The sequence below is a fragment of the Nicotiana sylvestris genome, chromosome 6 (genome assembly GCF_000393655.2).
Source record: "Nicotiana sylvestris chromosome 6, ASM39365v2, whole genome shotgun sequence".
In the NCBI taxonomy this organism is placed as follows: domain Eukaryota; kingdom Viridiplantae; phylum Streptophyta; class Magnoliopsida; order Solanales; family Solanaceae; genus Nicotiana; species Nicotiana sylvestris.
The window spans coordinates 88404379-88476467 of NC_091062.1; the positions used below are offsets into that span (position 1 = coordinate 88404379).

At 38.8% G+C, this 72089-nt stretch overlaps 2 protein-coding genes across 2 annotated transcripts; one reads left to right on the forward strand and one right to left on the reverse strand.

Moving 5' to 3' along the window:
• The first annotated feature begins 19167 nt into the window (after window positions 1–19167).
• LOC138870905 (uncharacterized) lies at window positions 19168–21027 on the forward strand. The gene is made up of 3 exons (XM_070148747.1): window positions 19168–19474; window positions 19613–20038; window positions 20963–21027. The coding sequence occupies exons 1-3, from the start codon at window positions 19168–19170 to the stop codon at window positions 21025–21027; spliced, it is 798 nt and encodes a 265-aa protein (XP_070004848.1).
• Window positions 21028–38929: 17902 nt separating this feature from the next.
• LOC104242386 (GDSL esterase/lipase At5g62930) lies at window positions 38930–44280 on the reverse strand. Its single transcript, XM_009797429.2, has 6 exons — window positions 44068–44280; window positions 43900–43977; window positions 42273–42413; window positions 40768–40844; window positions 39766–39930; window positions 38930–39313 (listed from the first exon to the last, which is right to left on the reverse strand). The coding sequence occupies exons 1-6, from the start codon at window positions 44164–44166 to the stop codon at window positions 39139–39141; spliced, it is 735 nt and encodes a 244-aa protein (XP_009795731.1). The 5' UTR covers window positions 44167–44280; the 3' UTR covers window positions 38930–39138.
• Window positions 44281–72089: the final 27809 nt, after the last annotated feature.

Sequence of the window (72089 nt, forward strand, 5' to 3'; positions counted from 1 at the left end):
TAAAAGTTTTCAAACATTGCCTCAATTAAACGCCGCTAGAAAGCATGTCTATAGAATCTCAAGTTGTCCTTTTTTCCCATTGTTTTACTGCATTCCTAATCAATATAGATATCATGCTCTTAGGACATCACTATTATGCGCTTAGGCAAGCCTATAGGACAATTAAAATCCTGCAACTATAAAAACTACGCTTTGTTATTTAAGACTGCTCACAATCATAAGTCTAAAATCAGTAGGCAAGCTGAATAGGTCTTTGACACTTCAGTCCTAATTCAATGTTGTATACTTTCTGCTCACCTAGATATCATATTCTAAGGTTTTTTCAATTAAATACTTGAAACTGTTGTTTGAGATGTGCACTCACTTGCTAGGTTTGTGGAGGTAAATACGAGCCTTTAATTGTTCCATTTTTTAAAATGCAGTCCTAATTGTTTTGATTGACGTTTAGACTTTTCTTCTTTAAATATCTTAGGATAGTCTAGAACTACCTAAAAGTAGAGGTCCTAAAATACCTCCAGGGCCACGAGGAAAGGACGGATAGTGCACGCATAGGATATTTTTCAAGGTTACTAGAATGCTTTAGGCTATGACCAAGGGGGGAATTGGGTAGTGATGATATGATGACTACGCGCTAATGTCACGTGTAGCCCCTCGTTGAGGAGTGATTACCGGGCATTGTGTGGGTATTATCATGTAGGCTAACCAACCTAGGACCCCTCTTTCCCAATTCCCGTTGTTTAAATAAATTTTACTTTCCTTTATATATGTGTCACTTGTTCAAGTCTTTTCCCTTTGTTGCATTACTTAAACCATACATGTGCTTAAAAATGCCAAAACATGCCTTTATTTGCAAGTATGTGTTAGAACTATTTATTTGTTAAAAGGACTAACTCACATATGTATAAGTTCGGTCGAGACCTACCATTGTGGACCGCGAGGAGTGCCTAACACCTTCCCCTCAAGGTTATTTCGAGCCCTTACCCTAAATTTTTGGTAATGCAAACTAGTCTCAAAGTTAATCGCTAAGGTGCCCTAACTTACCATAATCCGTTGGGCGGAGACTCTTCAAATACCCAAATTCCAAAAAGGAAATGAGTTATTACCCCCATGAACGTCGGAACCCGAACTTTCTCCACGAATGAAAAAAGGGGGCGCGACAGCGAATATACCACACTCACCTCTACAAGGAGGTTTGAGATGATATAAGAAAATATTATCATTATTATGGAATAAATGGTCATTGGTCACGTACCTGTTATACGCCAAAATATGTAATGTGATTATTAAAGGATAACAGTAATGCAAGAAACAGATCTTGAATATAATTTTGATCATGACCATAATGGTAACTTTCTCTTTAAATGAGATATTCACCATATGAATGTTAATGAGTATGTGGTAATGCCAAATTAATTGAGAGCTCTGGAAGAGCCAATTATTATTATTTTGGAGAAATAAAATTGATTATCAATAAGATATTGTATCGTAGTAAATCAGAAAGAAACTTATTGAGTTTCTAAAGTATTCGCGAAAACGGTTGGTTATATTGAGACTATAAATAATCAGAAGATTTAATATCTTCTATTACTACAACTTGTGACGGGGTAATATGTATGTAAAAAGCTACCCGCTTTATTCTCCAGCCTATACTACACAAATAAAAGAATGCCACAATAAAGTAGAAGTTTATTGGTATAAATCAATCCGGAATGAACTTTTCAATTTTCAAAACACGTGTCGAGACATAGTAAATCAATCCGGAATGAACCCAAATTTTGCACACAAGTCATAAATGACATAACAAAGCTATTTCAATTCTCGAAATCACAATCCAAATCAGATATCCACAAAGTCAACTCTCGGTCAAACTTACAAACTTTCCAAACCTTTAAATTTTTAATTTTCGCCAATTAGTGTCGAAACCTTCTAGAAACATCCAATTGCAAATTCAGGCATACACTCGAGTCCAAAATCACCATCCTGACCTACCGAACCATCATCCAATCTGAGGTCAAATACTAAAAGTCAAACTTGGCCAACTCTTTTAATTTAAAGCTTCCTAGTTGAGAATCATTCTTCCAAATCGATTCCGAATAACCTAAAAACCAAAACTGACGATTCACACAAGTCATAATACGTCATACAGAGCTAGTAATATTCGTAAACTACCGAGCGAAGTTCAAATATTCAAAATAATCGGTCGGATCGTTACAAAACCTAAAGTTTATCAATATTGATAATTTATCCAGTTGGCATAATTGGTTTAACCATATTAATTTAAGTATGATGTGCAAAAAAATAAAAGAGAATTCACATGGGTAAATATTAAAGAACTAGAAAGTTCTTTATGAATTCTCTTATGTTGCTTGTTCTCATTAATTAATAGACCAACTAAAATTGAGATTGAATCCCATGAATGCTGGAAATATCAAAGGTGAATATGGGCCCATTTACCTGCCATGTATACCACATAAGATGCATCTATGAGATGGTTACATGTGCGATTATTATTAACCCGCAACATGGTATTTGCGAGGTAACTTGCTCAATAATTTAATTTAGCGCATAATTTCCAGATTTTCTATTCAAGACAGTTCATCTTGATAAGTTGGTTTACATCACAGTTAATTTAGCAAAATAATTTATTGAGTGCCTCCGCTTAATAGCTAAATAGGTTATATACGAATGTTTATTACATTCTCCCCTCACAAATGGTTCAAGGTCAAGAATCAAATAATGTCACGACCCAAAATCCAGTAAGGACCGTGCTAGCGCCGGACACCACTGTCAAGTAAGACAACATTAAATAATTAATTAAGCTCTCATTTTAATATTTTTGAAACTATAAATTCCATTTAATTTAACTGGTAAAAGTAATCTTCACAGAATAAATAAGAGTGTTTACAATTTTTGTTACTGAATATTCCATAATTACCCCAGAACCCGGTGTCACAAGTGCATGAGCAATTTTTAGGATTTAAAATAATATACAACACGATACTGTCCGGAATACAATTGGACAAAAAATAAAATAAAATATAGTACTCTAAAGGAGACTTTGTTGGTTGCGGGTCGTCTCGAGGAGTGCAACTCACCTAACGCTCCGTATCAATCATGTCGTTGCGCCAAACTGGGCCACTAGACATACATGAGCCTGTGCGACAAAAATGTACAATAAGTGTAGCATGAGTACGAAAAAACCGTGTACCCAGTAAGTATCACATATAATCTCGAAGAAGTAGAGACGAGAGGTCGAATTCGACACTTACTAGTGCTCTAATAATAATATACCAATATTATAGTAATTCGAGAATTTTTATAAACATGGCTGTAAGTCAATAGCATGAAGCAAGTAAACAATTCTTTCATTAATGGGAAATTTCAAAATTTATTTTTCATCATTTATACATTTATCTCAAGCCAGGGAGGCAATATTATCATTTATAAGTTTACAAGCCAAGCAATACAAGAATGCGCAAATCATGCCGAGGCCGTACGACCCGATCCAATAACTATTTAAACTATGCACTACCAGAGGGCCGAATGGTGCGAACCATAGATGCATCTATTACCCCGCTCGCGAATCTTACATGTAACGCATGTACACATAGAAACACACATTCAAACAGTCAATCAAGACTTCATCAGGGAAATAATTATTTAATGAGGTGTCAATTTCTCTTTTACAAGTCAAGAAAAAGAAGTTTAACTCTTTTAGAAAATTATTTACCACTTTGATAGGATTAAAGCAATTTAAACTGTCAATAAGGTTACAATTATTTCAAGTAAAGCATGCTTTTGGGTCCTAGACTACCCGGACTTAAGCATAATAGTAGCTACGCACAAATTCTCGTCACCTCGTGCGCATGTAGCCCCCATAAATAGATGCATAACGCTTCAAAACTAGCCAATAATTATGCAAACCCATTAATATATGCTCAATTACTTATAATAATCCATTTTACAACAATTTCTAAACCCAATCAAAAAGTTGACAAAATCGCCCTCGGGCCCACATGGCCGGATTCCAAAATTTTTTGAAGATAAAGTTTACCCATAAACTCATGAACTCAAATATATCATTTATTCTCAACTTCTTGCCCAAATTCATGGTAAGAATCCAAAAATACCAAATATTAGGTTTCCTACCAAATCTCACAATTTTCCACTAATTTCCGTGCTCAAATCCGTATATATTCATGTATTTAACTCAAAACTAGTATGAATAACTTACCCCATGCTTGGTGATGAAAATGGCACTCCCAAGTTGCTCCAAAATCGGCTCCCATGGAGGAAATATGGTAAAAATGAGCCAAATCCTCGTTTTTAAAAGAACACACTGCCTCCAGCCTTTTCGCACCTATGGTCACTTGACCGCTTCTGCGGTCCTGCAGGTGCGGCCCCACTACCACTTCTGCTGTCTTTCACCAGGCCCCTTACTCCGCTTCCGTGCTTCTCCTTTCACAGGTGAAATTCTGGTTCTGCAGCAAAATGACCGCATCTGCGATCCCAGCCTAGCCCAGTCCATTTCCACTTCTGCGGCTTCGCACATGCGGCCCAAGCCTCGTAGGTGCGGTTACACCAGAAGGCAGCTGCTTCATTTCTTCTTTAAATTCCAAATTTGATTCGTTAACCATACGGAATCCACCCAAGGCCCCCGGGGCTCCAACCAATCAAATCAGCCAGTCCCAAATCATAATGCGGACCAGCTCAAGGCCCCAAATCACATCAAATAACCTAAAATCACGAATCACACTCCATTTCAAACTTGATGAACTTTAGAACTTCGAACTTCTTCGTTCGATGCCGAAACCTATCAAATCATATCCGATTGACCTCAAATTTTGCACACAAGTCATATTTTACATTGCGGACCTACTCCAACTTCCGAAAGCGGAATCCGACCCCGATATCTAAAAGTCCACTTCCGGTCAAACTCCTCAAAAACCTTCAAATTTCTAACTTCTGCCAAATGACTTCAAAATGACCTACGGACCTCCAAATCCACATCCGATCACGTTCCCAATACCAGAATTATCATATGGAGTTATTCTCAGACTCGGAATCCCAAACAGACGTCGATAACACTGAAATGGACTTCAACCCAAATTGATGAAATTCTTCCAAAAATGTTAACTTCCACAACATGCGCCGAAATGCTCCCAGGTCATCCAAAACTCGATCTGAACATATGTCCCAGTCCAAAATCATCATACAAACCCGTTGGAACCTTCAAATCCCGATTCCGAGGTCGTTTACTAATAAATCAAACCTTAGTCAATTCTTTCAACTTAAAGCTTCCGAAATGAGGATTTTCTTTCCAAATAATTTCCAAACTTCCTGAAATTCAATTCCGACCAAGCGTACAAGTCATAATGCCTGAAGTGAGCCACTCATGGCCTCAAATCGCCGAACGACATGCTAGAGCTTAAAACGGCCAGTCGGGTTGTTACATTCCCTCCCACTTAAACATACATTCGTCCTAGAACGTGCTAAGAACTGCTCTGGAGTTGTCTGAAATCACAGTTAAACACCTCGTACACCTACCCGTGCTACCACAACTCAGTTGAGCATATTAGCTTGAGCAAATCTGAAGATATTCTCTTTTATTCATGCAAACAAGCTTAGAACCCAAATTTCAACACCTGAAATTCTCTGTCAGGCCTGCTTCCAACCAACGAACACCGTATCAATCACTACACGCTGTACTAGAACATGACTGCATACCCTTGCTGAATTCATACCATGCACCACATCATTCCCAAGACCTTAATAACACTCCCCAATCATAAAAGCCGATATTTCCCAAATCTGATGCTCAAAATACACCCCATGACATATATAAATCTCGTCCCAACTTTTGCAATACTGCCACTACGGAAGAGATGTGTGGAAATTCATAACCAACTGTCGGGTCAACAAATCATTGAGTCTATACTCCTGACAAGAATCATTACCTTATTCTGAACCAATAACGGTATTTGCTCTTTAATATACTTCATATAATTCGATTGCACTGATCCTAGATCCAATAATCTCGTCTCACCCAATACGAATTGCTCAGGCAATAAGCCACCCCAGACATGACCAAAAGTCTCATATGATGCCACAATGTGCTAATAGGCTACCAACTAGAACGTGATACATAAGGAAAATAAACTCTGGAAGGGACTACTCAACTCACGCAACTAATACGAACTTTCCTCGGAAAATGGGAAACAAAACACACAAAAATTAGAATATAGAAAACTGTACTCAACATCATACTATTATGGCGTGCAACCCGTTCCAAACAACATACCCGTGGTGGTGTACCACCCGATCCACAAATAGAACTCATATAAGGAGATACACATCAAGCTAGATTGCTCATTACTACTAAATACTGAATATCAGCCACAAGCACGCTAAGTGCATAATACTATCCCTGAGGAGACATATAGCGCCATAAGCTACAAAACTCAAGCACAACTAAGGTGCGATATATGATCTGAATCTCAATAGCCATCTTGCGCACATAACACTTTCGCTACGTGGAACCTCAACATGTAAGAAATTATCAAACCGTTTCACAACTCACATGGCACAATATATTATTACCTGAAATAGCTTACGCCGAACTAACATCCAACATTCAAATACTCCTCCATAAGGAGTGCTATGCTGAAATTAATGCATTCGGCCTGATATAGATCCCACCTTCATATTTAAGTCCATCCACAGACCTCAAGTCGACTCTAATCGCACCGAACTAGGCTAATAACCTTCATGGGTCCATAATAACCTCCTTTTTCTCATATCACTCAAAAACAACCATCATAACCAGAGCAAACCTCCACCATCCATAGCCCAATATACCGAGTGCCCTCCAGGCATAAATTCTTAAATTAGTTATATTACCACAATCTTTATACTTGGTTTAAATCTTCAATCAATCAAGTGACTACATGTCACACTTATACAATCTTCCCGTGAGACACGCTTCCACGACCTTCCACACTAGATAACAAGTCTGCCCATCCATACCACCAGTTGTACTAACGCTGCAAAGAAAATCAAGAATCCATAACCAGGTGTGAGCATGTAATTTTTGCCCTATATGAATTACTCCCATAAATTCAAAACAAAATAACTTCTTTTCACTATTTGCAATTTTGTGGATTTTGTGGCATTTTTTGATAATTGTTTGCATTTGTATGTGCATGTCTATTTTATTTAATTCATGAAAATACAAAAATACACTGCATTTGCATTTAGGATCTAATTTTGCATTAATTAGTAATTTAGTGCTTTATAAAAAATGGGAAAAATCACAAAATAGTTTATTTTGCACTTTTAATTTTAATTTCGAATTTTGGTTGTTTTTCTTTAATTTGGTATTTGATTAGTTGTGGTAATTATCATTTATAGTTAGTTAATTTAATTTTATATAATAATTTGATTAGGAATTAATTTAGGCTTTATTTAATTTTAATTTAAAAAGAAATTAGAAGAAAAATTGAAAAAAATGAAAATGAAAAGGAAAAGGGAATAAAAGCGAACTTAGTTCTGGGCCAAGCTTATACCAGCCCAAGTTGTCCCCCATTAACTCGTCCAAACTAAGGCCAAATTATGCCACAACCCGGTCCAAATGATCAGCCATGGAGGCCGTCGAAACGACGTAGTACGAAAGCGATACTACGTCGTTTTGAGTTCAACTCTATTAAACTGATCTCAGCCGATCATTTTTCAGCATCCAACGGTTGTGAAACTCCTTCTCTTTTAATTAAAATTGTCCGAAAGAGTAACCCTGAACCATCCTCTTCATCTCTCAGACCTCTCATCTCACCACCGCCCACCACCCACCGGAATTCGCCACCGGTGGCGGTGTATCTCCAAACTCTACCAAATCTTGACCCTATCACCCCCCTTGTCTCCCCGTTCAGAATCCGCCATTAGTTTTATCCAAAAGTTACTCAATCCATCCAAATCTTAAATCTAAGCCTGCCGAGAACTCGACCTTTTACCATTTCTTCTTTTTCTTTTCTCTTCCTATTTTGGTTTCCCCAGGAGATGGCCATGTTTGACATCAAACTCTCGACAAGGGGATGTCGTTAGGTTTGTGCCTCGCCGGCTGCTTGAAGAGTCGAAGTCTTTCGTGCTTTTTTCTTTTCCTTTTGGCAAATGACAAAATAGTGCTTGTGTTGCTATTTTCATTGTTGGCCAAGAGTCCTGTTCTTCAAGGTTTGGCCAGCCTTTTAGGTATCTTCCTTGTTTCTGTCCTTCTTCATTTTTTTTATGTTTCTTCTTCTCTTTTTCATTATGTATTCGTTTCAATTTTGTCCATGCATGAGTGTTTAATAATCATCCTGTTTCATTTGGTTATTGTTCGAAATTAATTAAGTCAATGCCTTTCTTTTGGGGTTTTGGGTTTGTCTTATGGGTTCCGGATTTTTCCTTTGGCTCATTAAGTTGGGATGTTAAATTAGGGCTCAATCTGAGCCTGAAATATGAAAAGCCCAAAATGGATTTGGCTCATGACCCATGTTGGACTGGTTTAGTACTAGGTCAAGTTGACCCATGACTCAGGGGATTTATGCTAGAGTAATTAACAGGACCCTAAGGGGTAAATTTGGAAATTCTAAGGGTAAGGGAATCTCAGTAACAGCCTAGGAAACTTCTAGGAAGTTGAGTATTGGGATTAATATGGAACTTTGATTATTAGACTACGGTTTTCTCATCAAAAATAAAAATGTAAAAAGGGTCTAATTGCAAAATGTGATTTCTTTGGGGCTACCCTACTTCCTTGCCTATAAAGGCACATGTCCTTACCATTCAAGGGAGAGTTTTTTTTAGAAACAAAAATCCAGAGAAAACAAAACGGCTGAAACTTTGAACCTATTCCCTTGATTTTTAGCCTTGAGTGTTGAAATTTTCAGTGGTTGAACATTTTCCGATTCTTTCCATGTTTGAGATGGTTTAAATTTGGGTCTCTCAAAGTTTTTGGGTTAAGTTCTGTTGGGTAGATACTGCTCCATTGGCTTCAGTTGGCCATTTTTGCTAAGCTTTGGTGTTGAATCCTGTTGTTGCTCTGCTGTTGTAGAACACTGACCTCTTACATTTTGATTTCTTTTCAATCTCCAGGTACTTCTTGATTCTCTGAATAGATGAGATGCAAGTTTGGAACACTGTAATTGCTTGAAGGGCTCAGAAATGGATATTGTTCTTTTACCATGAATGTTAGCTATGTTTTTAGGGATTTCTGAAATAGTGTAATGTGATCGTGCTTTATCTTACTTACTCATGTCCTCCACGTTATCTTCTGTCTTAAAGTGAGTCATGGAGTATATTAATGTGTTGAGTCGGAGGTATTTTGGGCTGTCATCGTTGGCCCAATCGCGACTGCCTTTCCTCTTCGCAACCAGGCTACCAAGCTGGCTTTCCTCGAGCCCAGTTATTTCATATACTGAATTGGCATTAATGGGCAACCAGACATGGGTTTGGATCGGGTTTGGCCACGCTGTGTTCTCCTTCAAAAATTTCCCAGTAACATTGGGCCTATAGCTGGCCCAGTCCGTCTCATATGATTTAAAGGTTTTTTTTATCACACTTGGGTTTATGACTAGCAAGATGCCAATTGAACCTCAGTTTATATTGGGCCTCACCTAGTACTGACCCTTAAATCAATGATTTGAGTTTAGCTGTAGTTTAGAAATAATTGTAAGTCCCTTAAGCCTTATTCAACTGACAGATCCTTGTAGATAATTTGCGTGCCATACCAATTAGGCATACGATTCATGGTCGTCACTTGATTAACGTTAATCCTTCAAAATCGAGGCGTGCCATTTGGTAAAATTTCATGGCCCTCGCAAAGTTGCAAACGCGTAGTTGCTTTAGGTGCGTTATTTTAATAATTTACCTTCCTAAACTCGGGTGCGCATTTATGTGACCCAAATCCAAAATCTCAACAATGTCAAGATATGTCGAAGACCGTGGGTGCATTTATGTGACGTGGTTCCAGACGTGTTTTAACAGTGTTGCAATATTCTTAAAATTAAATAAAAGCGATTAAAAGATAAAATTTGCACATAGGTTCATAATTGTTTAAAATCAGATAATTAAGCCGGATATAACAGTTGAGCGACTGTGCTAGAACCACGGAACTCGGGAATGCCTAACACCTTCTCCCGGGTTAACAGAATTCCTTACTCGGATTTCTGGTTTGTGGACTGTTAAACAGAGTCAATCTTTTTCTCGATTCGGGATTTGAAGCGGTGACTTGGGACACCATAAATTATCCCAAGTGGCGACTCTGAATCTTCAGTAATATGATCCCGTTTCGATTGTCCTTTAATTGGAAAAACTCCCTTATATACATTCCTTACGGGGTATAAGTAAAAAGGAGGTGTGACAGCTCCGGCGACTCTGCTGGGGATCGAACCCAGAATCTCCGGTTCATGGTTCAGAATTCGAGCTTAGATGAATTGTTATATTTGGCTTTATCTATTATCTGATTTTATTACATGTTTGGGCCCTAATGTGCTAACTATTGCTTTTACCGCTTTGATATTATCTAAAACTGTATATAAACTGCTAAGAAACCCTTCTCTTCTCATCTACGGGGATGTGCTCGCTGGTCGAGACTCCCTATTCTGTTAGTGTCATACCTTGAAATAAGAAAGAGGCTCGGACAAGTTACTAAGCCGGATGGCCTTTTGGTTCCCGGTATGTAGCCCCCTCCTCGGCTCGAGTTGTCCGCTCGGGTACACAGTCTAGTACAACTTACCCAGGTTTTTGAACTTAGAATAACTTAGCCTCATGCCGGATCCCTAGTAGGCACGTTTGTTTGCATCACGTGCATTTAACTTTGGAGATTCAACACAGGGGTTGGGTCTGTTTAGGACAGGTGTACCCGAAATGTAAAGACCATTAGGATGCATCTTACTTGCTACTTGCGCATTCATTTGCTTCGGATTTGCATGTTGACCGGCTTACAAGGAAAACTTAGATGGTTGAGAGGGATAAGTGCCTGTTTTGAAAAACCAATGTCCCAAACATACCGAAACTCTGCCGAAATTTTGAAAAAAAAGAATCTTGTAGTTTTCAAAGAAAAGAAAGAAAAAAGGGAAAATCTTTGTGTTTTAGAAAGTTGGTTTTATTGTGACAAATTTGCCCGAACTACGCCAGTTTGATTCTCACAGGGTGTGAGATACGTAGGCAACCCCCATCGGGTCTAACTTCCTTTTTGCAAAAATAGCCCAAAAAATAAAGATTTTATTTTTATGGTTAAGGTGATGCCATTCTTGTCAAAAATAGTTGATTGTCCCCAAAAGGACGCCGGAAGGCTGTTTTTGCAAGAACAGCCGCCTTCAGTCTCTGTTTCAAATTTTTAGCCGATTAGCGAGCATTGCCTTAAAAGCTTTCCCCGGAAGTGCTGAAAGGCCGTATTTGCAAAGCTGGGTTTTTACTTTTGAAATAAAAATAATAAGAAAAAAATCTGAAAAATGTCAGCTTTGTTTTTGGGTCAATTGAATCGTGATTTTTTTCTTAACCACCCTAATAAATGTGCAGAATGAGCACGAATCAGAATTTGCCAATAACAGTCTTGAACAAGATCCCTTTGGAAATGCATATGTGGTAGAATGATTTGGGTAAATCGGGACAAGACACGACCAATCAATACCTGGGAGGCCTCACTAGGTTGCTGAAGATTAATCCTAGGGGAGACATCATAAAGGCGTTGTTACATTCTAAGACCCGGCCCACAACGTATTTCACTTATTTTGAACTTACCCCAATATTGGAAGAAATAGCCGGATATATTGGGGGTCCCAAAGTTCCTCTAAGACACAAGTACGGGATCAACTTGCCAGAGGAGGTCACAGAGTGGGTAGCGCGCCTCCGTTCCGTCAGTGCAAACCAAATAGAGTGGACATTTGGATGGCTGCCTGTGGATGAGGTCAGCCACCGGGCCTTATTTCCTCTTGATGGGACTCAGGAGTATCCAGCCTTATGCGCCATATCGGGTTTTGAGACAGCTGGGGAGATGCTAGATAGTTCTGAGAGATGAAGATCTTAGTGCCCAAGTAGTCGAGATCGGACTTAACGGTCAGTTTCATAAAGCAGCAGTCCGCCAAATTTGGAGCGAATGTCAATACTTAGCAGCCAATACCTGTGTACGTGATCGATCCAAAGGTGAGGTTTCACCAGGGTAGCTTGCTTGGTATAGAAGAGAAATTGAGTTTGGGAGATCGGCTAAAAGACCACATATTCAGGAATTCATCGAGGCGTCACAGGAACAATGGGCTTGGTTGACTAAGGAGAATGAGTATAGGGCCACAATAGGAAGGTTGGAAAAACAAGTCAAAGAACTTCAATTCGAGAATAGCTTGCAAGCAGCGGCGGACGAAGGTGAAAAGAAAAGGCTAGCCAAAGAAAATGAGGCCCTTCGAACCCAAATTCAGAAAATGAAAATAGCGGCAGAAAACCCCGCCCGAAGTGCCAAAGATGAAAAACTCATAAATAACCTGAGGCAGAAAGTGACTATAGTTTTGATTTGAACAAGGCAAAAAGTCAACTAGCCAGGGTTCGAAAGCAATTGGCTAAAAATGCAGATGAACGAGCACGCCTAGTTAAGCAGTTGAAAGAGAAGTACGACAATGAGGGCGCGGGATTAAAGAAAAGGGTCATCGCCACGGAAAACAAAATGATCAAACAGGCGAAAGACTTCAAGGTTGAAAGGGAAAATTGTTATACAACATTGGCACAATTAGAAATAGATTTGCAACAGCTTCAGGAGCAGAATCATGCGGCCGAGCAAACTTTGGAAGTCAGGACCCAGCAGATCGGCCGTTTGTTGCAAGAAAAAGGTGCCATAAGAGAAGGAATTAGAACCATCACCGATTACATTGTTGTGAAGTGCCAAGCCTGTGAGGATATGACTCGCACCACCTTCTTCGCGGCAGTGATGACATTTGTTAAACAGATAATGAGTGACTTGGATCGACTTCAAAGGGATCTTTCTTATAGGCCCGCGGCGAGATCGAATGATGTCCCGCGGGAACCAGGAGCATTAATGTATTCATGATTTTTTTCATTTGAGTCTATATTTCCTTTTCTGTTAGAGTCCGTCAGTTGTTTTGAGTCTCTATTTCCTTTCTACTGGAGTCTGTCAGTTGTGTTCGAGTCTGTATTTTCTTTTGAGTATGATAGTTTATTTTTGGAGTCTATATTTCGTCTTTTCATCAGCGTCTGTTAGTTTCCCTTGGAGTCTGTTAGTTCTGAGTCCTTGTAATCAAAGCATTTGTGTTTATGAAAGTTGAAAATCCCAAAAAATGTTTTATTATTTACTTTCACACTTATCTTCCAGAACTACGCTCGGTATGATTCATGCGGGGTCATGATACGTAGGCAATCTCCATAGGATTCGACCATAACCAAAAGAAAAAAAGAAGAGAAGAAGAAGAAAAACGAAAAGAGAGAGGAAAAACAAGAGAGAAAAGAAAAGAAAAGAGAGAAAAAATAAGAAAGCTAAGAGAAAGAAGCAATGGCAAAACCATAGGGAAATGGGAGGATGAAAACAAAGAAAAGCAAAGGCCATAATGAAAAAGAGAAAAAAGGGAGGAAGTTGCAAATGGAAAAGCCGGGATGATGCAAGCAGCCGATCAAATGCATAATAGAAACGGTTAACTGCTTAGGTGCATTCATTCCCCAAAATGTGCGGTTACCAATTTGTTAAAGCCCTAATCACTAACAAGGTTATTGTCGATATATTGAGTCCAGGCAGTGGTTAGTTGATTGACATTCTGGCAACTCACTCATACAACACCCGATCAAAAGACAAGATGAACATGGCCAACCAAGAATTGGAGGCAAGTATTGTTGACCCGTCAAAAAAGGTGGAAGAATTGGATGTTAATGCGATGAAGGAAGAGATGTATAAGTTAAAGCAGCAAATGGCTGAAATGTACTAAGCCTGGGCAAAGGGGCATCCGCCACCGGTTTATCCCGCCAACCCTGCTTATATCCCACCATTGGCTCAATCTCAGGAACCTCCCACTGTGAACTCATCTCCCGCCTTTCCCCTCTACCAACAATGCCACGGCACCACTTCCCATACATCACAAGCTCCTCCACCCAGACAAGTCCCGCACCCTCCCCCACCAATCACACCTGTTTTTGTGGTACCTCCACCTATTGCATTATACCGATCTTCCAGTGAACCTCTGTTCCAGACTCACGACAACCATTATTATCCCCCTGAACCCACCTTCAAAGTTCCGAAACCATATTCCTACACCCCTCATCTTGATCTCCCGGCAGAGACCGAGAAGCCACCCAAAAATCCTGAACATGAGGAGATGATTAGAAAGGTCAAAAGTTTAGAACAATCATTCAGAGATATGAGGGGGCTGGGAGGTCAAGTAAGTGTGGCCTATAAAGATTTATGTCTGTTCCCAGATATTCAGCTACCAGCAGGGTTCAAAATGCCCAAGTTTGATCTGTACGACGGGCATGGTGACCCAGTAGCACACTTAAGAGGATTTTGTAGCAAGATGAGAGGAGCATGCGGAAGAGATGAATTACTGATGGCATATTTCAGCCAAAGTCTGAGTGGATCGGCATTGGAATGGTATACCAGACAAGATCACAGCAGGTGGTACACATGGGACGATTTAGCCCAAGCCTTCGCCTGCCATTTTCAGTACAATCTTGAAATTATTCCAGACCGTCTGTCATTGACGAAGATCGAGAAGAAGCCCGGGGAGAGTTTCAGAGAGTATGGATTCCGTTGGAGGGAACAAGCCGCGAGGGTTGACCCTCCGATGAAAGAAAGTGAGATGATTGATTATTTCTTGCAGGCTTTGGAACCCACTTATTTTGGTCATTTGGTGCCAGCAGTGGGCAAGTCCTTTAATGAGGTTGTAAAAATGGGAGGCATGGTTGAGGAGGGACTCAAGTCCAACAAGATCATGAGTTATTCAGCAATCAAAGCGACCACACAGGCCATTCAAAACGGTACTGGGGGTGTACTCGGGAAAAAGAAGAAAGAGGATGTTGCTACAATTGAGTCGGGAGCTTGGGTCGGGTCCAGGGCCCCCCCACATTACTACAACCAGCCTCGACCTTATCCTCAAACGTACCCTCACATTCCATATAGCCCACCACAACACTACTACCCACCGCCAGATCCCCATTTTTTTGTCCATCACGCACAAACCTATACCTAACCTCTTGCTCACGCACAATGGCGTGTGCCAGCTCCACAAAATCCATACCCAGCTTTACAAAATACCCATCCACCCCCAAGAGCCTATAGAAATCCCCCTGGAACAGGTTTTCGGCCAAATCAAGTCTTTAAGAATGAGAGGTTACAGAAGCAGAAGACTTTCACTCCATTAGGGGAATCATATACTAGTCTATTCCACAGATTGAGACAGTTGGGTATGTTGAATCCGATCGAGGCTAAACTGCCAAATCTCCCTCCCAGAAATCTTGATCGCTCGGTGAGTTTTGAGTATTGTTCAGGGACCCCGGGTCATGACACAGAGAAATGCTGGAAATTGAAAACAGTTATTCAAGAGCTCATTGATACTAATCGGATTGAGGTCCAAGTCCCGGAGGCACCCAATATCAACCAGAACCCGTTGCCGGCTCATCATGAGACAAATATGATTGAGATTGTGTATAAGGGAGGGGAGCCTAAGAAGCCTTCACAAACCATCATGATGATTCGGGCTAGTGAAGCCAAGCCGTTTGAAAAGTCAACAAGTGAGAAGTTTGTGATCAAGTTGAATGGGGCAAATAATGAACCATCTGTGGAGTTCAAGAAGAGGTCCTCAAGTGACGTTGCAGGAAAACATGAAAGAGCAAAAGTGGTTGTGCCAGGAGTGATGAACAAGCCTGTGGTAATTGTGAAGGGCGCCCGCACAGATCCTGTCATTATCAAACTGGTAACTCAATTACCAATAGTCAACATCAAGGCAGTCCCATGGAATTATGAACGAGTGACAGTGACTTACAAGGGGAAAGAGGTTAAAGAAGAAGTGTGTGAGACTCATGGTTTGACTCAATCGGGGAGATGCTGTGCCCCCGAAGAGTTGATAAAAGCTAAGAGCTCCAAAGATAACCCAGTGTTGGTGAAGAAAGCTATGACCGAGGAAGAAGTAGAAGAATTTCTGAGAAAGATGAAAGTGCAGGACTATTCCATTGTGGAGCAGTTAAGGAAGACACCGGCTCAGATCTCGCTATTGTCATTATTGATCCATTCAGACGAGCACTGTCGGGCTTTGATGAAGATCTTGAACGAAGCCCACGTTCCTAACAAAATCTCAGTAAACCACTTGGAAAAGATAGCTAACAAGATATTTGAGGTAAACAGAGTCACTTTTTCTAATGATAAGTTTCCCGTGGAGGGTACTGAGCACAATAGAGCCCTCTGTCTGACGGTGAAATGTGAAAATTCTGTGGTTACTCGAGTACTGGTTGACAATGGTTCCAGTGCAAATATTTGCCCTCTTTCCACTCTGAACAAGTTGAAGGTGGATGATGAAGAATTCACAAGAACAGTATCTACCTTCGGAGATTCAACGGTGGAGGGAAAGATTCAGTCAGGGACATAGTGCTCGAGCTTACAATAGGGCCAATTGAATTTACTATGGAATTCCAGGTACTCGATGTGGCTGTTTCTTACAATCTGTTGTTAGGTCGACCCTGGATTCATGCTGCCAAAGCGGTCCCATCCATTCTGCATCAAATGGTTAAGTTTGAATGGGATAGACAGGAAATTGTTGTACATGGCGAAGATAATTTGTGTGTTCCCAGTGATGCCATTGTTCCGTTCATAGAGTTTGAAGACGACAAGGGGCCATGGGTTTATCAGGTTTTTGATACGGTATCGGTAGAGAAATTTCCTGAAGAGAAGTGTGTGCCAACTCCAAGGGTAGCTGCTACATCAGTCATGGTAGCCGTTGAAATGTTGAAAAATGGTTTTGTACCGGGCAAGGATTTGGGTGCATCTCTACAAGGTATCGTACAGCCGGGATCTCTTCCTAAATACTTGGATACATTTGGTCTGGGGTTCAAGCCCACATTCGCAGATGTGAGAAGAGCCAGAAATGAAATAGAGAGCATGGGCCCTTCCAAAGCCAGCCCCGCGTCTTTCCAGATCTTTTGTCAGGCCTGGTACCAGAAAGCACCCAGTGACGATGGTTCCTAGTTCGGTAGTTGATATGGATGGAGATTTGATGGAAAGGTTCGAGAGAATATTCGACGAAGTGAACACGCTGGAAGCTGGAGAGGGTTCTAGCAAGGCGGATGTGCAATTTGTTGGGCCCAATGCAAAGATTAACAATTGGGAAGCTACTCTTCTCCCCACCAGGAAGGAGTTTTGGTAGTTTGCTTTGATATTCTTTCAGTTTATCTAGATTATCCTAGGGTTGTAGTTCAGATTCTATGTTCCGTCCATTTGGATGTATAAGCCTTGTTATCTCTAATTTCAATGAAATGCAATTTCCCTTTTTCTCCCTTCCTGATAGTTTTATTTTTGTTTTTCATTTCTTCCTTGTACAGTTCTTTTTATGCTGGCTTCAATGATATGACATGCATGCGGAATCTTCGGCCCAGTCTTAAAAGCCAATCTAATTCTGAAATAGTAATTCAAGAAATAGAGTGTGATGTTGAATCGGAATATGACGAGGATGAAGCCTTTGAAGAGATTAGTAAAGAATTAAGCCATTTTGAAGAAAAACCCAAGCCTAACCTGAGTGATACAAAAGCAATCAATTTAGGGGACCAAGATAATGTCCGGGAAACTAAAATAAGTGTCCATCTTGAACCACAACTCAGAGAGGAGATAATTAAAATATTATTCGAGTATAAAGATGTTTTTGCATGGTCCTATGACGAAATGCCAGGTCTAAGCACTGGCTTGGTGGTTCACAAATTGCCCACTGATCCGGCATTCCCCCTGTCAAGCAGAAGCTGAGGAAATTTAAAACTAATATGAGTGTGAAAATTAAGGAAGAGGTCACCAAATAGTTTGAGGCCAAAGTCATTCGGGTCACTCGGTATCCCACCTGGTTAGCCAATGTTGTGCCTGTGCCGAAGAAGGATGGTAAGACCAGGGTGTGTGTTGATTATCAAGATCTCAACAAGGCAAGTCCCAAGGATAACTTCCCATTGCCGAACATCCATATATTGATTGATAATTGTGCCAAACATGAAATTGGTTCTTTTGTGGATTGTTATGCGGATTACCACCAGATCTTAGTGGATGAGGAGGACGCAGAAAAGATAGTATTCATCACACCATGGGGAACATAATGCTATCGGGTCATGCCATTTGGTTTGAAAAATACTAGGGCAACGTACATGAGGGCAATAACGACCATATTTCATGACATGATACACAGGGAGATTGAGGTTTATGTGAATGATGTGATTGTAAAGTCTAGAAAGCAGTCTGATCATGTCAAAGATCTGAGAAAGTTCTTCCAAAGGCTTTACAGGTACAATCCCAAGCTCAACCCTGCAAAATGCGCATTCGGTGTCCTGTCTGGAAAGTTGTTGGGATTCATAGTCAGCCACCGAGGTATTGAATTAGACCCGTCAAAGATCAAAGCTATCCAGGAGTTGCCACCCCCAAAGAACAAGACTGAGGTGATGAGCCTATTGGGGAGATTTAATTACATCAGCAAGTTTATTGCTCAGCTCACGACAACTTGTGAGCCCATCTTCAAACTGTTAAAGAAAGATGATGTGGTTAAGTGGACAGATGAATGTCAGGAAGCATTTGATAGGATAAAGGGGTACTTGTCAAACCCACCTGTGTTGGTCCCGCCAGAACCAGGGAGACCTTTGATTCTGTATTTGACGGTTTTGGGCAATTCATTTGGATGTGTGTTGGGATAGCATGACATCACTGGCAGGAAGGAGTAGGCCATCTATTATCTCAGCAAGAAGTTCACATCTTACGAGGTTAAGTACACTCATCTTGAGAGGACGTGTTGCGCCCTAACTTGGGTAGCCCAGAAGCTGAAACATTATTTGTCATCTTATACTACTTACCTCATCTCTCGCTTGGATCCGTTGAAGTATATCATCCAGAAGCCTATGCCCACGGGAAGGCTCGCAAAGTGGAAGATCTTGCTCAGATAATTTGACATTGTCTACGTGACCCGGACTGCGATGAAAGCACAAGCGTTGGCCGACCATTTGGATGAGAATCCTATGGATGAAGAATACGAACCTTTGAAGACGTATTTCCCTAATGAAGAGGTAACGCACATTGAAGAGTTGGAACAGAGTGAAAGGCCAAGATGGAAACTTTTCTTTAATGGGGCCGCTAACATGAAAGGCGTTGGGATAGGAGCGATACTTGTTTCTGAAATAGGGCATCATTACCCTGTCATGGCTCAACTTCGGTTCTACTGTACTAACAACATGGCTGAGTACGTGGCATGCATTTTGGGTTTGAGGATGGCTGTGGATATGGGTGTCTAGAAAGTCTTGGTCTTGGGTGACTCGGACCTTTTGGTGCACTAGATTTAGGGAGAGTGGGAAACACGGGATATAAAACTCATACCGTATCGACAATTTTTACATGATCTTTGTTAGCGATTCCAATCAATAGAGTTCAGGCATATTCCGAGGATTCATAATGAGGTCGCTGATGCTTTGGCTACTCCGGTCTCAATGTTACATCACCTAGATAAGGCTTATGTGGACCCTTTGTATATTCAAGTCCACGATCAGCATGCTTATTGTAATGTGGTAGAAGAAGAGCTCGATAGGGAGCCTTGGTTTCACGATATCAAGGAGTATATCAGGATGGGAGTGTATCCCGTACAAGCCACAGGTGATCAAAAGAGAACAATTCGGCGGTTGGCAAATGGATTTTTCTTCAGTGGAGGAGTGTTGTACAAAAGAACTCCAGATCTTGGATTGTTGAGATGCATAGATGCTAGGCAGGCCACAGCTATTATGACTGAAGTACATTCTGGAGTCTATGGACCGCACATGAATGGGTATGTGCTGGCAAAGAAGATTCTCCGGGCAGGTTATTATTGGCTCACTATGGAGCGAGATTGTATCTGTTTCGTGCATAAATGTCATCGATGCCAAGTGCATGGAGATTTGATTCATTCTCCACCATCTGAATTACACACGATGTCTGCACCGTGGCCTTTTGTTGCGCGGGGCATGGATGTCATTGGGCCAATTGAGCCATCAGCATCAAATGGGCACAGGTTCATTCTGGTGGCCATAGATTATTTCACCAAGTGGGTTGAGGCTAAAACATTCAAGTTTGTAACCAAGAAGGCGGTGGTTGATTTTGTGCACTCAAATATCATTTGCCGGTTCGGGATACCGAAGGTAATCATCACAGATAACGGTGCTAATCTCAATAGTCATCTGATGAAAGAGGTGTGTCAACAGTTTAAGATTACACATCGCAATTCCACCCCATACCACCCCAAGGCGAATGGAGCAGTTGAGGCAGCCAACAAGAACATAAAGAAGATACTTCGAAAAATGGTGGAGGGTTCTAGGCAGTGGCATGAAAAGCTACCGTTTGCATTGCTGGGTTATTGCACTACTGTTCGTACTTCAGTAGGGGTGACTCCTTATTTATTGGTGTATGGCACCGAAGCAGTGATACCCGCAGAAGTGGAAATTCCATCCCTTTGAATTGTCGTGAAGGTTGAGATCGATGATGATGAGTGGGTCAAAACCCGCTTGGAACAATTGAGTTTGATCTACGAGAAAAGATTGGCAGCAGTGTGTCATGACCAGTTGTATCAACAGAGAATAGCAAGAGCATACAATAAGAAGGTGCGTCCACGGAAGTTTGAAGTGGGTCAGTTAGTATTGAAACGCATTCCTCCACATCAAGTTGAAGTAAAAGGCAAGTTTGCCCCAAACTGGCAGGGGCCGTTCGTTGTAACTAGAGTATTGTCCAATGGTGCATTGTATTTGATAGATGTAGAAGGCAAATGTGTAGAAATGGCAATCAACTCTGATGCAGTCAAAAGATACTATGTATGATTCCTTTGTTTAATTGTACTTATTTGTATTCGGCATGTTATGAATATTGAAATGACGAAGGCATTTTGTTCTGCTATCTAAACACTTTATCCTTTGTTACCCCCTTTGAGCCTTATTTATTTTTCTTTCATACCCCTCTTTCGGAATCAGTAGCGAATATCAGAAACACAAGCGTAAAAGATAAGTAAAGGAAGAAGAGAAAAAGAGAAAGAAAAGAAAAGAGAAAGAAAGGAATGAAAAGAGAAAGAAAAGAATGAAAAGAAAAAGAGGGAATAAAACCAACAAAAAGAGAAAAAGAAAGCAAAAAAAAAAGAGAAAGAAAAGAAAGTGAAAATAGAAAACCACAACAACAAAGTAATTTCTATGACATGAACTACTTTCGACCTGATTCCTCGTAAGGATACGTATGCAGCCTCACGGTTCGATCTCATCAAAATAAAAATCCAAAAGTCCCCAAGCAAGAAACTAGGGTAGAAGCTGTGGTTGTTGTAAGAAATCTGATTCCGAAAGTTGTAATTTTGAACCCATGTGAATTATTTTTGAGCCTTTGATACCCTTTTCTTTCTAATCCCATCCAAAAGCCCACATTACGGTCCAAAGAAAGACCTTCCGATCAGTTTTCGAGAAATGCCAAGTCGAGCAGGTAGAGGTGATTCATATCAGGGGCAACACTCTGGTCCAAACGGGAAAAAGAAATAAAAAATGAGAGAGTCTTATTGGTGAAAACCCTTACGGGCACCGTAAGACGACGGCAAGTTGAGGGAAAAGAAATCAAAAATGAGAGAGTCTTATTGGTGAAAACTCTTACGGGCACCATAAGGCGACGGGAGCTGAGAGAAATAAAAAATGAGAGAGTCTTATTGGTGAAAACCCTCACGGGCACCGTAAGGAGAAAGTGAGTTGAGAGATGAACAAATGAGAGAGGCTTGTTGGTGAAAACCCTTCAGGGCACCGCAGGCCGAACAAGGTTAAGGTTTTGGTAAAGAAATAAGGTTATGGAAACTCTAGGGCAGCAAAGTATGGCAACTGGAAGTTGATTGGTTGGACAGATTGGGCAGATTAATCCGAAATGCATGTCATGATCTTTGGTGCCAGCTGTTCCACTCAGATAAGTCTCTTTTCTTTTTCCCCTTCAGATAGTCTTCTAGTTTTGGATTTTCTTATCCTTAACTCTCTAAGTCATTGCATTTCATTTCTTTTGGGTTTATTTCTCTAAGATTTTCCCAATGTCAGTTTTGTTTAAGCAAATAAGAAGGAATTTCAAAGTTCACTACCAGCTTCAAAAGTGCAAAGCACAGTGCGGCCAAGGCATACCAAATATAGCAGGATGTAAAGTGGGATAGAGTGCCAGCAGGAGTTCCATCGGCAAAATGATTTGGCAATTACATGGGAGATGCAGAGGTTCAGTTAAAGGGGTCAGAGGTATGAAACAACGGTTCGGCTATAGAACACTCGGGTCACCCAAAGTCATGGGGTTTCGAAAGTCAGTCGAAAAGTCAAGCAGTTCAGGGCCAGTTTGGGGAAGCCAGTCAAAACAAAACAATGCAGCGGAGAGACCTTCAGCAAGAATGCCATCAACTAACCACCACATTTTAAACTAACAAGATTTTTCTTTGATTAAAATAGGGGCAGGAAATTTCGGTTGTTTCGGAGAACCCGCCGTGGAGAAAGGCAGTCACCAAACAGGTTTGATTTTTGATTTTCAGGACCCTCCTGAAAAATGGGACCTAGCGTAAAGTTCAGAAATAGCGTAATCTAGCATAAACGTATCCCAAAGGAATATAAGCAGGTTTATAAGTTTGCATGTTTGAGACCCTCCTGAATAATGGGACTTAGTTTTAAGATTTCGATTAGATAACAACATTTAGCGTAAATTCTGCTGTAGGGTAGTATAATTCAGCCATAAAAGTTGTCACTCTTAAGATAAAATTTGACCTTTGATTTTCAGGACCCTCCTGGATAATGGGGAGTAGTTTAAAGACCCTCTTAGATAACAAGATTTAGCAGAAGTCACACCTTCAGAAGATATAACGTAGATTTAAAATTGGCATTTAATTAAGAGTTGTCAGAACCCCCTGGATAATGGGACCTAGCTTTCAAATTCTTAGTAATATTTGGTAATATGATTTAGTTTAACACTCACATATGTGCCCAGCCACCAAACTGGGGCAGAAAATTTTCTTTGTTTTTTGTCTATTTCGTTGAAATCAGGAGCCCGCTTGGAGAGCAGGGAATACATTTCAAGTCAGCAGTTAGGAGCCCGCCTGGAGAGCAGGGAATACATTTCAAGTCAGCAGTCAGGAACCCGCTTGGAGAGCAGGGAATACATTTCAAGTCATGCAATCATGAGCCCGCCTGGAGAGCAGGGAATACATTCAAGTTTAGCAGTCAGGAGCCCGCCTGAAGAGTAGGGAATACATTTCAAGGCAGCAATCAGGAGCCCGCCTGAAGAGCAGGGAATATATTTCAAGGCAGCAGTCAGGAGCCCGCTTGGAGAGCAGGAAATACATTTCAAGTTTAGCAATCAGGAGCCCGCCTGGAGAACAAGGGAGTACAATTCAAGTTTTAGCTTTCAAATTCTTATTGATATTTGGTAATACACTTACATGTGTGCCCAGCCACCAAACTGGGGCAGAAAACTTTCTTTGTTTTTGTTTATTTTGTTGAAGTCAGGAGCCCGCCTGGAGAGCAGGGAATACATTTCAAGTTCAGCAATCAGGAGCCCACCCGGAGAGCAGGAATACATTCAAGTTCAGCAGTCAAGCGTCCACCTGGAGAAAAGAAAAAACATCTCAAAATGTAGTTGGCAGTCAGGCATCCACCTGGAGAAATGGAAAACATCTCAGATTACAATTCAAAGCGGCAACAAAAGGATTCCACCGGGAGAATACAAGTCAATAAGGCAACAAGAACCGCAAGAGCAAATTTGAAGATATAGATAGGATTTTGTAATGCATAGATCATAGTCTAGTCTAGCTTCTTTTTATTTTATCATGGTGTAATAAGGGGATGCAATAAGCAGTAGCAGCAGCAGCAACAGTGAAATCACAGCTTCATGGTAGTCCCAGCTACCGAAACTTTCCGAACTACACTAACCTGATTCCTTTATAGCCAAGGATATGTAGGCAACCTCGGAAGCAGGGTGCGGTCAAATCTTTCAAAATGCTTCCCACGGAGTATTCAAACGGGCAAAAATCGCTCGTATCCACTCACTTTATATTTGCATGAAAACTCTTCGTGTTTCCGGGCAAAGAGGGGCAGCTGTGAGCACGTGATTTTTGTCCTATATGAATTACTCCTATAAATTAAAAACAAAATAACTTCTTTTCATTATTTGCAATTTTGTGGATTTTGTGGCATTTTCTAATAATTGTTTGCATTTGTATGTGTATGTCTATGTCTATTTTATTTAATTCATGAAAATACAAAAAGACACTGCATTTACATTTAGGATCTAATTTTGCATTAATTAGTAATTTAGTGCTTTATAAAAAAATGGGAAAAATCACAAAATAGTTTATTTTGCACTTTTAATTTTAATTTCAAATTTTGGTGGTTTTTCTTTAATTTGGTATTTGATTAGTTGTGGTAATTATCATTTATAGTTAGTTAATTTAATTTGATAGAATAGTTTGATTAGGAATTAATTTAGGCTTTATTTTAATTTTAATTTAAAAAGAAATTAGAAGAAAAATTGAAAAAATGAAAATGAAAAGGAAAAGGGAATAAAAGAAAACTTAGCTCTGGGCCAAGCTTATACCATCCCAAGTTGTCCCCTATTAACTTGTCCAAACTAAGGCCCAATTATGCCACAAACCGGTCCAAGTGATCAACCATGGAGGCCGTCGAAACGACGTAGTACGAAAGTGATACTACGTCGTTTTGAGTTCAACTCTATTAAACTGATCTCAGCCGATCATTTTTCAGCATCCAACGGTTGTGAAAATCCTTCTCTTTTAATTAAAATTGTCTGAAAGAGTATCCGTGAACCATCTCCTTCATCTCTCAGACCTCTCATCTCACCACCGCCCACCACCCACCGGAATTCGCCACCGGTGGCGGTGTATCTCCAAACTCCACCAAATCTTGACCCTATCACCCCCGTTGTCTCCCCGTTAAGAATCCGCCATTAGTTTTATCCAAAAGTTACTCAATCCATCCAAATCTTAAATTTAAGCCTGCTGAGAACCCGACCTTGTACCATTTCTTCTTTTTCTTTTCTCTTCCTATTTTGGTTTCCCCAGGAGATGGCCATGTTTGACATCGAACTCTCGACAAGGGGATGTCGTTGGGTTTGTGCCTCGCCGGCTGCTTGAAGAGTCAAAGTCTTTCGTCCTCTTTTCTTTTCCTTTTGGCAAATGACAAAATAGTGCTTGTGTTACAATTTTCATTGTTGGCCAAGAGTCCTGTTCTTCAAGGTTTGGCCAGCCTTTTAGGTATCTTCCTTGTTTCTGTCCTTCTTCATTTTTTTTTCTGTTTCTTCTTCTCTTTTTCATTATGTATTCGTTTCAATTTTGTCCATGCATGAGTGTTTAATAATCAGCCTGTTTCATTTGGTTATTGTTCGAAATTAATTAAGTCACTGCCTTTCTTTTGGGGTTTTGGGTTTTGACTTATGGGTTCCGGATTTTTCCTTTGGCTCACTAAGTTGGGATGTTAAATTAGGGCTCGATCTGAGCCTGAAATCTGCAAAGCCCAAAATGGATTTGGCTCATGACCCATGTTGGACTGGTTTAGTACTGGGTCAAGTTGACCCATGACTCAGGGGATTTGTTCTAGGGTAATTAACAGGACCCTAAGGGGTAAATTTGGGAATTCTAAGGGTAAGGGAATCTCAATAACAGCCTAGGAAACTTCTAGGAAGTTGAGTATTTGGATTAATGTGGAACTCTGATTATTAGACTAAGGTTTTCTGAGCAAAAATAAAAATGTAAAAAGGGTCTAATTGCAAAACTTGATTTCTTTGGGGCTGCCCTACTTCCTTGCCTATAAAGGCACACTTCCTTACCATTCAAGGGAGGGTTTTTTTTTAGAAACAAAAATCCAGAGAAAACAAAACGGCTGAAACTTTGAACCTATTCCCTTTATTTTCAGCCTTGAGCGTTGAAATTTTCAGTGGTTGAACACTTTTCGATTCTTTCCATGTTTGATATGGTTTAAATTTAGGTCTCTCAAAGTTTTTGGGATAAGTTCTGTTGGGTAGATACTGCTCCATTGGCTTCAGTTGGCCATTTTTGCTAAGCTTTAGTGCTGAATCCTGTTGCTGCTCTGCTGTTGTAGAACACTGACCTCTTACATTTTGATTTCTTTTCAATCTCCAGGTACTTCTTGATTCTCTGAATAGATGAGATGCAAGTTTGGAACACTGTAATTGCTTGAAGGGCTCAGAAATGGATATTGTTCTTTTACCATGAATGTTAGCTATGTTTTTAGGGATTTCTGAAATAGTGTAATGTGATCGTGCTTTATCTTACTTACTCATGTCCTCCACGTTATCTTCTGTCTTAAAGTGAGTCATGGAGTATATTAATGTGTTGAGTCGGAGGTATTTGCATGGAGAGTACCTCATGTTAGGGTATTGTTCATCTGTGTATGTTTTATAAACTGCCCATGATTAAGATAATACGCATAAGTGGAAGAATATGAGTGATGCTACTGGATATGTTGTTAGTATGGGTTCTTTTCTTGAAAATGTCGCCTTGGTTATGGTTGAGCGTTCGTTGAATGGTCATTTGTTCCTTAAGTATTCAATTTAAGATCCATTCCTCTTAGTAATTAGCATGGTCGATTTTTCTCATGGTCTGTAGAATAACTCGAAGTGTGTCATTCTGAAATTCGACCTTCCTTTGCTTGTGTCCCTGTCATGTGAGTTCGATTTCAGAAATGGTAGTTTCATTATTTAGTTTCAGATCTTTTTATATCTTGTTTGCTTTAGAGTAAATTTGAAACTCATGACTTGTTCAGGGGTGAGAATTGAATCAGGATTCAATATGAGCTGGGGAAGAGGCTTTTGGGTTCGGTTAATTAGTGGATAATTTGTGTAAAGGTGTATTAGTGCAATTTAGGGGTTGCATCATCACTCTGAATGTCTATGGTAGCCTAAAAATCTGCTTTGTGTTTGAATTAAAATCACCAGTATTTACTCGATGAAAATTGTCTAGAGTGATACACCTTGTTTCAAGAATGTTTGCTGAATCATGTTTTGGATTGTCATCGTTGGCCCAATTGCGATTGTCTTTCCTCTTCGCAACCAGGCTTCCAAGCTGGGCTTTCCTCTAGCCCAGTTATTTCATATACTTAATCGGCATTAATGGGCAACCGGATATGGGTTTGGACCGGGTTTGGCCACGCTGTGTTCTCCTTCGAAAATTTCCCAGTAACATTGGGCCTATAGCTGTCCCAATTTGTCTCATATGATTTAAAGGTTTTTTTTATCACACTTGGGTTTATGACTAGCAAGATGCCAATTGAACCTCAGTTTATATTGGGCCTCACCTAGTACTGACCCTTAATCAATGATTTGAGTTTAGCTGTAGTTTAGAAATAATTGTAAGTCCCTTAAGCCTTATTCAACTGGTAGATCCTTGTAGATAATTTGCGTGCCATACCAATTAGACATACGATTCATGGTCGTCACTTGATTAACGTTAATCCTTGAAAATCGAGGTGTGTCATTTGGTAAAATTTCATGGCCCTCGCAAAGTTGCAAACGCGTAGTTGCTTTAGGCGCGTTATTTTAATAATTTATCTTCCTAAACTCGAGTGCGCATTTATGTGACCCAAATCCAAAATCTCAACAATGTCAAGATATGTCGAAGACCGCGGGTGCATTTATGTGACGTGGTTCCAGACGTGTTTTAACAGTGTTGCAATATTCTTAAAATTAAATAAAAGCGGTTAAAAGATAAAATTTGCACATAGGTTCATAATTGTTTAAAATCAAATAATTAAGCTGGATATAACAGTTGAGCGACCGTGCTAGAACCATGGAACTCGGGAATGCCTAACACCTTCTCCCGGGTTAACAGAATTCCTTACTCGGATTTCTGGTTCGCGGACAGTTAAACAGAGTCAATCTTTTCCTCGATTCGGGATTTGAACCGGTGACTTGGGACACCATAAATTATCCCAAGTGGTGACTCTGAATCTTTCAGTAATATGATCCCATTTCGATTGTCCTTTAATTGGAAAAACTCCCTTATATATATTCCTTACGGGGTATAAGTAAAAAGGAGGTGTGACACCAGGTTGCAAGCCTTTTTCACAAAACACCAATCTCAGGTGACACTGAAGACAATACCAGTTTACTCTAAACATTCACATCCCTTTCCTGCTCATCCGAGCTCGCGACCTCCTTGCCCACATCGAACCGCAACCTCGGTTCCTCACTTTCAATTTTTTATACTGCTCATTGCACCTAACATTCCAATATGCGACAGTATAAGAATTTCATCATAACTCCTGAACCACTAATATGGTAAACATTTCATCACATAGAAACTTTTTACTTAACTCATTCCAAGAGAACCATAACAACACGCGAGTGAATTCTCATAACCATAGATCATGCAATTCCTTAAGTAGTGGTCTAAGCCACATCGTGCCAATTCAACCATGGCTAACCAATCTAACTTCTTCTAATCCATCCTTATCTTGCCTTAGAGATAATAATGAGTTCATTCAACCCATAACGAACTCAATCCGCACTCATCCCAAATGGCATTGTATTACGAGACCATGCTGTCTCAAACCCCACGAACCATCTCATACCTTCCTTATGCGCACATTCGCATCCTCAACCGGTACGCCCATTCTGATAACTTCTCTACGAATCCAAATTCATTCCCTTTCATTCTTCCAAATGCTACACTGCATGTCAAAAATGTCATAGAACATCCCGAGCCTCTTATCATAATTCGCCACAAAAACTCGATTCTTAACCATACCGCGGGCTTGAAATATTAGGCACCACATTTTTTTATCTTTGAATTCACTAGGACCGTTGTTGAGAGTCACCCACTCTGGCTTGGTCCCGAATATAATCAACTCCAAGACTCTGCTGGCACATGAACACACATATCAATGAAGCACCCGAGTGAATCACTTCCCTTGTAAATCACCTCTGCACGAAGCATAAATCCCGAATTTTCCCAAAGCCTGAACATGTAAGGCCAACTATAGTACCCCTTTATAAATTTCTTTTTCTCAAATTACCATTTATGTTCTTTCCCTTAGTTGTAATAACTCACCAATACGGTGATAACCCATACCTCACAAGTAGATAACCATGCAACTTAATCCTAGGCGGCTGGACTCTCCCACTTAGCTTGGATCCACCTATTACCTAACTCTGGAATCGACCAAGATTCTCTATCTCTTACTGACATAACCTTGCGCAATCAAACCACCAAATTCCTTGAAATCCTTCCATTAGCATCTCATGAACACTTTGCAACATTCACATATTCGACTTCTTACTGGATAGTCAATAAAATCCTCCGTGGAAGCTTCACCAACCACGCAACCGCTGACCTGCTCACAGGAGATAACTCATCTGTGAAAATTACACGCCGACATCTTCCAACGTTGTTGCACAAGGTACAATCACTATGACATCAATAACCCATCCTGAGCTCGTGCTCATTCGCAACTGCACTAGTCCGTTCTCTTCTTATGGACATCAACTAAATGTGCAACAATATATTCCAATTCAAAGTTATATTGCATCCTTCTTCGTATCAAGAAACTCTCTTTCTGTTGTATCCAATCTCCCGTCGTATAATAGCCAATATTGCAAATTCAGCCTGTGGACCTAATCTCTGTCCACTAAAATTCCCAAATCACTCTAAACTTTTCCTCAAGGTGTGTAGGTATCCTGCCACTGAACTCATATGCTACTCTGTCACTCTCCCACTTTGGTCAAACTCACTCCTTTAAGCAACTACTTGACTTTCGCTCCTTACACATGGCCTTCTAGAAATTTAACCATCGCCTGACACTTCCCACATGTCCTTCCTCATCCTTTGCTGCCCAGTTGTTACCTTAGATCAATATCTCTCTCTATAGCACTTGAACCGATAGATTGCTACTAACTTCAACCCTTACGAAGATCCTCCTTCTCGAGCCTTCAACATTAGAAATACACATTCAATCCTGAACCACCACACCCCGTGATCTTTGACAGTCGCTCCTCCAATACTATCTCACAATATCCTACCCCAAGGCGATTTATAAAAGATCATGACATCAGCGAACTTAACATATTCAATCGAGGACGATGACACTGCGTTTCAGATAAAAATTCCACCACACTTGAAAACACCAAGTCTCGTTACTCTATCAACCCAAACCTGAACGTCTATAGTCCGATTAACTTTCCTCTGCCGGAAATACAATACCAAAACTCTGAATCATGCACTGAGAAGACCTCCTTCCAAGTCATACACTACTTCCACACATGGTCAAGCATCCCATCATTATATCAATACCATGCGATAACCATTCATGAGCATCATAGAAACCTATGCATTGACTCAAAGCTCTCAGAAGTACATCTACGGTGCTGAAATGATAGAATATCCTTCCGCTAGGCGACGACAATAGTCCAATCAACTATGCATGGAGAAACATCCCGCACCACATCTGTAGTACTATTAAAATTCCTCGATTCCTGATATATAATAAGCGCTTCGCGTCGCATAAGATTGAGTAGGAAAGAAATGAAGGCATAAGCCTCAAACGGATTAAATCGCATGATGAGGAATCAAGAAAGAAAGTTCTCCTAAAAGCCCTGTAGCCTCTCGAAGATAAGTACAGACGTTTTTGTACCGATCTGCAAGACTCTACTGGACTCGCTCATGACTCGTGAGACTTAAGGGAACCTAGTGCTCTGATACCATGTTGTCACGACCCAAAATCCACTAAGGGTCGTGATGGCGCCGGACACCACTGTCAGATAAGCCAACATTAGATAATTAATTAAGCTCTCATTTTAATATTTTTGAAACCATAAATTCCCTTTAATTTAACTGGTAAAAGTAATATTTCCATAATCACCCCAGAACCCGGTGTCACGAGTGCATGAGTAATTTCTAGGATTTAAAATAATATACAATATGATAACTATCCGAAATACAATTGGACAGAAAAGAAAATACAATACGGTACTCTGAAGGAGACTCTACTGGCTGCGGGTCGTCTCGAGGAGTGCATCTCACCTAAGTTTCCGTATCGACTATTCTGCTGCGCAAAACTAGGCCACTAGACATACATGAGCATGTGCGACAAAAATGCACAGCAAGTGTAGCATGAGTACGAAAACAATGTGTACCCAGTAAGTATCATGTCTAATCTCGAAGAAGTAGAGATGAGAGGTCGAATTCGACACTTACTAGTGGTTCAATAATAATATACCAATAATATAGTAAATCGAAAATTTTTATAAACACAGCTGTAAGTCAATAGCATGAAGCAAGTAAACAATTCTTTCATTAATCGGGAATTTCCAAATTCATTTTTCATTATTTATACATTTATCTCAAGCCATGGAAGAAATAATATCATTTATAAGTTTACAAGTCAAGCAATACAAGCATGCACAAAGCATGTCGAGGTCGTACGGCCCGATCCAATAAATATTTAAATTGTGCACTGCCAGAGGGTCGAATGGCTCGAACCATAGATGCATCTATTACCCCACTCGTGAATTATACATGCGACGCAGTCAAATATAAATAAACAATCCCCGCTCGTGAATCATATATGCGACGCAGGTATACATATAAATACACATTCAAACAGTCAATCAAGACTTCATCAGGGAAACAATTATTCAAGGAGGTGTCAATTTCTTTTTTACAAGTCAAGAAAATGAAGTTTAACTCTTTTAGAAAATCATTTACTACTTCGATACGATTAAAGCAATTTAACTGTCAATAAGGTTACAATTATTCCAAGTAAAGCATGCTTTTGGGTCCTAGACTACCCGAACTTAAGCATAATAGTAGCTACGCACGGAATCTCATCACCTCGTGCGTACATAGCCCCCACAAATAGAAACACATATCCAATTAATTCACCTATAGAGACAATTCCCTCTTACAAGGTTAGAAAGGAGACTCACCTTGCTCTGAAGTTCCATAACCGGCATTTCACGCCCTTTCGAAGGCTCAAATCGATGCATAACGCTTCAAAACTAGCCAATAATTATGCAAACCCATTAATATATGCTCAATTACTCATAATAATCTAGTTTATAACAATTTCTAACCCCAATCGAAAAGTTGACAAAATTGCCTTTGGGCCCACGTGCCCGGATTCCGAAATTTTTTGAAGATACAGTTTACCCATAACTTCACAAACTCAAATATATCATTTATTTTCAATTTCATGCCCAAATTCGTGGTAACAATCCAAAAATACCAAATCTTAGGTTTCCTACCAAACCCCACAATTTCCAACTAATTTCCATGCTCAAATCTGTATATATTCATGTATTTAACTCAAAACTAGTATGAACCACTTACCCCATGCTTGGTGATGAAAATGGCACTCCCAAGTTGCTCCAAAATCGGCTCCCATGGAGGAAATATGGTGAAAATGAGCCAAAACCTCGTTTTTAAAAGAACACACTGCCTCCAGCCTTCCCCACTACCTCTTATGTGGTCTTTTACCAGGCCCCTCACTTCTCTTCTGCGCTTCTCCTTCCGTAGGTGCGATCCCGCTTCTGCGGCAAAATGATCACATTTGCGGTCTCAACCTAGCCCAGTCCATTTCCGCTTATGCGACACCAAGTCCGCTTCTTCGGCTCCTCACATGCGACCCAAGCCTCGCAGGTGCGGTTACACTAGAAGGCAGCTACTTCATTTCTTCTTTTAATTCCAAATTTGTTCCGTTAACCAACCGGAATCCACCCAAGCCCCCGGGACCCCGACCAATCAAACCAGCCAATCCCAAACCATAATGCGGACCTACTCGAAGACCCAAATCACATCAAACAACGCTAAAATCACGAATCACACTCCATTTCAAACTTGATGAACTTTAGAACTTCGAACTTCTTCATTCGATGCTAAAACCTATCAAATCATATTCGATTGACCTCAAATTTTTCACACAAGTCATATTTGACATTACAAACCTACTCCAACTTCCAGAAACGGAATCCGACCTCGATCTCAAAATGTCCACTTCCGGTCAAACTTCTCAAAAATCTTAAAATTTCTAACTTCTGTCAAATGACTCCAAAATGACCTACGGACCTCCAAATCCACATCCGATCGCTCTCCCAATACCAGATTCACCATACGGAGCTATTCCCAGACTCGGAATCCCAAACGGACAATGATAATACTGAAATGCGCTTCAACCCAAAATGATAAAATTCTTCCAAAAATCTTAACTTCCACAACAGTCGCCGAAAATGCTCCTGAGTCATCCAAACCCTGATCCGAACATACGTCCCAGTTCAAAATTATCATACAAACCCGTTGGAACCTTCAAATCCCGATTCCAAGGTCGTTTACTAATAAATCAAACCTTAGTTAATTCTTTCAACTTAAAACTTCCGAAATGAGGATTTTCTTTCCAAATAATTTCTAAACTTTCCGAAATTCAATTCCGACCAAGAGTACAAGTCATAATACCTAAAGTGAAGCCGCTCATGGCCTCAAATCGCCAAAGACGTGCTAGATCTCAAAACTGCCGATCGGGTCGTTACAAATAATTTCATCTTATTATTAATGTGTGGTATATATTTTGATTAACACCATAACGCACAAAGGTGGTTTTTCAAAGTTGAGGAAGCAAGTTAGTTTTTCTAACATGAGGGGGAGACATGATAAAAGTTGAGAAAAAGTTACGAAATGAATTATCATTTGTATATCTAGATCCTCAAATAAGATAATATGAACTTTAAGTTCATAAAAAGAGAATTCATCTGCAATATATTGCAAAGCATGATAGAAATATTTGCTGACCCAAAGAAAGTAACTATATTCTCACTGCAAATGCTTTTATTAGGATAAGTCCTAGAAGGACAAAATCTATGGTACGCTTAACGCGTATAGACAAATTGGTTTCAAATAAAATTCTTGATAGAGAAGATGAGCAAATGATCAAAATGATCATCATAAGGAGGCAAATGATCTAGAAGATCACATGACATAACACTTCATAAAATCTCAGGAGAGGTTCGGGTACCTAAAATGAATGAAGAGATCTCTATATATGTTATATCTTTATGAAAAAAAGTATTAGAACCGATATAAAATATTTATAGACGACATCTATGATATCGCTAAGTATAGATAATGATCTTAAGTCTGTTGAATACAGACACAAAAATATTAGCCAAATAAAAGAGAAACAATTCATGTAGAATTGGTTTCATATGAAAGACATGTTGTTTGGACCTGTAGTTTAAACACTTGAAAGTATAAAGTCAATGGTATGTGCAATCAGTTTTTGATATCTTATTTGTCTAGCATGACATGAAAACTTGATATGCTTCTAATTAAGGTCTATTATGTGACTTAACTTATATGACATCTTTGAAGGATTTAAATCACTTAAAGCATATACAATTCTTGGTCTAAAGTACCATATTCTAAGTGCTATTTGTGCACATAGGTATCTTGCTATAACTATAAGCATGATAATATCATAGCGAGAATATATCTATGGAGATATTGAAAAGGCTATTCCACGACATTATATGAAGATATTACATATATACAAGAATGTTGATTTCAAGGTGCAACATATTATTCAAGTGATAATATGGCTGATTTGTTCATCAAATCTCTATCGATGTCAACCTTCAAGAAGCTAGTGTACAAGATTGGGATACGGAGGCTCAAGGATGTGAATTGGTGCTCTCATCAGGGAGAGTTAATACGCGTTGTACTCTTTTCCCTTACAAGGTTTTATCCCACTGAGTGTTTCTTGCAAGGTTTTTAACGAGACAACCAAAAGACGTAATTCGAAACATGTGTATTCTTTTTCCTTCTCAAGAAGTTTTTTCCTATTGAGTTTTATTTTAGTTAAGGTTTTAACGAGGCATATTATTTATTGAATAGATATTCAAAGGGGAGTGTTATAAATAAAATTGTATTTAAGGTGAATGTCTATATTTTAGAGAGATTTTAGGGATTATTACTTGGTGGCTAAGTCACTCTTTCCCTGTAAATAGAGAGATTCTATTCCATTGTAATTGATCCTAAATCAATAAGAATTCTCTCTATACTTTTCTCTGCAATACTCTTCTCCTTATTGTTTTATAACATATACTTAAAAAAAAGTATCCGACGATTTCCACTTTTTTCAGCTTTATGCAACTTCAAAGGTCTTACTGAATTTTTTTTGTAGTGTTATCATCTCGCAAATCTCTTATAATAAGAATTACTAAGGAGCCAAACTCACTTGCTTTTTATTTTTTTATTCGGGTTGATATAATACTTCTTTGTCTTGTTTCATTAAAAAAAAAATTGTCTGGTGTAATAAATATATTAGTAAAGTTTAATATTCATATTGTGTTGGTCTTAAAAAAATCTGTGGCTGAAAAACAAAACAGGATGGAAGCAAAAAAAAAAAGAATTAAAAAGATTGGGGAAGTAGAACAAAAATGGCCGAAAAAATAATTTTGCTGGTGGGATTTTATGTTTTTCGGGCGGGTTACTGTTTGGGTCAAAAAAATTAGGTATTGGAGTGAATTTATTTAATTGGGGTCAGGGTTTAAAACTGGAGCAATGATAAAATGTCACATGAAATTTAATGATATATATTTTTAAATTTAATGTTGACCGTTAGTCATAAGGGCATAAATGAGCCTCAAAAGTAACAATGGGGATATTTTTAGATTGATAGGGGAAAGTGCACGGTTGGCCACTAATAACACATGTATTTACTTTTAAGCCACCGTTTAAAATGTCTTTAGTATTTAGCCACTGCTTTAATAAACTTTAATTGCCCAGACGAAAATACCCTTCTGCTTATGTCCTTAACTTTTGTACTTAACTTCAGGACTACATGTCCTTAACTTTTGAACTTGGAACTCTAAGTTCAGGACTTCAAGACTACATGTCCTTAACTTTTGAACTTGAAACTCTAAGTTCAGGACTTCAGAACTACATGTCCTTAACTTTTGAACTTGGAACTTAAGTTCAGGACTTCAAGGCTACATGTCCTTAACTTTTGAACTTGGAACTCAAACTTCAAGACCAAGCGTTCTTAACTTTTGAACTTGTAAGTCAAAGTTAAGGACTTATTGTCCTTAACTTTTGAACTTGTAACTGTAAGTTAAGGACTGCTTGTCCTTAACTTTTGAACGTGTAACTGTAAGTTAAGGACTGTCTGTCCTTAACTTTTGAACTTGAAAATCAAAGTTAAGGACCTATTGTCCTTAACTTTTGAACTTGTAACTGTAAGTTAAGGATTGTCTGCCCTTAACTATAGAACTTGTAACTGTAAGTTAAGGACTGCCTGCCCTTAACTTTTGAACTTGTGTCCTTAACTATTGAACTTAATTTTAGGACTTCAAGATTACATTTCCTTAACTTTTAAACTTGAAACTCTATCCGAAACTTGAAAGCTCCCATAAAACGTCATATCCGAAAAAAGTCCACTGAGGTCCATTTCCAACATGCTTCGACATAGCAACGATTTGTACCAAGAGAACACCAGAGAATACGAAGTCTTTATGTTTTGAATGCATCGGTGTATTTCCGTTTGGGGAGGAAAGGGTAACACAGTCTTTTCATATTAATTTTAATAGACTAGTGGCTACTATTGCTAAGCATTAAAAATATTGGATAAAAAGTAAACATCAGCTTAAACAGTGGCTATCCCACACCATTTCTACGTGAGTGGAAGGTATTTATAGCCCAAATAAAATAGTATAAAGATATTTTTTGTCCTTTTCCAAAAATAAAATTAGTAACTAATTGTGTTCAATTCTACATGTATACATGTCTGAAAATCTTCTCCCTCTTTTACTCTGTGAAAATCAAATTTCCAAGCTTAACAATATAGTTATATCCAACAAAATATTATGAATTAATATTACATTTAAACTTAAATCAACTCTGCCATTAAATAAGCCTCACATAGCCTTAGCCTAAAATAGGAATCGGAAAAGGGTCAAAATTACCTTTATTATTTATTAAATGGTTAACAAATTACAAATATCTTCTCTTCATCTATCAGTCAAAAAATACACACAACGTCTATCTATCAGTCCGACAATACACACTATGTTATTTCTATTAATAAAAATACCCTCATGTCTAATAGCAGAACTGGTGGACCTTCAATTTAATGAGGTGGCATACTTTTATTGGGCCACATGGATCTTGGTTTCAGTCCATACAAATGGGATAATATACCCGGCCTTTTTTTGACCCGCCCCATTCATCTTATTTTCACCCTTACGATCCCCATCCCTCAAGTCCACTCTTTTTTTCTTTCCCTCCTTCCTATATTCAACAAATTCAAAACAGAAAAACATTAAAAAATTCAATCGTGAAGCAAAAGCTCAAATTTTTGTGTCAATACTCAAGGCCACATATCGTATAGAGCAAGTACATCAATAATCCAAAGATTAATTTATTTATAGATGCCAAAAACGGAAGCCAAACACAATTTGACAAGAAAAACAATGAAAGAAATAACATCAAATCCCAGTAATAGAAGCAAGATTATCTGAAAATAGAATGAAAAGAAGAGTCTGAAAAAGAAAACAAAACTATTGGTCGCCATAAACTATTTTCTGGGGGTTATGCAAGAATCAAGCAAAATTACAATTGTTCGAATATATGATTGATGAAATCTTGGTCATTTTGGTCCAATTTAGTGTTTGAAGACCAAAACTCCCTAATCCGTTCCAGAACCACACACGATGAGCAAGGCACAGACACACACATACACACTAATGTGTAGATAAGCTAATCTATCACGATACATGCTTTTGGATCTGCCTAATTTTGAGGAGCATTTATTTTCATTTTAGCTTTCTCCGAATCACTTGTAAAAATAGACTCAAGATTTATCAGTCGAATTTCTTTGAAAATCAACTAAAGCACAAATGCACAATTAGCAGAACCATATTTTTTTCCAGATCCGAAGACCTTTATTTGAGTTCTCAAAGAAAGAACAACAAAAAATGAAATAAAATGGAAAAAAAGAGAGGAGAGATGATGAGGCAGTTGAGCTCCGGTGGCCTGGTGGCAAATTTCCACCGGTGAAATAAGAAAAGAGAAATGAGATAGAGTAAAAAATGACTTAAGCTACGAAGTATTTTTGACCCGGGTAACAAAAGTAGGGTCGGATTCAATTAACAGGGCGGAATTAGACTCAAATTTGATTTCTGGTGAGCTTGCCATGTGGCCCAGTAAAAATATGCCACCTCATTAAGTTGAAAGCCCACAAGTTCTGCCGTGAGACGCGAAGGTATCTTTATTAATAAAATTAACGTGTGTATTTTTGGATTGATAAATGAACGGAGAGTATTTGTAAACCATTTAACAAACATAGGAGTATTTTAGACCCTTTTCAAATAGGAACGAGGTTGCGTCTACATCAAATTCCCTTTGAAAGCAATTTTGAACAAAATGATTCTCCCTCAGCTCATTAAGAACTTCCTCCTTTCGATGTTATGTGACGCTTATTTGACCCTGTCATGACTTTACTCACTTGAAAAAATGCTGATTTAATCATAGGAGAGAAAAAGTAACAAGAACATGCTCAAGTTTCAGCATCTCTCACTTTATTTTTGGTAGTAAAAGCAATTTTGGAACTACAAAACAATTGTTGAGCTTTCTGTTATTCTGTTGCATTTCAAATCTGTAGATACTATTGCATGGGCGGAAAGGGTAACATTTCAGACCACAATGTTGAGAAGTTTGTGTACATCCAAAAGTCATTCTTTTATTGATGAAAATAGTATAGATGCGAATTCAACTGTCATTTTTAGAATATTTGAACTGTTAATGAAAACATTACCCTGCAAAGGCCAAATCCTTTTGCTGGAAATTGCTGATCACACCCAGAAATTGATAATTTTGTCAACTATTGAACGCTAGTTTCTCACTGATACATAAAGGACACAATATAGAGTTATACAGCAGGGCATTGTAGCTGGAAGGCCTTCTCGGGGTTTTGTCCGTCGATTTCTGAATGGTGAGGGACATCATAAGGCATCTTTTGGGCAGAAAAACCTGCTTCATTGAACGCTTTAACAACTTCTTGGTGAACAATGGCATTGCCTTCTGCTGTGAGATGTAAGCCATCACTGTAGCAAAATAAAACAGAAAAAATAAGAGTTTTCACATTTCACCATCGAGGGTCTTCGGAAACAGCCTCTCTATCTTCACAAGATAGGGGTAAGGTCTGCATACGCACTATCTCCCCAAACACTACTTGTGCATTACACTAGGTCTGTTATTGTTGTTGTTGTACATTTCACCACTAAAAATATCCCCATAAGTACTGAGTTCAGTGTAACTGCCAAGACACATGTATATTGATGATGCCATGACAAGAATGCCACTGTTTGCTGCTAATTGAGGCCACCAGCGCATCTCCATGCCAATCCTCCCCACCCCTTCCCCCGAACTCCCAATCATCCTTATAAAACATTATAAGCATAATCATTCCTCTAACACCATATTGCACCACGAACTTCAACCATCAATGGGGACTACACAAGTTATACTTAAAGGCATGTGTACATTTGTCACTTACCTGAGGAATTTTTTTTGCCAACCCTCTGTTTCCTGCATTTTAGACCATAGATTGATGGAAGGGAGGCCTAGCTCCCTTGCCAATTCAACGCACTGTTTTGCGTACTCTCCTGTCACTTCATTTGTCCTTTCTGGCAATTTCATTGCTTTGTCTCCATACATAGACCTGTTTTTCAAATTGAAAAGTAACAGATCCAAGTACAATAATATTTGATTTAGTTGACAGTGACACGCTTACGTTTAAAAAAGTGCCATGCCAAAAGCTAAATATATGAAGCAAAAAATAAGCTGGAAACGTAAAACTCCGTTTCACTGATAGAGTTTTGCTTTAAGAGGAAAAAGTGGTTAAAAGGAAAATGACCAAAAGAACAATGCAAAGAATATGACGTGATGTCCATGAGTACATGATAAAGGCACAGGTCATACTGCTAAAAGGCTACTGGGTCCTGAAACATTCATCTATAATTAGAAAAATCATTTGCACTACTGTTGCTGTAAAAGTTATTAAGGAATGTACTCTCTGATGCGGGGCCACTACTGAAGGGTTGATCTCTTGTGTGACAACTGCATATTCGGCTCCTACATTGGGTACTGTTCGATAGCCATGATCAAGGGAGTCTCAAGTGATGCTGAAGCTGCCTTTGCAGCAATAGCTGTAATTATGATTCAAAGAGGCACTGTACACAAAAACCAATCTTCTTATTCCTCTTTCTTTTTGCCCTTTTTTGGGGTTCTTTTTTGAGAAGTCTGCTTATTTCTCCAGTGTATGTTTGAGAGGTTGGTTAATCTCTCCAGTTATATGTTGAGAAGTTATTGGATACTGTTATCTACTCAGCTTTTGAACAGTTAAAGCCCTATCCCACTACTAAAAGGAGCTCCGGGTTGTGTCAAGAAGGTTCTTGAACATCTCAGATACCATAGAGTTCAAAAAAGAAATAAAAAGAAAAAGAGCAATTGGTTGCTTCATATTTTATTTTACCAATAACGAGAAGGTGGATTGTACCTTGCTTGTTCAAACCGTCCTGCTTCATCAACTGGTGGTGGAGTTATCAGCACTACTAGGATTGATGGGGAACATTTCTGTGTCATAAATAAGATGAATGAGATATACAAAAGAGCACAAAGCTCAACCAAGAGTTCTAAAGATATATAGAGCATAACAGAAGACAAGGGCCTAGTGTATCCTGTTGTACTCAAAACAACCCCGGAATCGAGCAATTGGATGGGTATCACTAGAAGAGTGAGATTCAAACTAAATTCAATTTGCCAGCAGGTGGATTCATGATCTCTATATACTTGGGATATTTTATGTCGTCTCAACAAGCACATTAACAAGAGTATGAACTAAAGTTAACAAGACATATTTTATGTCTGTTCATGCCAATCTACCATTCCCATTTTCTTGAGTTGTACTTTTGCTCATTATTTGTGAAAGTGAATAGTTGGTAAAATTAATTACTCCATTGGGAAGAATCTGCATGTCTTCCAACTAGCATAGCAACTAGGTTTTGAGAGGTTGCATACTCTTATGGACTACCATTACACAACTTGCATAGTGACATCCAGAGCTTTGTTTTATAGATATCCATTCTCTCTGATGTTACTTATGAATATGTATTCCTCTATGTTACGCTCTTTCTGATGTTACTGGCGAATATGTGTTCCTCTATGTTACACCGACTCTTAATTTTGCCAATATGTAATTGTGTCAAACAGGTTTGACATGTATATCTGTACTTCGTATGAAACTTGAAAAAAAAAATACAAACATGCTAAACATTGCACATTTCCTGCCTAATTCAAATCTGAATCCTTACTCATACGTAAGTCCATGTAATATAGGTGTTCCTCTTCTAAAGGGGGGAAGAAGAAGAAGAAAAGGAACAACTAAGAGGCAGATAACCCTATGAACCTTCAAGAATATATTAGTCTATGGTAAATTATTTGATTAACATGGGAAATTTACAATCACAGCCGGTAGTGAAGCTTCATAAGTCTGTTACTAAGGTCTTTATAGTGTTCATTCAGCTCAGTTATTCCACAAATAACCAAATTGCGATGAGATAAAAATGATTACTAACCTGACCTCAAAAATATTATTCATAAGATGTCAAGCTTTAAATAATAGCTCAACATCAGAGGCTCAATTTTGATTCTTCAGTATCCTGGTCATATGACAGAAAATTGCTGCAATGCTTCTACATATAATTTTGTGGGAAAACTAGCTATAAATTTTACAGTTTTTTCTTTTTATGGTGAGATTGAGTAACTCTGTGTTTTTTACTTAGTCCTCATAGCATATAACACTTGTTGTTTGCTGCATTGGCTTAATACTACACTATTTCCATTGTTGCCATTAACTCTATCCCTTTACGTCTTCCATATCCTGCCATTTTAATTGTTTGATAAGTCTTCCATAGACAAACATAATTAGGAGGAAAACTTTAGCACATTTGAAAGTCAGCATTTAGCAACAAACAAGCATGATTGAATCGGGAAATTCTAAACCTTCAAATGTTGTATAATTCTTCTTAGGTTTTCCTTATATTCCTCGAGTGGAACATGTTGCCTTTCACTGGTTCTTCCCAAAAGAGCAGCATCATTGGCTCCAAAGAATATAGTGGCAGCAACAGGAGGCGTTGGAGCATCCTGCAATATTAACCAAAGATACACTAATCAGAAGATTTGGCAATAAGTAACAGTGCAGCTCAGGACCACAACAGACCTTTGCATATATCAAACTCCCAAACTATGTGTATTGTTGTATTGTACTAATAACCTCAAGTATGAGGCAGCTGAAGAATCTAACAAATAGCCTCATAACTTAGCTTGATTGAATAGGATCCTGAACAAACTTACTCACTTATAAATTAGAGATATCAATGTTGAAAAGGAGCAACTTTGTTGCAGCAAAAACAGTAAAAGAGTATGACAGTATACCGTTCTTATACTAGTAAACAGCCAAATCAAGCAACAAAAACTCAGCTTCTTGATGTGGCTGGTCACAGAAGTCTGTTATTCCATGGCCAATGTCATCTTTTGTTCTCTATTTCTGAATTACATGAACATTCCAGAACAAGAAACTAACTCAATTCTTGGTCTGACATGAAACTTATCTTAAGAAATTTCACGTTTTCTTCTTTACTTGTACCCTCTGTTAGAACATCACATATCTCTTTTCTACCTTTTGAAACAAAAACTATGAGAGGAAAACTGGGTTCACCACTGTACCATTGCCCAATCCCACCGAAGAACAACAAATTGAACAATGCCTCTTGTGTTATCCCTTACTCCTAACCCTGGTTGACCGCATTCAATTTTGTTTTTTCCCATAAGTCTTTCTTGATCCCATTGTTCCATGAACGCTCAAATTAAGCATAAAGCCATCGACTCCATAAAATTTCAAATTTTAAATAAAGCATAATCAAGTGAGTCACAAGAAAGTTACAGAGAAGCCCAGTTCACGAGGATCAAAACTCATGTATATATGCATGAAATAATTCCCTCCCTAATTTGTTGCATATAAATTCCATTCCAATTTCCAAATACAAATAACACAATCTCTCAGTTCCTTCATCCCTATTGATTTTGCAAATTCGTAAAAATCTTGATCTTATCCTTTACTTATTATATATAGCAATGAGCTCCAACAAAATTCCTAAAATGGGAAATTAAAGTACCATCCAAAAGCACACACTAACTAGCATCAACACATATCTAAATCATTACAATACTTAAATGTCCTATAATCATGAGGTAATAAAGATCCAACATCAGTTGAGATCGGATATATGAATCCTCAGTATGACAGTATCCATCCTGCTCTATTAAAGCCCATTTCATTAAACAAATATCAACGAACTCAGTAGATTTCCAACTACAATTTACAAAAACAAAATCTTTTTCTCTTAGACCCCATTGATTTTTTTTGCAAATTCAGCAAAATTCCTGATCTTACTCTATATCAAAGCTATAATTTGTTTTAGCAATGTACCCCAACAAAATATCCTAAATCATCACAACCCATCTAATATCCTAGCTCCAATTATAATCATGAGGTAACAAGATCCAAAAACAAAAGGTATTACCAAATGTGCCAAAAAATGGAAAATGCAAAGGGGGTCGTGTAACGTACCAGTGGAAATAGGTGGTGGAGCAAGAACAATCCCCATTTGGTGTTGTATCCACCGTAGCCACGATTCAATATATCAGCCTTCACAATTATCAAATCCAATGACTTTTAATTAATAGATTCGTATAATTGTTCTATAGATCCACTTGATTAAAAATAAAACAAACAAACCTTGCGAACATAAGACTCAGCAAGAGCTGCACCCCAACCACCGAATCTAAAAGATTGTTCAGTAATGGAGTCCCCAAATAATACTATTTGAGGCCTCATTTTCAGAAGTTACAAAATTTCCTGAAATTCAAACCAAAATCTTTGATTTTTGTTTTTATACTATTGCACAAGAAGGGAGGTGTGTGGGTAGAGCAGACTTGGAATGACTTACTTAATTGTTTAGTCTTATATTCGAGACTAATAGAATGCCTGAAGAGTGGAGGTGGAGTACAATGGTCCCGTTGTATAAGAACAGAGGTGATGTCCAGAGATGTAACAACTATAGGACATCAAATTACTAAGTCATACCATGAAAGTTTGGGAGAGAGTGGTAGAAATGAGAGTGCGAAGGACGGTGTCTATTTCAGACAACCAGTTCGGGTTGATGCCGGGACGATCTACCATAGAAGCTATCCACCTTATTAGGGGGATGGTGGAACAGTACAGAGATAGGAAGAAGGATCTCCACATGGTGTTTATTGATCTGGAGAAAGCGTACGATAAGGTTCCTAGGAAGGTCTTATGGAGCTGCTTAGAGGATAAAGGGGTCCCGAGTAACTATATTAGGGTGATTAAAGACATGTATGATGGAGCTAAGACTCGGGTTAGGACAGTAGGAGGCGACTCTGAACACTTTCCAGTTATTACGGGGTTGCACCAAGGGTCTGCGCTCAGCCCATTCCTATTTGCCCTGGTGATGGATGCACTGACTCATCATATTCAAGGGGAGGTTCCATGGTGCATGCTATTTGCTGATGACATTATTCTAATTGACGAGACAAGAGGCGGCGTCAACGAGAGGCTAGAGATTTGGAGACATGCTCTTGAGTCTAAAGGTTTCAAGTTGAGTAGGACGAAGACGGAATACCTCGAGTGCAAATTTGGAGTTGAGCCGACGGAAGCGGGAGTTGAAGTGAGGCTTGACTCTCAAGTCATTCCCAAGAGAGGTAGTTTCAAGTACCTTGGATCGGTTATTCAGGGGATCGGGGAGATTGACGAGGATGTCACACACCGTATAGGGGTGGGGTGGATGAAGTGGAGGTTAGCATCGGGAGTCTTGTGTGACAAGAAAGTGCCACCGTTACTAAAAGGTAAGTTTTATAGAGCAGTGGTTAGGCCTGCCATGTTATATGGAACTGAATGTTGGCCGGTAAAGAACTCACACATCCAGAAGATGAAAGTAGCAGAGATGAGGATGTTGAGGTGGATGTGCGGGCATACAAGGATGGATAAGATTAGGAATGAAGATATTCGAGAGAAGGTGGGTGTGGCCCCCATGGAGGACAAGATGCGGGAAGTAAGACTCAGATGGTTCGGGCACATTCAGAGGAGGAGCACTGATGCACCGGTGAGGAGGTGTGAGCGACTGGCTGTAGTGGGCACGCGGAGAGGTAGAGGACGACCTAAGAAGTATTGGGGAGAGGTGATCAGACAGGACATGACGCGACTTAGGATTACTGAGGACATGGCCCTTGATAGGGAATTATGGAGGTCGAGCATTAAGGTTGTAGGTTAGGGGAGAGTGTGAATATTTCTACAGCACAATAGAGTGAGACTATCCAGTTAGGAGTTAGACTAGGAATGTCATTGGTCGTCTATTGATGCAGGGCTTTACCTTCTAGTTGTGCTATACCAGCCATCTATTTCGTATTTCGTATTTCGTATTCTCATATTTCATATCTCTTATATATTGTTGTTATTTTTATTACGCATTTTTATGGTACTAATATATCATCTCCTATTGCTTTTTTGAGCCGAGGGTCTCCTGGAAACAGCCTCTCTACCCTTCGGGGTAGGGGTAAGGTCTGCGTACATATTACCCTCCCCAGACCCCACTTGTGGGATTATACTGGGTCGTTGTTGTTGTTGTTGTTGTTTACTATTGCACAAGAAGACGAGGGAAAGATGAGAGGGAAAAAAATAAGGGTCCTTTGGTTGCTAGTTAGATTTTTGGCGTTTTTAATAATTTATCTTTTAGTATTAATTAATAATTAAATTGATATACTAATTTTAATTTGTTTATTAAAAATATAACAATTACTCCTAAATTCTTTATTTCAACTTTAACAAAAAGAAGTTAATTCCTTAATATTGTGGACACAAAAAAAATCAAAAAATTAATTAAAGTGGGCTGGAGGGAGTAGAGATTAGTTATGCAGGAATTAGTTATGTCAAATTTAGTTATGCAAAAGTTAGTTATATTGGGATATACTAGAATCAGTTATGAATGGACTAGTTATGCGATAGTTATGTAAAGATTAGTAATATAAAAATATACTGTGAATATCGTTTATTATTAGTCTTGATTATTTTATTAAGATTATCATTATATTTTAAATATATTTTTTAAAATAAAAATATACAAGTTTGAATAGATGATATTTTTATTATTTTGTGTTTTAATACAAGTACTAATTATTAATACATGTATAAGTTATTTCATCTTCTACCCTACATAAATAATACACAAAGTCTCTCATTACTTAGTACATGTTTAGTTATGCAAAAAGAAAAGTATGAACCAAACACTATATTAGCAATGCTATGTAAGTGGAAAAAAGAAAAAAAACAACCAGATATTATTAAAATATATGCTAGATTCTATGTGGAGATTATTTTTTCTTATTTTTATAACTAAACATGTATAAAGTTATACTAGTTTTAATACATGGATTACTCCTCTCTAATCGGCTATCGAATGACCCCTAATTGTAAAAAAAACCTCTTGAAAACTTGAATGGAGAAAAAAACCTTCATTTTTTTGGAATTTTTACTTAGCTAAACTACTTTTGAAAATTATTTACTCTCACTATTGGAGTTTTAACTTAATTACAAGTTGATATATAATTTACCACTTTTATACATTTTAGTATTAAATAAGTAGGCCTTTTAACTTCTTAACCGAATCTCTCTCTCTCTCTCTCTCTTCGTCTCTCCTGCTCTGTAACGATCCAGCCGGTCGTTTCATGTGTTACCGCTCTGTTTTCTCCATTTCTGCTTCTTATTGTCTTGTTCAGCTGTATTATATGTTACCGAGTTGGTTGGATCGGGTTCGAAGAGGTTTTGGGTAAGGTTTGAGACACTTAGTCTCTTTTGAGTAAGCTTAAGTTGGAAAAGTCAACCGGATGTTGACTTATGTGAAAATGGTTCGGATATAAATTTTGATGGTTCGGATAGCTTCGGGAGATGATTTTGGACTTAGGAGTGTGATCGGAACGTGTTTTGGAGGTTTGGAGTAGATTTAGGCTTGAATTGGCAAAATTGGAATTTTGGCGTTTTCCGGTTGATAGGTGAGATTTTGATATAGGGGTCGGAATGGAATTTCGGGAGTTGCAGTAGGCCCGTTGTGTCATTTGGGATGCGTGTACAAAATTTCAGGTCATTCAGACGTGGTTTGATGGACTTTTTGATCAAAAGCGTAATTCGAAAGATTTTGGAACCTTAGGTTTGATCCGATGTGATTTGGTTGATTCGATGTTGTTTGAGGTGTTTTGAAGATTGGTATAAGTTTGGATAGTGATATGTGACTTGTTTGTGCTTTTGGTTGAGGACCTGGGGGCCTCGGGGTGATTTCGGATGGTTGACAGAAAGTTAGGAATTGGGAGTTTGCAGCTAAAGTTTTATGGTTGCTGTCATAACCGCATCTGCAGTTGGGAGGCCGTAGGTGCGACTCCCGCAGATACAGAAGAAAGTCGCAGAAGCGGCCAAGAGGTAAGTCAGGCGGAGCCACAAAAGCGGAAGTCTGGAAATGACCGCAGTGAAAACCGCAGGTGCGGTGGGTTAGACCGCAGAAGCGGGAAATGACCGCAGGTGCGGAATCCCTGGGTCAAAAGGTATATATTTCACCCTTCGCAATTTTTGGCCATTTTTCTCAATATTTCATTCGAGTGAAGCTTTTGGGAGCCATTTCAAGAGAGATTTCAGAGGGATTCATTGAGGTAAGGTCCTTGGTTCCTAAGCTCGTTATTATGGTGATTTTTATCGTTATTAGCATGAAATTTAAGGGAAAATCAATGGTAAAATAGGGGTTAGGGCTTGGTTAATTGGAGAGCTTTGAATGGTGATTTGAGGGACCATTTGATGTCCGATTTTGGTACTTTTGGTATGAATGAACTCATGGCGGAATAAAGATTCTATTGATGTAAAATTTGTCGAATTCCGAGATGTGGGCCCGATGGATGGGTTTGGTCAATTTCGGATTTTGTGTTGTAATTTGATTGTTTTCGATTGGGCTTGTTCCCTTAGCATATTTTGATAATTATGAACTGATTTTGGTTATATTCAAGGCATTCGGAGGCCAATTCGAGAGTAAAAGGCGTCGCGGGCTAGAGTTTTGGCTTGGCTTGAGGTAAGTAACGCTTCCAACCTTGGTTCTGCGGGTTCGAAACCCCGAACGATGTGTTCTATGACTATTATGAAGGTGGCGCTATGTCAAGTGATGGGCGTGTGGGCGTGCACCGTGAGAAATATGGCATGGATCATTCTATGACACTACTTAGCTACTCCTTTATGTTGATATCTGTGTCGTAATCATGTGATCAAGTTGATAAGCTGCAAATCATGTTAATTATCATGTTAAGGCTTCACGCCAACACTGTTGAGACCCGATAGGTCGTTTCTTGCTATCATGTCATTAGATTCATGTATATTCTATACTTAATCATGTTCGTGCATATTATATCATGCCTCAGTCTCGATTTATGCCATTTGACATATCATTTCATTGTTCGGGCTTGTATTATGACATCTTAGCCCATGTGTGTGAGACTGGAGAGTATTGACTGAGTGAGACCGAGAGCCGAATATTGATTGACAGTACGACATCGGGTTGCACGCCGCATCAATGATATTGATCATGCCTTCGCTGGCATTGATATAGCGCTTGGGCTCAGACAAGCCCCTACGGAGTCTTTATACCCCCAGTGAGCGCAGTAGATGATTATATTGAGGGATGGATCTTCCCTGGACATGGATCTTGTCCGAAGTACCATACCAGGAGATGGATCTTCTCCGAAAGACTGGATCAGCCTGTGTCCTCGGTATTGAATGACTGCGGTCAGTGATATATATATTCCGGGATGGACCTTCCCTGGGCCGGATGGCCATATACAGTATCGAGTGATTGAGAACTTGTGAATGGAAGTTGTGGAACTTTGATCATGCTAGTGTGCATTGGTACATATATGAAATCTCTGAGTTTTGAACTCTTTTCACTGATCAGTTACATCTATTACTGTTGAGTTTTACTTGAACTGTAAGCATGTCTATATTTTTGTTCCGTTAATTGCTATTTGCATGTTGAGGTTTTGTCCGTCACTACCTGTCAGTCCACAGGTTGGACTTGTTACTTACTGAGTTGGTGTACTCATGTTACCCCCTGCACCTTGTGTGCAGATCCAGGTGTATCTGGTCATGGTAGCGGTTGCTGATCTTCTTTGTGCAGACTACCACCGGAGATTGCGAGGTAGCTGCTTTGCGACCGCAGTTCCGCCTTCTCCTTCCCTATCTTCCTCTAGCTTTACTTATTGGATGTATTTAGACTATTCTAGATTTGTATTTCAGACAGTTGTATTAGTTTGCTCATGACTAGTGACACTCGAGGTCGGGGTTGTACTTCTTTCCACTGTTTTGACACTTCTATCTTTATTATTGGATTTCTGTTTAAAAATTGATGTTTTTCTAAGTAAATAAATAGAGTAAAAATGGAAAATTGAAATAAGTGGCTGGCCTACTTCCACGATAAGCGCCATCACGACCGGGACAGATTTTGGGTCGTGACATGCTCTCTATGTGTTTTTCTCCTCTCAATTCAATCTCAAGCCCAGTAGCATCACCAGAAAGCTCCATGAAGATAGCCTAGTAAAATTAATGTGGTTGGATTTACAATTGGTAAAACGTAAACATATTAATGATTTCTTTTAGTTTTGGAATTAATAAACTAAATAGTATTAATCAGAAGCGAGTAGATTAAATTGAAAACCCTATTAATCCATTAAAAACTCAATTGGCAATAATTAAAAGCTTTGAATTTAAAAATCAAATCTTGTAAAATTATTATTTATTTGGATTGGGTGTTGTTGCAAATGATTGAGAATATCCTTTGAAGTTTATATCTCTGTTTTGAGAGAATTTGGGGAAGATTCGAGGTAGTTTTGGTTAGAAATTTATATTGAAACTACAAGAAGAAGAAGAAGAAGAAGAAGAAGAAGAAGAAGAAGAAGAAGAAGAAGAAGAAGAAGAAGAAGAAGAAGAAGACATAAATAAATTGCATATATTTTCTATTTCGGGTATAAAAATGACATACAAATATATACAACTAATATAAATCTATAATTTATATATAAATTGAATGTAAATTGTAGGTTTTGATCGAATTCTGTATAAAAAAATCATATAGCCAAGTTGTCGATAAATTAGGGATTTTGACTGAATTTGTATTATATTTTGTAAAAAACTTTATTTACTTTCTGTAAATAGGAAAAATTAGATAAACCGCGTAAATAGTTTAAAATTTCTTATATATATATATATATATATATATATATATATGAAAAAGATTTTGTTTAGAAAAATTCGAAAATGAACCCAAAAGATGTTTGTTTTGTAAAAAAAAAGGGTCATGTCCCTGAACTACGTAATGATCTGAGGGCTTTTTTAGCATTTATAAAACTTATAAGCTAGCTAATAAAGTATAGCAATTCTCATTTCCCTTCATCTCTCTCTCTCTCTCGCCCCCCCCCCCCCCCAATTGCACCATCAACCACTCCACCACGTTGGTTTTCGATAGTTATTGTTGACCAATTTTGCCCTCATATTTTTTCAAAATATATACATGACTTCAAAATAGCATTCTATGCATAATTATTTAGTTTAAAAATCGGTACAAGCATTTTTTTATTATAATTTTTCATAATTTTAGAACTTTTAAATTAATTTTATCACATTTAAATTATATAAATATTTAGTAATTATCCCTTGATAACTTAGTTACCTAAATTATTATTTTGCACCTATAACATATGTTTCAAATATTTTTTTGCTTCATTTCATACAATTACATTAGCATTTTTAAGCTATTTATCTAATTTTGTGATAATAGCCTATATTCATATACAAATGCTCTTTATTTATATTATTTGTGTCGAAATAGCATTTTTATATTTTTTATAATATAAAGTTATTATTTTTAAGTATTTCAGTACATAAATAATTTTTTTATTTATTTATTAAGCATATTTTATAAATTATTTTGATAATTTTTGGATATTTAAATAACAGCCAATTTTAACCAATTTTCGAACCAGGATTAGCCCAATTACCCCAAGCCCACTCTAAATGACCCAATTCCCCAGTCTAATCCGAAAAATAAATGAACCCAGCCTGATAAAATCCCAGTTGTTAATCAAAATTGATCAACGGCTCACGACACCCCACTCCCTTTCCTTATATCCCCAAAACCTAATCCTAACCCCATTTCCCTCGAGACGCCGCCTCTGTATCCTCTCTTCTATTCTCTTTCATGAATCCTAGCCACCTCCCCTTAATACCTCTCCAAATCCTACTTATAATGGGATTTGACTGCTATTCTCTTACCATATTTGAAACATTTTGGTACTGGTTGTCCGTTTGTGGCATTACGTAGGTGCTTGCCTAAACATGACAAGCAATATCTTCTAAAATCAAACCAAAGTGGTTCGAATCTTTGATTTTGAGCATTATTTTGTCTACATACGTTCAATACCATATTATGCGAGTCCAATTTCATTTAGATCTATGTTGATTTACACTTTCACTAAAAAACCAGGGTTTACCCGATTTCTCTCTTAAATTGATTTAGAAATGATTTTTGCATGCTTTCTTTCCTTATTTGTTGTTCGATTTACTTCATTTCCTTGTGTGTTCGATCAATTTTTTACTGCTATATAAACCAATCCTCATTCCCTTTTAAGACAAGACTTGAATCGATATAATCTCACTAAAACTTGAGGCTTTGCTCCGTAAATTTCTTTATTATCTTGTTTTATGTTTTGTGGTGGTCGGCTGAAAGCCAAGCCCACTGAGAATCTATTGCTCAAACTTTTCTGGGTGCGAGCATTGCCTAGGGTTCTTTTGAAGCTCTTGGGAACTTTGACGAATCGAGGTTTCTGGGTTCTTGTGGATCTTTTGCTCTTTATTGCTGTCCGTTTGACTGGTAAGCTACTTGACTTTGTAATTTCATCTCTATATGTTCTTAATTTTCATGTGTTCTCACCTCTGAAATCCTTGGCTTATTATGTTTTCTGGATTGTTTTTGTGCGCGATTCTATTAATTCTACCTTGTTATAAGTCTTTTAGCATCTAACTTCCTCCTAATGCTGCTAGTTCTGAGTTTGCCTAAGCCTAACTTTGATAATCTAATCCTCTTAAGTTCAATTAACCAGTGTATTGGTGTCCGGATATTTCCCTAAAATATTCTTACTTGCTTTGTCTTTAATATCTATAGTGAATGCTTCATATTTGTGCTAGAACTTCCTGTGTTAATTGTGACATGTTCCCCTGCTATTATGTCACTCAAATGATTTTCCATACCCCATTAGTGATTGATTGAGATCTTAACAGTTACCTCAACCTGTTTTCTATGCTCTGTTTGAACCATTTTGTTTTATGGCATAACTTAGACCTTCTTTATTTAATTAGTCTATTGTGACAATCCCAGAATACCTATATGTGATTGTTATCTCACATTGCTCTGAATCTCTGCAATGTTTGTCTTGCATGTACAATGTGTTTCAATTTGTGTTAGAACCATTTTCTATCGACTGTGATCTTGCTTCTATGCTAATATGTTTCCCAGTCTGCCTTTGGTTCATTTGATACCCTGTTCTTCCAGTGTTTATCACTATGTGTGTCCCAATCATGTCTTAATACTGATTAGCATGACCCTAGGATGCATACTTAGCTTAATTTGGACCTCTTAGGTCTCAAATTGTTTAGTGTCATGTATGATAATCTATGTATATCCTGCAAACCTGGTTCTTTGAGGTAATCTTAAGTTCGGCTGGTACCCACAGTTGTGGACCTCGAAGAGTGCCTAACACTTTCTCTTTGAGGTAATTTGATCTCTTATCTGATCTTTGGTGGCATTGACTAGTCAAATAGAGTTATTTGCAAATAGGTGCCCTAACACACCTTAAAAATCATTAGGTGGAGACTCTTCTCCTTTAGCACTCTGTCTCCCATTCCAAAAGGAGTTGTCACGACATCGAAATCTGCTTTCGCGAGAAAACGGGGTGCGACGACATGGCGACTCTGCTGGGGATATACATACGCATTCCTTTTCCATCTTTATTTGTTAAAATTTGCCATTACATGCACATCCCTTTCCCCGTCCACTTTGCTTGTTTAAACCCGTTATAACATGTGCATCCCTTCCCTTCTCCACCTTTATTTACTTAAATTTATTAGAACGTGCACTAGGGGTAGGCATTGGTCGGGTCGATTTGGTTATGAATATTATTAGTTTAGCATATCGGTTATCATTTTACAAATATGATAAACCGATAACCAAACCGATAAGATATTGGTTATCGATTATCGGTTAATCGGTTGTCGATCATTATCGGTTTACCCGATAAGATAAAACAACTAAACTCGTTTTATAAACAGCTTTATATCGGTATAAAACTATTTTGCATTGTTTCTTGTACCGAGCTAAAACAATTTTATAAAATAGCTTTTTTGCAAGCTAAAACAGTTTTATAAAACAGCTTATTTGTAATTGAGCAAGGTATAAAGACAAGCGGTTTTGCAACAAATAGTTCAACACTAAAATCTGCAACATAAAATAATAGAAATAGTTAACTAATAGTTCAAGTAGTGAGTTTAAATTCTTAAAGCTGATTCTACTTTTTCTGTGATTTCATTTTTAAATCTGATTTATCTTTTAAATGAGGTACTTTATGCTAATAATTTAACACCAACAAATAGGACAAAAACAAACGAAGAAAAAAAAGTAACAGAACAGAACAATTAGAGTATAGGAAAAAGTTGGAGATAAAAACTATGCAGAACTAAAATCAGACCTCAAGTCATTTTAGAGAAACAGATAATTGCATAAAACAGATAAATAAACAATTCCCACAAAAATCCAATAGTGAATGAATCAACACAATAGTGAAGTGAATCAACAGGCAAAACTAAACGATTCCCTCAAAAATCAACACAAAGATTGTATCAAGGCAAAAATAAATAGAGCATAACCCAATAGTGAAGTGAATCAACACAATAGTGAAGTGAATCAACAGGCAAATAAACGATTCTCTCAAAAAGCAACACGAAGATTGAATCAACTGAAGATGAATATGAAGGCAAGTAGGCAATCGAAGATGAAGATGAAGCAACTAAAAACTTACACGAAGAATGAAGATGAAGCTGAAGAATGCGGCTGAAGAGTAAAGTGAAGAGGGTGAAGTCTGAACTCTGAAGAATGCGGCTGACGGGCTGAGCCTGAGAAAGAATAAGGAAAGAATGAAGCCCTAGTATGTATATACTTAAGAGTAAAGTAGTACATTCTTTAATCCTTATTGGGTTATCGGTTAACCCAATAACAGAATTGCCAAACCGATCCCGAACCGATAACCCAATAATGAAAAAATTCTAAATCGTTACCGAGCCGTTAATCCAATAACCCAATATCGATAACCCAATAATAATTAACGGTTCGGGTTATCGATTTTACCCGATATATGCCCACCCCTAACATGCACATCCCTTTACCCATCCACTCTTATTTGCTATAACTGCTTTTCATTTGTTTAAATACTGCTATATCATGCCGCTCCCATCCCTACTCCCTTGTTTGTTTATTATATTTAGGCATATATTCGACGAACTAACTTCTTCCTTTGTCTTTCTTTTTATGTTTTTCATATTTTACCTTAATACTGTATTTGCCACTTTTTACTTATTTATCATGCAAATACCTGACAATGTGTTATTATCTCTGCATAAAGCATGCTCTACATCATACTCCACTTGTGCCAATTATCAACATAGCGGCGCTTGATGAGTGTCTGTGTTCTTCCAAATTACCCTTTTTAAAATCGGAAAGGCTTATTCGCTGTAGACAGGTCAATCAGCGGTGCAGTCGACGGTCCTGTGCCTTTCCCTCTCAAGTTATCCACTTGAGAGTACCGGTCTAGGCCATTCTATAAACCCTACTCCAATATCAAATGTACATGCATCATGTTAAACCTAGTACGGGTTATAACGTTTTCAATGTGATATCCTGCTAAGATAAGCCTTGTCCAAAGTCCGATGGGATTTCCACAATCCAAATGGACACCGTCACGTTAAATGCATTACTTGGAGAAAATATGCCAATATGTTGATCATTAGTGTGTAAATAGTCGAATCTGGAGAGGGAAAGGGCTAACTCTATTTGTTTGTAGAAAATGAAGCACGAAGTCCCCAGGTTTGGCATGGTCCAAAACATCCCACCTCTATTACTATATTGGTGAAAAAATCTCGCGCCTAGCGACAAGAATCATATGAGAAGGGTCCTTGGTAATTTGTCGTCTTTGTTAGACATCCAACCAAAAAGAGCATTGATTGAGGCCACTACTATGTTTTGGGATGAGAAAAGGGCTGTCTTCCGCTTCGGTGACATAGAAATGACTCCTCTCTTGTAGGAAATAGGAGGTTTAGCTAAGCTGCAATGGGATAGTCCCAGATTATTGGTACCAGAGAATCGCACCTCTCGCGGTTTTCTGAAAATGCTAGGTTTCAAGAAAAATGATGAATTGCTTTGTTTGAAGAAGTCGTACATCCCATTTGAATTCCTTTATGAGTGTTACGGGCACAGTAAGTCATATCATCTCCATCATGAGGAACTCACCATTACTTCCTTAGGTTGGATGCGCCGTCGAGTCTATATGTTGATTGTCTACTTCTTGGGTTATTGATATTTCCGATGAAAAGGGGAAGGATCCACACTCATCTAGGCATGGTCGCTAGGACCTTAATGGAAGACATTGAGGGACAAACCCTACACTATCATCCCCATGATCTTGGATGAAATGTACCGCGTTCTAGATCGGTGCAAGTAGGGGTTCAGGCACTTCGAGGGTTGTAGTATGCTACTGCAAGTTTTGGTTATTAGAACATTTTCAAAGAAGAGAGTATCGCCAAGAGCTCCTGCGTTGACCATTGAATGACCACATAGCTTACCATCACCCAAAGAAAATGACATTTATCCCAGACAGGTTTTCACAACCGGGAAATGTTGTGAGCTGGGTGCTTCTCTAGCAATCTGACAGACGAGTAGGTACATTGGATGTTCGAATGGTTTCCTAGTAGTAAGTTCATAATCAAGTGAAGAGAGACTACTCATCTAGTAATAATCAGGTTGATGGGAATTTATCTTTATGCTCCCATAAGGGTAATGAGACAAGCTAGAAGAAAACAGGTTATACCTCGAGTTTCCAACATGGTCCAGTACAAAGCACATTTTAAAGGGGACGTTATACCATTCAAGTTCGAGGCACAACATATGTGAAATCAGAAGGTCATTGTGGAAAAGGACACTATTGAGCCAGATAGATATCATACCGGTCATGTCTACTTCTAACCATCATGGCTAGTGGATGATATAGCAGGAGACGTCAAGCCGAGATTTAATATGAAAAACAGGATCATAGATGACGCTAATGAAGCATAGGTCAAGTACAAGAGGTTACGCAAGAGGGTCTTTGAATCTGAAGCTAGGCATCTAGAGCAACACAAATTGAATATGGAAGCAATCAATAAATGGAGGGAAATTGCCACCAAATCAATAGAGAGATTGGAATATCTAGGGCAAGGGTTGATGGAACTTGAAGGGAAAATGAGAAAGAGGGTTGCAGGCTGTCAAAACATGGATGGCAATGAAGGAGGGCTCCTAGCAAAGGCTTATCTATTGCTGGATATGCGCGACTTGGGGAATCTGATCGATGGAATCAAGAGAGCCAAGCGCAGGGAGGGTCCTTCTAAGACCAAATAGATTAGGGGAATGTTGTTTTACTAGTTTCTAGTTTAGTTTAGTTTTCAATTGTAATAAAGCAAATGCCATTAGTAACTTTCTTATTATTGTCGTTTTAGTAAAGATTTAATTCATTTTCACATTAATGAAATGACGCAATTATTGGCATCAATTTTCTCCCAAGTCTCTGTGTCGCTAGGCCTACCTCGGGCACAACGAGGTCCCCCAAATTAGGACACAAATTTATTTTGCAAAGCATGTTCGATATTGCAAGCATTCCTTCAATATTCCTTACTGACTTGGTTACCTTTTTATTTTTCTTTCTTTTGATTATTCCCATTCACATAGGTTAGTTCGTGCATACTGACATCATCCGTATATCACATTAGATCTAGAGGTCCGCCTCCTCCTCCTCCACCAAGTGATCCTAAAAACAGAAGCAAAGGGAAAGGAAATATGGACGATTTAAGTGGTATCAGAAAGGACAATGCAGAAAACGTTGAGACTTCGGATGGTCGAAGAACTCCACCACAGAATGAATTGGTCTTGCGCCTAGAATAGAAAATACTGGAGTTACAAGGAGAACTTGAGCAGGTTCGGAACTTGGCAAACCTTTCCCTCACCCTAAATGTCCCCGATATCAACCAGCAAAACACAAATGCAGAAAACCCAACACCTCCCCAAAACACAGAATCAAAACCCACCACCAAATCCTACCGCACCACATCAATACGCCACACTTCCTCAGAACCAAAACCCTCCACCGGTACCTACTCCTCAACAACACCATCACCATCTGACTCAATACCCATAAATGACCACATACCACACTCCTTAGAATGCACCGCAACCTACTCCTTATCCCTAAAACTCAACCAATGACCACCATTATGCCCAGATTCCTGGAGTCCACTAACACAATCCTATATACGTGGAAACTTTACTCCATACCCCACAACAAACCTTATATATACCAGAATTCGCCGAGACGCGAGACGGGTTTGCTCATAAAAAACATGGCCGAAGAACTCAAGAAGATCACTGGCAGAGTTCAAGTGTCAAAGGTGGCAAGGGCATTGAGGGTTTGAATTATGAGGACTTGTGCATACAACCAGATGTAGAACTGCCGGAGGGTTACAAACCTCCCAAGTTTGAAATGTTCGATGGAATAGGTGATCCAAAGGTACATTTAAGGACATATTGTGACAAACTGGTAGGAGTTGGCAAAGATGAATGAATCCGTATGAAGCTGTTTATGAGGAGCCTCACTGGAGATGCTTTGTCTTGGTACGTCAGTCAGAACCCAAAAAAGTGGGTTAATTGACGAGCATGGCATCAGATTTCATGGATTGATTCAGGTTCAACATAGAAAATGCACCAGACATTTTCTACATTCAGAATCTCAAGAAGAAACCAACAGAAACCTTCCGCGAGTATGCTACTCGATGGAGGTTTGAAGCTGCAAAGGTAAGACCGACACTTGAAGAAGAACATATGAATAAGTTGTTTGTCAGTGCTCAAGACCTGAAATACTATGAAAAGTTGATGGTTATTGAAAATCATAAGTTCTATGACATCATCAAGTTGGGAGAGAGAATAGAAGAAGGGATCAAAAGCGGAATGGTGATGAATTTCGAAGCACTCTAGGCCATAGATAAAGCTTTGCAATCAGGAGGTATCTCTAAGAAGAAAGAAATGGGTGCAGTAATGGTAGTCCAAGGTCCGAAGTCTCCTCTCACATACCAAACACCTCCACCCACATACCAGCCTTCACCTCCCAAATACCAACAACCTGCTGCCACCTACCACACTTATGACACCCAACCCGTATGCTACCACTCACTACCACCATCCCGCCAAAATTATCAAAAATCAAGACCAAATTTCGACCGCAGACCACCTAGACAATACACTCCGATTGCTTAACCCATAGACCAACTCTATGAAAGACTGAAGGCTACCGGTTATGTCACTCTCATTCCTGCTGTTGCTATGGAAAACTCTTCTTAGTGGATTAACCCAAACAAGACATGTGCCTATCACTCAGGCATGAAGGGTCATATGAATGTCACACTCTAAAAGACGAGATCCAGACATTAATTGAAACTAAAGTCATACAAGCAAAGGAGACTACACCTAAGATTTGTAACAATCCTCTCCCAGATCATAGAGGTGGGGGAGTAAATGTGATAGAGACCGATAAAGAATGGGATCCAAAAGGTCAATTGGACTCACTCGGGAGGGGGATGATCCTAAAACATCTCCAGTCACCCTCACGCCCATTGTATTGCAAACCCAAGCACCAATTGAAGTTGAAGTAGCCGCACCAATGCCATTCGAAGTTGAGGTGTCCACGCCCTTCACTATGATAGTAGCACCTACTCCTTCTTACCAGCCTAAAGCTATCCCATGGGATTATGTTGCGGAATCAAGGAGAAAAGGAAAAACAAAGGTCGAAGAAATAGGCGCAGCACAAGGCATGACTAGAACCGGTAGGGTTTATACACCTGAGCATTTGGGAGGAACGAGCAAAGAAGCTGCATCTAAGCCGCCTATCATTGAGACTGGCCCTGACGACCTTTGGAGGAAAGTGCAAGCAAGAGAATACTTTGTGGTTGACCAGTTGAACAAAACTCCCGCTCAAATATCTATTTTATCATTGCTGCAAAACTCAAAGACACACAGGAACGCCCTAATGAGGGTGCTGAGTGAAGCCTGTGTACCCACCAACATTAGTAGTGGGGAAATGGCCAACATGGTTAGGCAGGTGTTAGAAAGTCACAAAATCACTTTTCATGAAGACGATCTGCCACCGGAAGGACTAGATCATAACAGGGCATTACATATCATAGTGCAATTTGAGGACAAATTCATCGCCAGGGTCCTGATAGATAGGGGTTCAAGTCTCAACATGTGTCTGCTGACTACTTTGAAGAGGCTGGGTAAAGGTCTGCATGAGATATGAGCAGGAAGCATGAATGTGAAGGCGTTTGATGGATCTCATAGGGCCACAATTAGAGAGATTAACCTCAGCCTATAGATGGGCCGAACCTGGTTTGATATTGAGTTTCAAGTGCTGGATATATCTGCTACCTACAATCTACTGTTGGGACGACCCTATATACATGCCGCAGAGGCCGTAGCTTCTACTCTCCATCAAACTGTGAAGTTTGAATGGAATCATCAGGAAGTAAACATCCATGGAGATGAGAGTAATCCCATTTATACCAATCAGACTATTCTAGTCACCGAGAACAAGAAAAAGTTGGGTGGAGAAACATACCATCGCATTGAGTGCATCAACACAATTGAAAAGACAAATGATGGAGTAACAAGATAGAAAGTATATTGCTATGGACAGGGTATGAGCCTGGAAAGGGTCTCGGAAAGAATCTCCAAGGGATCACCAAACCGGTACAGCTGAAGTGTCATGGTACAACTTTCGGGATTGGGTATGAATACACTTGGCAAGAGTATCAGGATTGGTCGCCATCATAGCATGGCCCTTATTATCCGCCTGGAACAACCAGTACCACATTTGCACTAGACATTCAACAAGTTGACGTGATATGGGGGTTTGAAGAAAATGAAGCTTTAGCTGGCATAAGGAATCTATTTCTGGATGATGAAGACGTAGACTGCAGTGTGATAGTTGAGGAGGAGGAAGAAGAATATCTTACTATTCAGATTATGGAGAAAGAAGATGTTCTCAAGAATTGGACTGCTGCACCATCCCGGGCCCGTCGAGTTCTTAGGTAGCCTGGAAATTAGCATAATTTATTTTTAAAGCAATTTTGAGCATTTAAGGCATTTTTAGTATTTTGTTTTGAATGTATTATATTTCGAAATAATTGCTCGAGTCATCGAGCCGTACTTGTTTTGATGTTTTCAAGATTCTATTTAATGCATTGCTATTTTAATATTTATTATTATCCTTTACGTTTTCTCTCTACATCATTATTATTACTTATCCCGATAAACCTACGACTGTGACATGTAATGAGATAGCACAACATAAGGATAGTGATTCAGAGGATCTGGAAGATGATATAATACCTGAGGATATTGTCAGAGAAGTCAAAAATTTTGAAAACAAGCCTAAGTCTAATTTGGACGAGACCGGGATGGTTAATTTAGGGGATTCCGAAATAGTCAAGGAAACCTCTATAAGTTTCCACCTATCACTATCAGAGAAGGAAGAGTACATCCGATTCCTGAAGGAATATGAAGACATCTTTGCATGGTCTTACGGTGATATGACTGGCCTGAGCACATCCATCGTGGCTCACAAGTTACCCACCGATCCCATGTGTCCATCAGTGAAACAGAAGCTCAGAAAATTCAAACCAGATATGAGTTTGAAGATAAAAGAGGAAGTCACTAAGCAAATCAAAGCCAAGGTTCTCAGGGTGGTTGAATATCCGGCCTGGTTAGCCAACATTATACCGGTTCCGAAGAAGGATGGAAGGGTCAGAGTATGTGTCGATTATCGGGATTTAAACAGAGGAAGTCCCAAAGATGATTTTCCTTTGCCCAACATACACATACTAGTCGACAAATGTGCCAAGCATGAACTCTAGCCTTTTGTGGACTGCTTCGCGGGATATCATCAGATCTAGATGGATGAAGAGGACGCCAAAAAGACATCTTTTATTACACCATGGGGGATGTACTGCTATAAAATAATGTCGTTCGGTTTGAAAAATGCTAGAGCCACTTACATGAGAGCTATGCCAACTATTTTCCACGACATGATATACAAGGAAATAGAGGTATACGTGGATGGCGTCATCATCAAATCCAGAAGAGACACAGATCATATAACAAATTTGAGGAAATTCTTTGATCGGCTTCGAAGGTACAATCTAAAACTAAATCTTGCAGAGTGTGCCTTCGGAGTCCCCCTGAAAAATTATTAGGATTCATCGTTAGTCACCGAGGGATTGAATTGGACATGTCAAAGGTCAAAGCTATCCAGGACTTACCACCTCCGAAGAATAAGAAATATGTGATGAGTTTCTTAAGGCGTCTCAACCACATCAGCCGTTTCATAGCACAATCAACCATGATCTATGAACCAATTTTCAAAATGCTGAAGAAAGATGCTGCAACAAGCTAGACTGAAGAATGCCAGAGAGCCTTCGACAAAATCATGGAGTATTTATCTAAACCACATGTTCTGGTCCCACTGGAACCAGGGAGACCTTTGCTGCTTTACTTGTCTATACTAGTTGGGGCTTTTGGTTGTGTTCTGGGACAACACGATAAGACAAAAGGAAATGAGCAGGCCATATATTATCCGAGTAATAAATTCACACCCTATGAAGCACGGTACTCTTTACAAGAGCGCACCTGTTGCGCTTTAACATGGATAGCTCAAATGTTGAGGCACTACTTCTGTGCCTATACCACATATCTCATATCGAGAATAGACCTATTGAAATACATCTTCCAGAAACCCATGCCTACCGGAAAGTTGGCGAAATGGAAAATATTGCTGAGTGAGTTCGACATCATCTATGTAACTTAGAAGGCAGTCAAAGGGAAAGCATTGGCAGATCATTTGGCAGAAAATCCTGTAGATGGAGAATATGAACTATTGAAAACATATTTTCTCGATGAGGAAGTATCATTTGTGGGAGAGGACATCACTGAAGCATATGATAGTTGGAGCATGTTCTTCGATGGAGCTGCAAACTTTAAGGGAGAGGGTATCGGAGCTGTCTTAGTGACAGAAACAGTCCAACACTATCTGGTATGCGCAAAACTCAGGTTTTCATGTACCAACAATATGGCGGAATATGAGGCTTGCATCTTGGGACTCAGGTTGGTCATTGACATGAACGTTCAGGAGTTACTGGTGATTGGATATTCCGATCTTTTGATACATCAAGTTTTAGGAGAATGGGCTACCAAAAACACCAAAATATTACCATATCTGTACTATGTGCAAGAGCTGATCAAGATGTTCACGAAAGAATTCAAACATGTTCCGAGGATTCAGAATGAGTTTGCAGATGCCTTGGCCACTTTATCTTCCATGATACAACACCCATACAAGAACTTCATCGATCCTATCCCAATAGGAATTCACAAGAAACCATCTTATTGTGCTCATGTTGAAGAAGAAAGTGATGGAATCCATGGTTCCACGACATCAGGGAATACCTAGCAAAAAGAGAATATCCGGAGCACGCAACTCATACTCAGAAACGTATGCTCCGAAGGTTAGCCAACCACTTCTTTCAAAGCAGAGGAATTCTGTACAGAAGGACTCCTGGCCTGGGTTTACTACTGTGTGTTGATGCCAAGGAAGCATCCAGATTTCTCGAGGAAATATATGTCGGAACTTGCGGGCCACACATGAATGGTTTTGTCTTAGCCAAGAAAATACTAAGAGTAGGGTATTTATGGATGACCATGGAGACAGACTACATCAGGTATGTCCAGAAGTGTCACCAATGCCAGATACATGCTGACATGATACAAGTGCCACCCAATTAACTCAATGCTACAAGTGCACCTTGGCCTTTCTCCGCTTGGGGCATGGATGTCATCGGTCCGATCGAACCCCCTACTTCAAACGGGCATATATTTATTCTGGTATCCAGAGACTATTTCACAAAATGGGTTGAAGCCGCATCTTACCAAGTTGTAACTAAGAAGGTCATCGCAGATTTTGTCCGGGATTGTATTGTTTGTCGGTTTGGGGTTCTAGAGTCAATAAGCACCAACAATGCCGCCAATCTTAACAGTGATTTAATGAAGGATATGTGTTAAACTTTCAAAATCAAGCATAAGAATTCCACAACATATAGGCTGCAAATGAATGGGACCATAGAAGATTCCAATAAGAACATCAAGAAGATATTAAGGAAAATGGTAGATAATTACAAACAATGGCACGAAAAGCTGCCATTTACTTTATTAGGATATCGTACCACAGTTCACACATCAAATGGGGCAACTCCTTATTTATTGGTTGACGGTACTGAAGCGGTTATCCTTGCAAAAGTACAAAACCCTTCTCTAAGAATCATACAAGAAGCTGAGCTCAGTGAAGCAGAATGGGTACCAAGCCGCTATGAACAACTGGCCCTCATTGATGGAAAAAGAATGAATGTAGTATGTCACAGTCAACTCTACCTTAATAGAATGTCAAGAGCTTTCAACAAAAAGGTCAGACCAAGGCAATTCACACCGGGACAGTTGGTGCTAAAGCGAATTTTCCCGCATCAAGATGAAGCTAAAGGGAAATTTTCACCCAAATAGTAGGGTCCCTACATGGTTCATCGAGTACTAACAAGAGGAGCACTTATACTTGCAAAAATGGATGGTGAAATTTGGCCAAAACCTATCAACTCAGACGCAGTCAAGAGATACTATGTTTAAGATTGTTTACATTGACCTGATTCCCGTTTAAGAGGGGATATGTAGGCTACCCTGTGGGTTCGATTACATTTTAATAAAATCTTCATTTTGCCATGATCAGAAAACTGGGACAGAATTTTGAGGAGGTCGAAATTCTAAAGCAAGTTCAGCCAACTTCGTCATACATAGAGCAGCAAAAGTATTGCATTTAAACTGGGATAGAATCTTGAGGGGACCCTCAAAATTCTAAGCAAGGAGGTCGCATTGTCCCCAAAATATGTCACGGTCATTGGTTCATCTAAATTACTTGATATCGCATGCTACTACATTTTAAATAATTATATTTATCAAATGCATGCATATTTTTCGAAAACATTATTTTTATAGCAGCAATATGTTACCCAGGGTAACTCTAATAGGATCTTAAGACAGGAGCACAAGCAAGGCAGAAGACAAAAGCAAAAACTAGCCTTCTCTCACAGAACTCACAATTTTTCTTTGAATTCAGGTACAATAAGACAATGATACTCGCAGATACGTCAAGACACTGCCTTCAAGACAACAAATCATCTAGCATGGACATCTTCAGCTAAGAAATACTTTAATTTCCCATTTGTCTCCCTAATTGCATGAGGCTAAGAATTGCCTCCCCAATTGCATAAGGCTAAGCACTGCCTTTCCTTGCATTGATACTAAGCATTGTCTCTTCTTTGCATGAGGCAAAGCATTGATTCCCCAATTGCATAAGACTAAACACTACCTTTCTCTGCATGAGACTAAGCATTGTCTCTTCTTTGCATGAGGCTAAGTATTGACTCCCTAATTGCATAAGGCTAAGCACTACCTTTCCCTGTATGAGACTATGCATCGTCTCTCTCTTTGCATGAGGCTAAGAATTGCCTCCCTAATTGCATAAGGCTAAGCATTACCTTTTCTTGCATGAGACTAAGCATCGTCTCCCTCTTGCATGAAGCTACGCATTGCCTCCCTAATTGCATAAGGCTAAGCACTGCCTTTCCATGCATGAAACTAAGCACCGTCTCCCTCTTTGCATGAGGCTAAGCATTGCCTCCCTAATTACATAAGGCTAAGTACTGCCTTTCCCTGCATGAGACTAAATATCGTCTCTTCTTTGCATGAGGCTAAGCATTTCCTCCCTAATTGCATAAGGCTAAGCACTACCTTTCCCTGCATGAGACTAAGCATCGTCTCCATCTTTGCACGAGGCTAAGCATTGCCTCCCTAATTGCATAAGGCTAAGCACTGCCTTTCCCTGCATAAGACTAAACATCGTCTCCTCTTTGCATGAGGCTAAGCATCGCCTCCCTAATTGTATAAGGCTAAGCGCTGCCTTTCCCTGCATGAGACTAAGCATCGTCTCCATCTTTGCATGAGGCTAAGCATTGCCTCCCTAATTGCATGAGGCTAAGCACTGCCTTTTTGTGCATGAGGCTAAGCATTTCCTCCCTAATTTCATAAGGCTAAGCACTGCCTTTCTTTGAGATTAAATACTATCTCTATTACGCTATCCAAGACTTAGCACTATCCTCTATCCACCTAGAGCTAAGCACTGCCCTCATCTTACACAAGACTAAGCCTTGTCTTGTTTCATTTTGCATATGACCAAGTATCATATCTTTGCATTTCATTTCATGGGCTGAAACATTGCCATTTTTTCCAAAGGTGTCATAGTCCGAAGAAATCATCCTCATAGTCGGAAGACACCATTCCATGGCTTGAGGATCTCCCAAATTGCACATCATTATTCAAAGGCGTCATAGTCCAGAGGCACCATCCTCATGGCCCGAGGATATCATTTCATGGCCTGCGAATCCCTCATCATACGATTCATAGCCCAGGACGTCATGGTCTAAGGACATCATTCTCACCGTCAAAAGACAACCTTCATGGTCCAAAGGGAATTTGCATCATGTCTAAATTCTCGCAGTAATCCATACATATCTGCATGCATCATGTTTTAAGTTGTGTAGGTAATCCAGGAAGTAACCGTTCTTCGAACAGGAGCAATATTCGCTCCGGTTTCCGTTCACAACATTCACATCCATCAATTGTTTCAAACATAACCGACCACCAACAATTGCCCACCTTTTACTTTATGTCCGTCCAGATATCTGCCATGTGATACGTCCATAACATCTCAAATTCACATTCATGACTCCGCATAAATTCATCTGGTACTGTCCTACACCAAAGGAACCCTTTCCGAAACGTACGATTATTCTTATAACAACTCCATCAGTTTTGTTCAACGTTGGATCCAGAACTACACACGATCTGATTCCCGTAATACCAGGGATATGTAGGCAACTCAGGAACTAGGGTTCGACACCATTTTTTCCAAATCACATCTTATTCACTCAATTAGGCCAAAATTGGTCATCATTTTCTTTACCCGATAACTCTTTCATCATTCCCGGGTAAAGCGGGGCATTTGTTGATACCAAATTTTGCCCTCATATTTTTTCAAAATATATACATGCCTTTAAATAGCATTCTATGCGTCACTATTTAGTTTACAAATCTATACAAGCATTTTCTATAATTTTTCATAGTTTTAGAACTTTTAAATTAATTTTCTCGCATTTAAATTATATAAATATTTAGTAATTATCCCTTTAAATTATTTTATGATGACTTAGTTACATAAATTATTATTTTGAACCTATAACATATGTTTCAAATATTTTTTTACTTCGTTTCATACAATTACATTAGCATTTTAAGCTATTTATCTAATAGCCTATATTCATATACAAATGCTATTTATTTATATTATTTGTGTCAAAATAGAATTTTTATATTTTTTATAATACAAAGTTATTATTTTAAGCATTTCAGTGTATAAATAATATTTTCATTTATTTATTAAGCATTTCTATAAATTGTTTTGATAAATTTTGGATATTTAAATAACAACCCAATTTAAACCAATTTTCTGACCAGAGTTAGCCCAATTACCCCAAGCCCACTCTAATTGACCCAATTCCCCAACCCAATCCAGAAAATAAATGACCCCAGCCTGATAAAATCCCAGCCGTTGATCAAAATTGATTAACAACTCACAACACCCCACTCCCTTTCCTTATATCCCCAAAACTGAACCCTAACCCATTTCCCTCGAGACGCCGCCTCTATATCCTCTCTTCTCTTCTCTTTCACATGCCCTAGCCACCTCCCTTAATCCCTCTCCAAATCCCACTGATAATGAAATTCGACAACTATTCTCTTGCCATATTTGAAACCTTTTGGTACTGGTTGTCCGTTTGCGGTGTTACCTAGGTGCTTGCCTAAACATGGCAAGTAATATCTTCTGAAATCGAACGAAGGTGGTTTGAATCTTTGATTTTGAGCATTATAATGTCTATATACGTTCAATACCATATTATGCGAGTCTGATTTCATTTAGATCTCTGTTGATTTACACTTCCCCTAAAAAACTAGGGTTTACCCGATTTCACTCTTAAATTGATTTTGAAATAATTTTTGCATGCTTTCATTCCTTATTTGTTGTTCTATTTACTTCGTTTCCTTGTGTTTTCGTTCAGATTTTTACTGCTATATAAACCCTTCCCCATTCCCCTTTAAGACAAGACTTGAATCGATATAGTCTCACTAAAACTTGAGGCTTTGCTCTGTGAGTTCCTTTATTACCTTGTTTTGTGTTTTGCGGTGGTTGGCTGAAAGCCGAGACCACTGAGAATCTACTATTCGAACTTTTCTAGGTGCGAGCATTGCCCGTGGTTCTTTTGAAGCTCTTGGGAACTTTGACGCATCGAGGTTTCTAGGTTCTTGTGGATGTTTTGCTTTTTATTGTTGTCCGTTTAACTAGTAAGCTACTTGACTTTGTAATTTCATCCCTATATGTCTTTGATTTGCATGTGTTCTCACCTCTGAAATCCTTGGCTTAATATGTTTTCTTGATTGCTTTTGTACGCGATTCTGTTAAATCTACCTTTTTCTAATTCTTTTAGCATCTAAATTCCTCCTAATGCTACTAGTTTTGAGTTTTCCTAAGCCTAACTTGGATAATATGGTCCTTTAAGTTCGATTAACCAGTGTATTGGTGTCTGGATATTTCCCTAAAACATGCTTACTTGCTTTGTCCTTAATATCTATATTGAATGCTTCATACTTGTGCTAGAACTTCCTGTGTTAATTGTGACATGTTCCCCTGCTATTGTGTTAGTCAATATGATTCCCCATGCCTCATTAGTGATTGATTGAGATCTTAACAGTTACCTCAACCTGTTTTCCATGCTTTGTTTAAACCATTTTGTTTATGGCATAACTTAGACCTTCTTTAGTTAATTAGTCTATTGTGACAATCCCAGAATACCTACATGTGATTTCAATCTCACACTACTCTAAATCTTTGCAATGTTTGTCTTATATGTACAATGTGTTTCAATTTGTATTAAAACCATTTTCTATCGACTATGATCTTGCTTCAATGCTAATATGTTTCCCAGTTTGGTTTTGGTTCATTTGATACCCTGTTCTTCCAGTGTTTATCACAATGTGTGTTCCCCATCATGTATAAATACTGATTAGCATGACCCTAGGATGCATACTTAGCTTAATTTGGACCTCTTAGGTCTTAATTGGTTTAGTGTCATGCACGATAATCAATGCATATCCTGCAAACCTGGTTCTTTCCCAATTTCTTTCAATATGAGGCTATCTATGTTGTACTTTGCTGTCCTGCTAAACCTATTGGCCTTCTTGATTAATTACTCTGTATGTTCAACTTGGCTATGCCTATTTTAGGTTAAAAGTGTACCCCTAGTTCTGTCCTTTAGCCATTGTCCATTTTCCCTCATTTGCTACTTATGTAATTCTGAACTCCTTATTCTTAGCCGGCTGAAAGCCAAGACTACCAAGGTTTTTACCACTGACCTCCCTAGTGTGAGCACTACTCGAGGTCCGCTCGAGGCCCTTGTGAACTGTGACACACTAGGATTTGGGTCCCTAATCACTTCCCCTAATGCTGGAACCTGAACTATCCTAGTTCCTTTTTCTTATTATCCTACGAACATGGAAGCTGGTTGGTTTAAGTAATTCAATGCTTGGCAATATGATTGTGTGATTTGGCTTCGAGCTCTTCTATGGATTCTGGGTTGTATTGATGAACATGGCTCTTTGTTGAAAGTCTGGGTATGCTGCGTTAGAATTGCTGAAGGCCCAGACAATGCTGGGTATTCTTTGGGCCCGCTGTGGGCTTACTGTCATTATTTGTACCACATTTTTAACTACTTTATTATTGGTCCTGTAATAACTTTTGTAATAAATAATTGAGGAATTAGTAAAATGGGGAAGGGTTAGATTCTTAATGTCTGTATAAAAGGGGTAGACAACATGCCTATAGGATTCATTGATTCACTTGCTATATGTGTCGTTCAATTTATATGTACACCCTAGAAACTATGTCATTAGGGTAAGCGCGTACACATACACACAATATTTGCTAGAAAACATGAATCCAAATGTTGCAATTATTATTATTGCTACGTGCCACTAGAAAATCTGCCTATAGGAACAAACCTCACTGAACTTTCCTTCAATTCGCTTCAGCACATGCATTAGAAATCATGTCTATAAGATTTTGATCACCTCATTTGCTATTATCTCGCAGTGTTCACTAGAAACATGCCTATAGGATTTTAATCATCTCATTTGTTACTGCAACATGATGTTTACCTAGAAAACATGTCTACAGGATTGAGTGTAATGATAAAATCAGCTCCAAGTGCTAAACATTAGAGATCCTGTCTATAGGACATCATTGTTCGTCTTAATAAGAGTCAATGTTGCACCTCTCAATATGATTTATTATGCACTTTTGGGATCCTCCCAATGGTCATTTCATTATTCCTTACTGCACGAGTCACCTAGACACATCAGGCTTAATGACCAGAAATCTACAATTTCATTAATCAGTATGCAAATCATATAATCCTGCCCATAAGCAACGGTTGGCCTCTGAAACAGCTTGCAAGCTTTGATGCCTTGTCACATAGAAATCATGTCTATTGAGATTTAATTTTCTCAATTCTAAATTGCTTAATTTGGGATTTGTCTTGCTTGCATTTGCTGCTTACGTGTAGGGGCAAAACTTGAGCCTTAACTGTTTATATATGAAGTCCAATATATTTTTTGTATGTCGCATAGTGTTGACATTTCTGAGCAGCCTGAGTAAAGTCTAGAACCACCCAAATAGAGGTCCAATACCTCCTGGACCATAGGTATGGGACGGGTAGTGCACACATAGGGTACGACTTAGAATTAAATTAGAACGCTTTTAGGTAACAACTTTAACATAGTAATCGGGTAGCAGGAGATGATAGTCTGTGCCCGTTGAATAATACGAGTAACCCCCTATTCTAAGGGAGTTGCGAAGTATTATTTATGTTGCAAAGAGTGATCCTTTTGGCTAAAAAACTTAGGACCCCCCCTTTTTCCTCTTTATGCGTGGTTATAAATAATTGTATCTATGCGTTCATGTAAGACTTGTATTAATTGTGTTGTAATAAAATTCTTTGACTTCTGAACTCCCTTTGTTTATTTGATCACCTAGTTTAATAGTAATCCACATAATCTTAAGTTCGGCCGGGATCTACAGCTGTGAACCTCGAAGAGTGCCTAACACCTTCTCTTTGAGGTAATTTGAGACCTTACCCGATCTTTGGTGGCGTTGACTAGTCAAATAGAGTTATTTACAAATTGGTGCCCTAGCGCACCTCAAAAATCGTTAGGTGGCATGTCTTCTCCTTTAGCACTCTGCCTCCAGTTCAAAAGGAGTTGTGACGATATCGAAACCTGCTTTCGCAACAAAATGGGGCGCAACAATTACGAACCAAAATCAGGTGACGATAGACTCTCTCTCTCGTCATATAAACCATGCAGCACATTGTATTTGTTTAGAAATCATCAATTATAGGTAAATCCTAAATTTCCTTTTCTTTCTTTTCTTAAAACATTGATTTTGGGGTTAAAGACAAAGTTTTTTTTAAGTGAGTTGCATGTGCATTTTCTATTTGTATTTAGTCGATGGATATTGTTCCTTGTTCGGCAACCTTTGAGCTCTATTTTTTCAACTGTCATCGTTGTTGCGGCCTAATGTATACTAATAAATCTATGATCGATTACTATCTGCTTTTAGCTGTTTGTTAGAACTGGGTTTATTTTTCTTATTCCAAGTCTATACTTCAGATTATTAACTGTGACATTGATTATTTGCATGTTGTAAACATGAGATAAAAACTGAAACTTGCTAAGCAGCCTTATGATCCAAAAAAGATCACAGCAAAGAAAGCAACTACAGAGCTTTAAATGCCTGCCACTAGGAAAGTAATTGCCGAGCCTTTAAAGTATGCTACCAGGAAATGAAAAGATGCTCCAAAAATTTTTAGTAGGAAATATAATGCAAATAGTTCTGAAGCTTCCACTAGTAAAATGAATACTGAGGTTTCTAAGCATGACAGCAGGAAAGAAAATAAAGAGCCATCAAAACCTGCAAACAGGTAAAAAAATAAAATAAAGTTCTAGAGTAGTTGACGAGAACGCCCCTACTAGTAAAAACCTATAGCAAGGTGTT

Bases quoted from the DNA above. Each gene is read 5' to 3' on its own strand.
- LOC104242386 (XM_009797429.2), bottom strand. From the start codon at position 44,166: ATGAGGCCTCAAATAGTATTATTTGGGGACTCCATTACTGAACAATCT. The intron at 43,978-44,067 runs GTTTGTTTGTTT...ATAATTGTGAAG, and splicing joins CTGAGTCTTATGTTCGCAAG to GCTGATATATTGAATCGTGG. The intron at 39,314-39,765 runs GTAAGTGACAAA...ATTTTGCTACAG, and splicing joins TGGCAAAAAAAATTCCTCAG to TGATGGCTTACATCTCACAG.
- LOC138870905 (XM_070148747.1), top strand. From the start codon at position 19,168: ATGAAAGCACAAGCGTTGGCCGACCATTTGGATGAGAATCCTATGGAT. The intron at 19,475-19,612 runs GTGTCTAGAAAG...TCCAATCAATAG, and splicing joins GAGGATGGCTGTGGATATGG to AGTTCAGGCATATTCCGAGG. The intron at 20,039-20,962 runs GTTATTATTGGC...TGTATTTGATAG, and splicing joins AAAGAAGATTCTCCGGGCAG to ATGTAGAAGGCAAATGTGTA.